A 72,089-nucleotide genomic window follows, 5' to 3' on the forward strand; every position below is an offset into this window, starting at 1 on the left:
GAAGACAAGGAAGTTGTAGAAGTACCCCCTGCCGAGCAGTTGGTGCTCACGATACCTTCACAGACCGCCGATTGGAGGGAACAATTCATCAAGTACCTCTCCAACGGCGAAGTACCTGCCGACAAAATCGAAACCGAACGACTAATTCGCCGAAGTAAGCACTACGTGTTGGTGGACGGTAGCCTGATGAGGAAAAGTGCCAAGGAAGGGATACTGCAGAAATGCATCATCCAAGACGACGGTGTGAAGCTACTATCTGAAATTCACTCTGGCTCCTGTGGCAATCATGCGGCTTCGAGAACACTGGTCAGCAAAGCTTTCCGAGCAGGTTTCTACTGGCCCACGGCCATTACCGATGCAGAAGATCTCGTTCGATGATGTGAGGGATGTCAATTTTTCGCCAAGCAAATACATGTGCCGGCACAAGAATTACAAACCATCCCAGCTTCCTGGCCATTCGCATGCTGGGGACTGGATATGATCGGGCCTTTCAAACCTGCGCCAGGAGGTTTCCGGTATGTGTATGTCGCCATCGATAAGTTCTCCAAGTGGATCGAGTACAAACCACTCGTCGTAGCTACTGCTAAGAAAGAAGTCGAGCTCTTTGAGGGCATTGTACATAGATTTGGTCTCCCGAACAGCATCATCACCGACCTCGGGACAACTTTTACCGGCCATCATTTTTGGGACTTCCGCGAGGACAGGTGCATCTCTGTTAAATACGTTTCCGTTGCTCATCCTAGAGCTAACGGTCAGGTCAAGCGAGCTAACAGTATGATCCTCGACGCCCTCAAGAAAAGGCTCTATCAGAAAGAAGAAAAGCACCCGGGCAGATGGCTCAAAGAACTACCAGCTGTGGTCTAGGGACTACGCACTCAAGCTAGTCGCAGTACCGGCGTATCTCCATATTTTATGATCTACGGCTCAGAGGCCATACTTCCAGCGGATATTGCATTCCGAGCACCCAGAGTAGAAAACTATGATGAAGACCAAGCCGCAGCTGTTCGGACAGAAGACATTGATCGGGCCGAGGAAGAACGTCTGATTACTTGTGTTCGCACAACCAAGTACCTCAAAGGTCTGCGGAGGTACTACAACCGTAACGTCAAAGGTCGTTCGTTCACGATCGGCGACCTCGTCTTACGTCGGAAACAAAAAACCGAAGGGCTCCACAAGCTGTCTTCACCATGGGAGGGCCCTTACATCGTAAAAGGTGTTACTCGAGCAGGGTCTTATCGCTTATGCGATTTAGATGGACTCGATGTTCCCAACTCCTGGCACATAGAGCACCTTATACGTTTCTACCCCTGAAATAACATAGATATGTATTCTTTACTTTAATATTAATAAAGTTCTGGTCTCCATAATTTCTCTACATTTTTTCCTTCATCATAAGCTTCAACTACCGTTAGCGAGATGTAAGCCACTCCGCGACAGCCTCCAATACGCTCGACTAGTACATCCAAATCGCCGAGCACGATTTCTCCAAATCGTCGAGCACGATTTCTCCAAATCGCCGAGCACGATTTCTCCATATTGCCCAGCACGATTTCTCCAAATCGCCAAGCACGATTCCTCCAAATCACCGAGCACGATTCCTCCAAATCGCCGAGCACGATTCCTCCAAATCGCCGAGCACGATTCCTCCAAATCGCCGAGCACGATTTCTCCAAATCGCCGAGCACGATTTCTCCAAATCGCCGAACACAACCTCTCCAATTCGCCAAACACGACATCTCCAATTCACCGAACACATTAACTCCCAATCACCAAACACGCTTTTTCCAAAAATCGCCTACTATGCTTCCTCCGGGACGCGCAGGTTTTTCTACAAAAACAAAGACGGTGTTGCACTTTCAATATTCGCAACATAGCCTGCCGATCATCAAACAGCACACCCTTTTTTTCCTTCTGTTTTCTATGGAAACGACCCAGTCCCCAACTACATCCTACACGTGCTTAGGGGCTCCGCCCTCTGTGTTATGGTTGGTCGGCTGTGGTTCCTTGGCTATGCCTGTTCGTCCTACACATGTCAGCGCCTCTGTGCTTGACGTTATGGACTATGGGCTAGTCAAGGCCTAGATTTCAGATATGAACTAACCGCTCGGACACCGCTTTAGCCATTTCTCTCGCCACGTTACTCACGTTGGCTGCTGGGCAGAACTTTTTTCTGCAATATGAATTCTGGAGGACACCAAGGCTCTAACAGCCCACCAAACGTACCATGAACTCGGTGCTCAGCGTGTTGGCCGACAGGACATGGTCTTATTACAACGCCTATTTCTCCAACATACGCATGGGCTCCGCGTTATGCGTTACGGATCACGACCTAACTAAGGCATCTAGTTCAGTGAAAACTAAATGATCGAACATAGCTTATATTGGGAAAAAGTGCATCGGGTTGATAATACACAGATTCTTCATAGACAGATAAATCAAGTATTATGGCGGTAATATCCGAGCAGTTCTTTAAGGTTCGCCAACAGCTTCTGTTTCGCCAAACAGGTCTATATCGCCGACAAGCACTTTCGCCACATCCTCAACGTCATCCTCCAGCTGCTGGGTTTGCGCGTCGCTCAGCCCATCGGCGAACCCACCACCTATCGACTGGATGTCGACGGACGGATAATGGGACCGAACCACCGCAAGGGCATGAGTAGCGGCGGTCAAAACGGCGTCGCGGTTGAAGTTTTTGAAGTTCTCCCACGCTGCCTTGCATCTCTGAACGATGGTGTCTAGCCCTTGCTGCCTACCATCTGGACGGGGCGCTGGTTCAACGTCGATGCAGTCCAGCACTGGTTTAATTGCGGCAGTTATAGTGTTGAAGTTGTCCTTCTAGACTTTGGCTTCTTGCACCAGCACATCGAACTGTGCTTTGGTTTTATGTCGATAATCTGCAAGAATTACAATGGTTCGTCACGGCAAAAGAGAATTACGGCGTCACTTCCGATCAGGGGAAACCTACCTTTCAATTCTTCGGCCAGTTTGTCGGCTCTATCCGACTCCTTCGTTTTCTCTTGTCGGATTTGTTCGACGGTCTGGCGAAGCCGATTGAGTTCTGCATCTTGCTCTGCAAGCACAAAAGATAAGAAACGGAAAAATATACGGCCACTTACTGCAAAGCACATTATGTGAAAAAGAATACCCGATTTCAGCTTGGATGCATCCTCCAACTGCTGGCACTTCCAGTCGAGCTGTTCAGTTTTACTATCGAGTTCTCCGTTTTTCTTGCTCAACTGCTCGGATATCTTCTTAAGTTCCTCGGATACAATTGCCAGCTCCTCGGATGTCTTCTTCAGCTACTCGGACGAAGCCGTTAGTCGCTCGGACAGAACCCCATTTTGATGTTCAAGGTCCCGCGAATTCGACTCCGCAAGGTCCCGCTCGCGCTGGGCCCTCTGAATACTTTTCTCCGAAAGACTTAAAGCCTCCCGAAGTATCTTATTTTCCTCGGCGAGGGGCTCCATCCTCTTTATCAGTTGGTGCCGTTGTTCAGCTGTCCGAGCTATCCCCTGCGGATTAACAATGCAAAAGATAAACCTTGATCTTCTGACAACATTTATCGGTGTTATTGGTGTGGCACTCACCTCGATTTGAGTCATAACTCCGGCGACGGCGGATTTCAACCTCTTTATCTCTCTGGAGGTGTTTTCTTCCTCGACGACTACCACCTCTTCCCCACGTTTCCGGAGAATCCGGATGGACTGGGGCTCAGGCGTGGCACGCTCAATCTCCACGACCTCGTCCTCCTCCACCATCGCTTGAGGCACCTTCGGGGGGCTCCGTGGTCGGGCCGCCGCTCCGAGCACTCCTCGCACCCCTACGGGTGACGACGTTTGCTCCTCAGCAGTTGACGGAGTCGCATCTGTAACCTCTGGCGCATCAACAACAGCCACAGTTTCCGCTTCCAAGGTAATGACTTTTTCGGTCGTAGCCGCGGTTGCGGTCGCCGACACCACGATTCACCATCACCGGGTCTGCTAGGAGCGGCGGCTGGCCCGTCCACTGTTTGTCCAGCAGCAGGGGACTCCCGGACGGGAGCAGTCGTCGTTTTTTCCTCTGAGGTCACGGGCCTCAGCGTCGCACTACGTAATGTCAGCTTTTCAGAAACAAGGTGAAATCAAAGAACAATATAATTACTCCAAGGCAAATATACTTACGGTTTGGTTTTCCGATTGATTTTCTTGAATCGGCGATGCCTGCCTGACCCTCCAGGCGCAGTCGCTTGGTCGGCCTTGTGGGAGGACTCCTGCGCCTCCGTAGCAGGCTGCCGCTCTTCTTGGTGCTTGGAGGCCCCACCCTCTGTGCGCTGTTTGGGGACTTCGATAGTTTGCATAGCCGGGGCGTCCGCCGTTGCCCGACCATCACTTTCCCCTGCTTGATGCTTGGGAGCATCATCATCCGCCGGCACCTCCGTCGTGCTCGGCAGAAGTGCTGACTGGTCCTCATCGTCGTCTGACCACTCCAGCACAGCAGTTCGTCGTGGCTGAGCTGCTCAGTCCTCTCCAAGAGAGATGCCTCCTGGTTTGTGTGCATGAGAGCTGTCGGTTTTTCTCCTTTTTTGGACCGGCTCGTCTACTGCTGGTCTCTTCCCACGGACCTTCTCTGACACTAGGGATGGACTATCCGATGAGGAGCTTAGCTCACCCTCTTCATGATGCAGTGGCCGCCGAGGATCTACTCCTTTTGGCCAATCGGCTCTCGGCACGTCTGAAAAGCATATTGCCCTATCCTGCGAATGAATCTTTTCATAAGTGAGTCAGTCCTATGCTCGGCATTTAATGCCTGATAGACGCGAAGCGAAATGGTTACCTGAGGAGGTGGGTTGGTGCAGTTGAAAGCCTTCGTCCCTTTAGGCCAGCTAAACGAGACATTCGAAGAAAATAGATCCGTGGCACGGTCTATCACTTCCTTCTTCGTCAGACGGTCTGTGTTTTCATGGGTACCGTCGTTGTCACCTTTAAAGTCAAATGCCGGGTGGGCCCTCTCTTTGTAGGGTTGGATGCGTCGAACTATGAAACTAGCTGCAACCAGTTCACCCCTAAGCTCCAAGCCTTTACTCAATTCCAAAAGTTCCATTACTTGCTCCATGTCAGCGTTGTTGGGTCTCTTCGACCAGTTACTATGGTTAACCGGGATGTGGTGGACGTCGCAATGAATCAATGGGTGACTTTGTTTGATATAGAACCATCTAGAGTTCCAAACTTTCAGGGAGGTATTCAGCGGAACGTTGATATATTCGCTGGCCATCCCATCCCTGAGCTGCAGGTACACGCCGCCGACCACCTTGGAACCGCTACCCCCCTTCTTCTTCAGACAGAACAAGTGCCTAAAGAGGTTGAAGTGCGGAAGAACACCGAGAAATGCCTCGCAGAAATGGATAAAGATAGAAACATGCAGAATGGTGTTGGGGTGCAGATTACAGAGGCTAATCGCCCAAAACTCCATAAGATCCCTCAGAAAGGGGTGGACAGGAAACCCTAACCCTCGCCAGAAATAATCCTCAAATACTACAGCCTCATCAGTATGTGGTGTCGGGAAGGGCTCACCACTAGCTGGCCGCCATCCAGCGGTAAGACGGTCGGGGAGAACGCCTGCCGCCACCATCTTATCAAGATCCGCCGTCGACGTCTTCGACGACACCCACTCCTCGTCGCGGCTGGCTTCGGTGGCCACTTTCTTCGGCTTTGTGGCTCCTTTTTCGGCGCCATATCCTATGGTTTGGTCCTAGTGTTGAAGGCGAATGCTCGTGATTGATGCGGAAGGTGAAGCACAGGGATTGCGAAGGCAGGAAGCAGGGTGGCTTGACGGAGGTAGGAGGCGATGTGAGTGGCGGCGCGGTTATAAAGCACTTCCCCCACTCTGCCTTGACTCTGAGGGTTTTTGGAAACTGTTCCCGCGATCAGCGCTACATTGATTCCTCCAAAATGGTTTAATGGGCCGCAACTTGGGCTATCGCGTCATAGTAGCCCACGCCGCTCATTTATCGCCGCCACATTCTCTGAATTCTCTGCATTTTAATGAGGCTTAGTAACTGATATTGTACGGCCATTACTCTGAATTTCTCGCCGCGATTTGATTTATCCGATACCTACGCCAGAAACACGGGGACTGGCTACCTGCTCGGACGGTTCATTAATTTCTGAGCCCGGCACCACGTGACTACGTCACCTACTATCAGGCTCGGGGACTAAGTGGGCACACTTCACCTTGCGGTGAATGTGCTTGTTTTTCTCTCGGGGCTACGCTCGGGGGCTGGCTACGTGCTCGGACGGTTCACTAATTTCTAAGCCCGGCACCACGTGACTACGTCACCTACTGTCAGGCTCGGGGACTAAGTGGGCACACTTCACCTTGCGGTGAATGTGCTTGTTTTTCTGAAAGACTCCGAGCATCCAAAGGATAAACCAGGTATCTTTACCATTATTTTTGGATTCTAAGTGGGCACACTTCACTTAACCATGTAGGAATTTTTAATTTTGGATTTGAGCTCCTTACACCCTTATGACAAGCCGTGTTCAGAACATACATCGGCGATGTTGTATGCTGCTCGGCAGCTTCTCACAACTGCTCGGCAACTCCTTATGGTGGTCGGATCATGATTTGGACAGCTCGGTTTTGGTTCGCACTGCTCGGAAAGTCTCAAGACGGCGTTGCACAATGGGTACAAGGCGCTCGGGGACTAGCTGTGGGGGGTACGACCCCGGATACCCACGTCAGGTCACATGGGCTATGCCTCTAGGGGCGGCCCAGCCTGCAAGAAGGAGACTTGCGGGGCATGATTCTGCTCGGCGGCCCCCGCAAGGCACGGAGAGGATATCCTGAGGATGTTACGAGATCTGATAGGATATGTACGATCCCATGTTTCTTGTAATCTGTTATTACTTTCCGGTTATCTCTTAGATCTAACCGACTTGTAACCTTGCCCCCCAGACTATATAAGGCGGGCAAGGACCCCCTACGAATTCATGGCAAATCATACGATAGCTAATGCAAACCAACAGACCACAGGAGTAAGGTATTACGTCGTACCGACAGCCTGAACCTGTATAACTCGTGTGTCTCTGTTGCCTTCTTGTTCTCGATTACACGCTCCTCTACCGATCAATCTACCATCACGAGGTGCCCCTCAGTGGACTGCCGATGATATTCTGTCGACAGCCCTCTAAGATGGCTTTGGTGCGTCGCACGGAGTTCTTGATGATGATGTGACATAGGGTTTCTGGGGTGACCAAGTCCCAGGCCATGGAGTGCATGTTGCCCTAGAAGAAGTGGAGGAAGGCTTGGGGATTGTCCTCTTCCAGGATGGGCCTGAGGTGAGGTAAGATGTCATACAAGCCAACATTCACTATGTCAGATGTAGGGTCTGGGATGATTATACGGTCTGGTGGGCATGGGGAGACGATAGTCATACTCTGTTGGGTGCTCATCGCTAGCCAAGGGACCGATGAGGCTACAGCTCTCGCACCTGATGTTAGGGTGGCAGCGGCAGCAACGAAGGTGAAATCTCATATCAGACCTTGAAGAATTTTTGAGAAATTCCCATTACTAGGGTCACGGCGATGTCATGGCGAACTTGTAAAAACAACCGGCCAAGTTTCCTTAATAATCTAGAAAAAATATCAAAAATACCCCTCCCATCTGTAGCCCTAACAAACCAGGACCCTTGTACCGACGAGGCTACAAAGCTTCTCTACGTGACACTTATTCTGAGTTTTACAACAGGTTTGCACTTTAAACCTAGAGTAATATTGCAATAAATATTCTTTCATTGTACGATGATTGCTTGGGGCAAACTGTAAATAAGGAGAAATAATCTTCAGTCATGTTTAGTATGAATAATAAAAGTTCAGAGAAAAATCACTTATGACAACCTTGAGTATTACATCAAAAGCACGAAATGAAAAGTATTTGGGACTTCTAGTATGTATGGGGAGATTATTATTTTTATATTGAAAGGAAAGAGTTTGGAAAAGAATACAAGGGTGGAAGGAGAAGCTTTTATTGAAGGTTGTGGCACAAGCTATACCAAGCTATGCAACAATGTCATGTTTTGATCTGACAAAAAACACTGTATGATGAGATTAGTAACATGATAAGTAGATTCTAGTGGGCTCAGCAGGATAAGGAAAATAAAATAAATTGATTATCTTGAGAGTTAGTATGTTATAGAAAAGAAAAGGGTGGCTTGGGATATAAAGACCTGCATCTTTTCAAACTAGCTATGCTCGCAAGATAAGGGTGGCCCCTTCTACTAAATCTTGACTCTTTGTGTGCTCAAGTTCTATGATATAAATACTTTCCTGATGGTGATCTCTTGTCAGTAGTGGAGAAGTTTGGCATTTCTTATTCATGGAGAAGTATTGTTTGAGGGGTACATGCACTAAAAGACATGGGCTGATATGGATGGTTGGAGATGGTACTCAGATCAATATATATGGACCCCTGGATTCCACAGGGTGTTACTAGAAGACCCTATACTCCTAGGGGGCAAATAATTTTAAACAAGGTCTTTGAACTTATTACCCGACTTCTGGTGATGGGGACAAAACTCTGGTAAATGGTTTTTTTCTAGGGTGCAGATGCAAAAAGTATTCTATCTATCCCATTGAAAAGTTGAATGAAGGATACTTTGGCCTGACATTTTGATTCAGAAGGAGACTTTTCAGTCAAATATGCATATCATGTATCAACAGACAAGAAAGAACTATTAACAGGAAGGCAGATAGGTGAAAGCTCTAGTTTGGTTTTGGTGAATTGATGAAACCCTAAGTGCTAACCTAGTTTATCAAGTGATCATGAGATAGGTAGCACACTCCAAGTAGTGAAGCAAATGAAGATCATAACATGATGATGATGATGATGATGATGCCATGGTGATGATCAAGTGCTTGGACTTGGAAAGAAGAAAGAGAAAAACAAAAAGCTCAAGGCAAAGGTATAAATTGTAGGAGCTATTTTGTTTTGGTGATCAAGACACTTAGAGAGTGTAATCACATTTAGGTTTGATAGTCGTACTATTAAGAGGGGTGAAACTCGTATCGAAATACGGTTATCAAAGTGCCACTAGATGCTTTAACTCATTGCATATGCATTTAGGATCTAGTGGAATGCTAACACCCTTGAAAATGTTTACGAAAATATGCTAACACATGTGCACAAGGTGATACACTTGGTGGTTAGCACATTTGAGCAAGGGTGAAGAAGTTAGAGGTGAAAAGGAGTTAGTCTCGCTGGTCACAAGGTGACCGAACGCTGGTCTCAGAGGGACCGGCGCGTCCGGTCAAGTGGCAGCAGCAAGACGCTGGAGTCGGTCAACCGATAGGACACTAGGTCGCTCAATGACCAGACGCTGGAAGGCTGCGTTCGGTCATGTTGTCGGACAGCACAGAAGGAAGACACCATCTGACCAGACATTGGCTGTGTCCGGTCGAGCATGACCGGACGCGTCCGGTCGAAGAAAATCGTTTCTGGAACCTTACTAGAAACGACCGGACGCTGGAGGCTCAGCGTCTGGTCAGTTTGTCTGCAGCGTCCGGTCGTGTCTCGACCATTGAGATCAGGCGGTTCTGATTGAATGCAGAGTGACACGTGGCTGTCATCGAGCGACCGGACGCTGAGGTCCAGCGTCCGGTCAACATGACCAGAGCGTCCGGTCACCCTGCGCTGTGCCTAGTGAAGGGGTACAATGCCTCTATTTCGTGGGGGCTTCTATTTAAGCCCCATGGCCAGTTCAAGCTCACTCTCTTGGCCATTTGCATTGATATAGAAACCTTGTGAGCTTAGCCAAAGCCCTCCCACTCATCTTCATCATTGATTCATCATCTTTGTGAGATTGGGAGAGAATCCAAGTGCATTACTTGAGTGTTTGCATCTAGAGGCACTTGGTGTTCGTGTTTTGCTGCGGGATTCGCTTGTTACTCTTGGTGGTTGCCGCCACCTAGATGGCTTGAAGCAGCGAGGATCGTCGAGCGGAGAGTGGTGATTGTCTCCAGCTCCGATCGTAGTGATTGTGAGGGGTTCTTGACCTTTCCCCGGCGGAGAGCCAAAAGGTACTCTAGTAGATTGCTCGTGGCTTGTGTGATCCTCATCTTGTGTTGGTTGTGTGGCACCCTATTGAGGGTTTGGCGTGTGAAGCCAATTAGCGCGTGAACCTCCAAGTGAGTGAATCACCACAACGAGGACTAGCTTGCCGGCAAGCAAGTGAACCTCGGTAAAAAATTATTGTGTTCATCATTTGATTCCGAGGTGATTGGTCTTCATTGTTATTCATCCTTGTGATTGATTGGTTCCTTCCTCGACATGGCGGTATAACCTTCTTGATCACTCTCTTTACATTACCGCAAACTAGTTGTCAAGCTCGTTAGTGTAGCTAGTTGTGAGAGCTTGTAAGTTTGGTTGGTGTGGCTCTTTAGTTAGCTTTTGAGAGCACATTAACTTAGCATAACGTCATAGCATAATGTCATAGCCATTAGGACTTTTCAAGTGGTATCAGAGGTGATGTCACTGTGATTTGAGGCTTAACAACCTTTGATGTAAAAATGGCTCAAATCAACAACATCAAGAAGCCACCCTAATTTGATGGCTCAAATTATCCCTATTGGAAGGCTAAGTTCATTGGTAAACCATGGATGGGCTCAAAGAAGAAAGCCATTTGGGTGCCAAAGAGCTTGATCACTAACCTTCAAGGACCCAAGCAAGTTTGGGTACCTAAAAAGAATTGATTTTCTTTTGTAGGTTAATTACAAAGCCGGAGGAATGCATTGGGTTCTTGATAGTGGGTGCACTCAACACATGACCGGTGATGCAAGAATGTTCAACTCAATCAACACCAATGGAATGATGGTTATGATAGTATCACATTTAGTGACAATGGCAAAGGCAAGGTCAAAGGGCTTGGTAAGATTGCAATATCCAATGACATGAGCATATTCAATGTGTTGCTAGTAGAGAGCTTGAATTTCAATTTGCTATCCATGGCTCAATTGTGTGATCTTGGATTCAAATGCATATTTGGGGTAGATGATGTAGAGATCATAAGTGTAGATGGCTCTAATTTGATCTTCAAAGGCTTTAGATATGAGAATCTATATTTGGTTGATTTCAATGCTAGTGAAGCTAGATTATCTACATGCTTGTTCACTAAGTCTAGCATGGGTTGGTTATGGCATAGAAGGCTTGGTCATGTTGGAATAAAACAATTGAATAGATTGGTTAAGCATGACTTGGTTAGAGGCTTGAAAGATGTTGTGTTTGAGAAGAATAAGCTTTGTAGCTCTTGTCAAGCCAGCAAACAAGTTGGAAACACCCATCCTAAGAAAAGCATGATGAGCACTAGCAAAGCATTTAAGTTATTGCACATGGATTTGTTTGGGCCAACACAATACACTAGCATTGGTGGAAATAAATATGGCTTTGTGATAGTGGATGACTACACTAGATACACATGGGTATTCTTTCTAGTGGACAAAAGTGATGTATTTGCAACATTCAAATCATTTGTCAAAGGCATTCACAATGAGTTTGAAACAACCATCAAGAGAGTTAGAAGTGGCAATGGTAGTGAGTTCAAAAACACTAGAATTGATGAGTTGTGTAATGAATTTGGAATTAGACATCAATTCTCGGCCAAGTACACACCTCAATCAAATGGACTTGTTGAGAGAAAGAATAGAACACTCATTGATATGGCTAGGCTATGCTTAGTGAGTACAATGTGAGTCAATCCGTTTGGGCCGAAGCTATCAACATGGCTTGCTATTGTAGCAACCACCTCTATTGTCACCGATTGAAAGAGAAGACACCATATGATGTAACAACCCAAAAATCCATACACCAAAAATACCAACTACAAATTTTTTCCTTAAAACTTACATGTGATGATGAGTGTCATGTATAGAAACCCAACCTAAGGGATGCATTAGGTCTAACCCCAACCTAAGTCAACACATAAGCATGGCATGTCATTTGTTGATTATGATTATTTAATTTCTAACAAATAAAGTGATGCATACATGGTTAACTCAAATTGTGGTTTGGATTTCCATTTGTTTTATGTTATGCTTAAACAACTCTTTTAAAGAAACACACCATAAAGTAATTACTATTCAAACCAAAGGATAAATGTGTAAAAAGAGAAAACTAATTCTATTTTTATATATAACAAACTACACCTATGTTGATATACAAAATAGCTAAATAAATTCCTAATATATATATAAAAGAATATGGTGGGCCTCATATCTAAAACTCCAATGAATTTGGTACACCAATTTTGAATTCAAATACCCAAACCAAATTTGAATTCAAATCAAGGAAGAAGAAAAAGAAAACAAAAAAAGGGAATGAGGAAGAGGAAGCCTCGCTGTGGCCCAGGCCCGCTCGGCTTCACCGCCCAGCCATCCCCACCGCGCCAGCCAGCCAGCCCAACCGCGCCCGCCTTCACCCAGCACGCGCGCAGCAGCAGGCCGGCCCAACTCGCGCGCGGCCCACGCAGCCAGCCCCGCACGCTGCTCACCCGCGCGCCCCTTTTTGCTTCGCCCGCAGCCGCTGCCCGCTGGACCCCACATGTCAGCTGCACACCCGCCACAGTGTCGTCTTCCCCCACGCCTCAACCGCCGTGCGACCGGAGGCCGACAGCCGTGGCAGGGGCGGGCCAGGGGGGGGTCACGCCCGGGGCACGGCCTTGTCCCCTTGGCGCCGCGCCCACGCAATCTCCGCGCCAACCACCCACGCCCCGCGATGACGCTCGATGCGCTCGGCGCAATCCCCAGTCTGTGATCCCTAATATAATGTTATGTGCTGTGTTCATTGCACTAGGCTAGATCACCCCTTGTGTTGATCTAGATCTAATAACTACTTCATGATTAGATTCACGGTCAGCCAATAGCAAGAAAGAAACAGATCCTCCCCTATCAATCACTGTACACGCACAGGATTTGCAGCCTCCTGCTGCAAAGCCAATGGTTTGACTTGTTTTGGCTTTCCTAGTTTAATTTCTTCTTTCCCTAAAGAAAAAGACCTTATCTAGTTCAATATATCTACTACTAGTACCTATGTGGCTATGTGATTGCAGCTTCTTGGTTAGTGTATTTAGGATTGCATTATTATGTGTTTTTTAGGTCAAGGGGCGGCACAGTGAGCCGCATGTGTGTGTACGTACTGTAGACTGAACACAACGCTAACACAACTTCCGGCATATACCCTCTGTAGAGAGAATAATAATAATAGTTTAGTACTCTGATGGTGACAATCCAGTATAAGAATTTCCAGATCAGCATAAACTACCCTCTGTAGTACCCTCTGTAGGCCATCCATTTCATCAGATAGTGATTGACAATGAAAGGAAAGTCCTATTTTACATGATATGATGATGCAATGATATGTGGAGTTTTTGAATGGATATTTTTTACACCAATTAGATCACACATCAGCAAAGCCTAGTATGCCCGAGGCTGCACACGACCTATCATACAACAGAGATAGGTCTAGGTCGACCAATAGGACCGCCACACAAACCTGACACTTGTTTTTCGCTCGAAAAGCTCGCGAACACCTCTCGGGAAGACCCGTCGGTGTTCAATCTTGATGGACAAGGAAGCCAATGGCCATGGAAACTTGTGGTTTGCCTGATGAAAAATGAACGATGTTCCCAACAATTGTTTTCCAACATTGAGCTGCATATGGCCTTGCTAAGTGCTAAAGGGTTATTCTACAGAAAACTGCAATGAGAAAATAGATGCATCTCATATACACATTAGCTCAATCTTGAAAATAATAGGACTATTTGCACCTTAAATTCAAAGAAACTGTTGAGAGTATTGTGTTGTTGAACTACCTTATGAGATCTAAAGGAAGGTCCAGTTGAATCAGCGAAACCAGGTGACGGAATGCTGGCCGCTGCTTGAGCAGTAGATCAGATCATGCGGGGCAGCCAATGCTTTCATCTTCTCGTGCGTCAGCTTGATCATACTCCCATACGTCACCTGCAAACTGCCCCACAGATCTTTATCACAATCACAACTAATAATCCCATAAAAAACCAAACTTTTGTGGCAGATCTTAATGCCCTGGTCCTGGATGCATGCCTCGGAGCCCTTCACCTCCACGGGGACGTTGTGCCCCTATCGACGTCGTCGGAGGCAGCGGCGACCAAGGGTGCCATACCCATGGCGAGCTTTAGCAAGGACGCGGCCATCACATGTGTTTATAAAAAATATTATACACAATAGATATAATTAATGATGATTTTTTAACACCTCAATTCCTATCATATATATACAATTGTATATAGAAAAAAAAATACATTGTCGTACAACAATCTATACAACCATACTTTGATGCATTCATTTTCAAATAGCAATGTATATCACATATCCTCCCCTCATGATCTAGCGCATACCAGCCCGTGGCCATAAGCACGGCCATCCCCGCGACGAACAACAGCCTGTATGGCAGCCGCAGCATGGCTGGACCCTCATCAGCACCCCTTCCCCTCATCATCACCCCTTCCCTGAACCTGAAGAGAAAGAACTGAACACTCCATACATTGAACAGGTCATAGAGTGCAAGACAAAGCCAAACAGATTCACAAATGGTCAGTTTTTTTAGATAAAGGATAGTTTATATCCAGCTTCATCTACCTCAGGGTAGAATCAGGCCAATTATTACAAAGTTCGCTATAGCGACCAGCATACAACCCACAGGGATCACAAGCTTACAAGTAGACACTAGGACAACAAAGCGGGAAGTAAAGTTCTAACTAATGAAGACCAATAAACCTAGTCGATAACCATCCATTGGAATTAAAGAAGTGCAATGCTGATGTCTCCAGATGCTACCTAATAAGAATCAGCTGATCCCGTAGATCATTACGCCGCTGCAGCCTTGCCCATTGCCGTAGCCAATGGGTTCCCCTGAATAGCACCTGCAAAAAAGTTTTCGGTCTGCATTTGTCAAAAACTATTTCGTTTCTTGTTAACCAGATTGTCCAACATAAAGCTGACGCTGTAGTTTATAATAAAGAATCATGTATGTTACCACCCGCCTTAGACCAATTAACAAATAAATCATGTATACTGAGGGGGGTGATAACCCAAACATCAAGTGTACAGCACGCCACAAGAACTTAGTATAATAACATTGGAAAAAAAGGTGTTGAATAGTTTCTGGACGGTGACAGAAGCAACATTTCGTATCACCATTCTAGCTTCGTCGTGCAAGATTGTCCTTGGTTAAGATCACACCTCTTTTTAAATACCACAAGAATATTTTTATTCTTGAAGGAATTTTGATCTGCCATAAATCCTGTGACACTCTGACCCTATTGTTAATTAGTGCAGCATACATAGATTTAACAGAAAATATACCAGATGAATGTAATGCCCAAACAAACACGTCCCTTTCCCCCTGTAAGTTCACATCTTGTAAGGCAACAATTCTATGCCAATCCCTTAGATTTCTACCCCCTAAATTCCAGCGAAAGGAAATGTTTAGCGGGATTGATGCAAGTACAGTTGCCACAGAATCCTGCTTTCTTCTCACAATATTGAACAACGAGGGAAATTTATCTTTTAATGGTTGGTTCCCAACCAGGTGTCCATCCAAAAACGAGTTTGTGACCCGTCTTTTACTTTGAATGAACCAAAAGTCATGAAACTATCTTTTACATTCATCAGTCCTTTCCAGAAGTGAGAGTCAGTGGGCCTTTTGGTACAGCTCCCTATAGTTTTATCTTTTATATATTTATTTCTCAATAATTCTTGCCACATGCCATCCTCATTTAACAGCTTGAAGAGCCATTTACTCATCAGGCATTTGTTTTGTAAATCCAAATTATGTATGCCTAAACCACCCTATATTTTTGGTTGGCACATAATTTCCCATTTGGCCAGTCTATATTTTCGCTTGTGATGGTCGCTTTGCCAGTAGAATCTTGATCTAAAGCAGTCGATCTTTTCTAATACTCCTTTTGGGAGTTCAAAGAAAGACATCATAAACATCGGTAAGCTAGAGAGCACCGAGTTTATTAAGACCAAGCGACCTCCTAAAGAAAGCATCTTACCTTTCCATCCGCTAAGCTTGTTTTTAATTCTGTTCTCTATTGACTGCCAATCTTTATTACTCAGTTTCCTAGTGTGCATAGGTAAACCAAGGTACCAAAAGGGAAACTTACCCACCCCACACCCAAACAACTGCGAATAGAAAACCTCATGCTCTTTTGCTTTACCAAAACAAAATATTTCGCTTTTATGAAAATTAATTTTGAGCCCCGAAAGTTGCTCAAACGTGCTTAGTATCAATTTCATGTTTACCGCCTTCTCAACATCATGGCTCATAAAGATCATTGTGTCATCCGCATATTGTAGAATAGACAAACCATCTTGGACAAGATGAGGAATGACCCCTTCTATCTGGCCTGCTTCCTTGGCCCTAGCAATTAGTATAGCCAACATGTCTGCCACTATATTAAATAGTATTGGAGACATTGGGTCACCTTGCTTAGGCCTTTTTTTGTCTAGAAATAGGAACCAAGTTGGTCATTCACTTTAATGTTTACATTTCCTCCATGTGTAAACTGTTGTACCCAAGAACACCACTTCTGAGAGAATCCTTTCATCGCTAAGGTTTGTTGTAAAAAGTTCCATTTTACTTTATCATAAGCCTTTTCAAAATCTATTTTAAAGATTATTCCATCTTGCTTTTTCAAGTGGAGTTCATGAATCGTTTCATGGAGAATTACTGCGCCCTCCATGATGTTTCTTTCTGGGAGGAAAGCATTTTGTGTTGGTCTAATGATCTTCTGGGCAACGGTAGACAGTCTATTAGTCGTAACTTTGGTAAAGATCTTAAAAGAAACATTCAACAAACAGATCGGTCTATATTGTTGAATGACTTTCGCATCTTTCTTCTTTGGTAACAGAATTATAGTACCAAAGTTGAGACTATGCAAAGGCAGAGTTCCCTCATGAAATTCCATAAAGAGAGCCATCAGATCGTCTTTTATTGAATCCCAGAAGACCTGATAGAACTCAGGTGGAAAGCCATCCGGTCCTGGTGCCTTATTGTGTTGCATCTAGAACACTGCTGCTCTGACCTCAAACTCAGAAAACACATCAGTTAGAAACTCATTTTCCAGATCAGAGACTTGAGGTATGTCTTGGACCTGGTGCTCCTCCAACACTATAGAAGAGCTCTCCGGGGGACCAAACAGGTTTTTATAATAGTTGGTAATATGTTGTTTTAGTTGAGCATCACCTTCTATTATATTGTTGCCATCCTCCAATTGGAAAATACGAGTTTTTCGATGCCTACCATTAGCCAACAAATGATAATATTTAGTATTAGCATCACCCTCCAGTAGATGTTTTACCTTTGCCCTTTGGTACCATTTAATTTCCTCTTCACGCGGCAGTTCAGCCAATCTCTCACTTAACACATGTTTAAGATTTAGTTCCGTCTGATTAAGCAAAGATATTTCTGCCTTCTTGTCTAGCTCATCGAGTTTGTCTAACGGTTCCTTTTTTTCCTTCTTATAAGCCCCACTCACATTTTTTGCCCAGCCTCTGAGGTACTGCCGAAGTCTCCTGATCTTTGTCCGCCACCTCTCTAATGGGCTGCCCTCCACAATCACACTAAGCCAAACATCTCGCACCATGTCACAAAAACCATCCCTAAGCAACCAACCCAATTCAAATTTGAATTGGGGTTGGTAAGCCGAAGATGGACTATTTGTGCTAAATAACAGTGGAGGGTGGTCAGAAATGTCTCTGCTCAAAGCAACCACAGTTGAAAGCGGATACTTAGACTCAAAATCCGTACAAACTAGAATCCTATCTAGTTTCTCAAAGGTCTGATTTTGTACGCGATTAGTCCAAGTAAACTTTCTTCCTGTCAGCTCTAATTCTCTAAGATTTAGCATGTCAATGACTGCATTAAACAGAAAAGCCATCTATCACTATAGTTTTCATTGTTTTTCTCATCCGGACTACGAATAATGTTAAAATCACCACCTATAACAATAGGTAGGGTGTCTTTTGAACATACTCTAACCAGATAAGAATTGCGTTTTTAGATCTAATTGAGCAGGGCCATAAACTGAGATTAAATTAAATTTAAAATCAACATCCTTGTGTCTCAACTTGAACCGAATAAAAAATCCCCTTCTTCTATCTGACCAATGTAAAAAATTAAAGGGTTTATACCTAGCATCATACCACCGGACCGACCCCTTGGAGCCATGCAATGGCAAAGAAAATCTCTGCCAGCGCATATATTATTCAAAGTTGATTGCGGAAAATTGGCTCTCCCGGTCTCCGATAAGGCAATGAAATCTAGGTTCTTTTCTTTTGTCAAGTCAGACAGAAATCTATACTGTTTATGGTCAGCAAAACCATTGCAGTTCCAGAAAATTCCTTTCATTTGGATTGACTTTTAGCTTTTTTCATTAATTTTGGACCTAGATTTTTTGTAATGTGATAAAGGGGTCTGTAGACACAAAGGATCACAGCCCCCATCACCTAGGTCTTCAGTAATCTCCGCACAAATGAGGTTTAATGCATCTAAATCCATATTTTCCTCTAAAGAGCAAACAGATGAGACAACATCCACTAGGTTCTTGCTAGATTCTTCTAAATTAAAAAACTCAGATAGTCTATGTGACTCCACATCTTTTAAAGATTTTAAAGAACAGGAAACCTCATGCTCATTAACCCCGAGTGAAATTCCAAGTGCACTAGTAGAAGCTAGCAAAATAGAATCATCAAGAGCATCAAAAGAAAGTGGCTGTGATTCTTTACCTTTGATCGAAGATGATTCCAAATTTTTGCGCGCTTTTAACTTCGTTGCCTTCTCCAATGAGTCTTGCTCCGGAGTATACGCGTTTCTTTTGCTAGCTCTCACTGGTGACACTGTCCCGCCACTCATTGCCTTAGTTTTTTTTGAGGAGGCTAGATTCTCTTTTAGACTGCAATAGACTAGCCTTCCATTGTGCAGTACCATCAGGAGTCATCCGAGTCTGAGATAGTAACACAACTGGCTTATTTGCATTTTTCTTTTCCATTGAGACATGTCCTGAAAAGTTCTGCTGGAGTACTGCACCTGTACCAGCCCCCATGCTCTGCTGAGTATCAGCGGTCCGTGGTAGGACCGACTGGTTGGTCGTGATATTGCCTAGGTGATGGTCAGTAGGTGTACCAGCGGCCGCCTTGTTCTTGTGCTGTCCACTTGGCGCAACTGAGGCATTAGGCAGCCTATCAGACATTTGACTAGCTGGTGGATCTCCTATTTTGTTAGCATCATGATCCATGTTTTCCGGTTCCTTCTCCTCCGAGGCTTTGTCCTCGTCCATGGTAGAGTCCATGTCAATGACTTGGGGCTCACCATCAGACATATCCTTCTCAACTCTAAATTGTAGCTCATATACAAAATCCCCAAGGACTACATCCACAAGGTTTGGGATGAGGTCAGGATTTAGCACATCTACTTTCATTCTTGCTCTGCCATATTTCGTTGTGAATTTCATATCAACAGCCCAAGATACCCCTAAAATTGAGCCAATTGCCCAGATAATAGGAAATTCCCGTAACTTCTTTGGGAGCCCTCTGAACTGCACCCAAACCTTGTCAATCTCATATTTAAAAACATCATTTTTGGCTCCTTTCTCGAACCGAATCTTTCCTTTCACTGTCTTTGTGACCATTGGGCCCCAATTCACCATGTGGTTGAGCACTTCAGAAGATGGGAAATTAGTGAAAAAGGCATCGTTGCCTTTCTCTTCAATCACCCAACTATTCCCAGGCAGTAGTTTGTCAAGTTCCACTGCTAACTGGTCAGCAGTAAAAGAAACCTCCAAAACATGTACCACAGCGGATTTGTCATCAGAAGCAATTTTTGGATTCTCAACAACAGGTATGAAATAAAAGCCCAGGCCTTCTACAGCATATCCACAAGTTATAGCGGTAGAGTTCAAATTCTTCAGATTTGGACAATTTTTTTTAACATGATCACCAAAGCATAATTCACAACTAAGAACAGCCGTACAAACTGAAATCGTATGCCCTTTAGTGTGGCATCGATAGCAGTAAGGTTTACCCTTGGTTTTTTGAGTTCCTCCTTTCTAGGATAACTCTGGCACATCACTCATAATAACTGTAGAATTGGATCCTGGTGGGGCAGTGTCTGTCGCAAGAGTTTCAGCTGATGTCGGTGCTGACTTGTTTGAAGTAGTCGAGGTCGCCTACTGCGATGACCCCATTGCTGGTGTCGGTTGGGGAGTAGCCCCCTGCGCACCTACCAGCGCCTCCCCCCTGGATCGAGTTTGGGAGAGGGGGTGGCCCTGCTGGTTGCTGTGGCATGTGGCTGCCTCCAAGCTCCTGCGACGAAGATGGTTGGTAGCGGGGGTGGCTAGGGTTTGGCCAGCCCCCACGACCTCTGCCTCCGCTGAACCCTCCTCCATTGCCGCCCTGTGGACTCCCGCCCCGGCCCCCGCCAAAGCCCTAGTTGAAGTAGCCGAAGCCACCGTATCCCTGACCCCGGCCTCGACCACGCGGGGGAAACTGGTCACTGCCACGGCCCTGTCCGTGTCCTGGGTCGAAACCCGGATGAAACCCGGGGTTGTACCCCACCCCCCTTCCTCCTCCACGAGCGCCATGATCACCGCTATGACCTGAACCCTGCGCCGCCATCTGTTTGCCTGCTCACACGACGTCTGCGAACGAAGGTTGCGATGGCGTCGTATACACTGCTGGCGGTGGCTTAGTTACGATAGGACTTCTCCTCGTCCCTGTCCTCCTGAATAACGCACACAGTCCCTTCATGGGCCAAAAAAACTTTCCTGACCCAATTTGCACCCATTCAACACATCTAGAGAAAGCACGCACCGTTCCCCCCTCCGCACCGATCCGAGCGCACGCGACCGCGGCCTCGGTCCATAGCGTCGAACGAGGAAGCGGATGGAATAATGTATCACGATCCTGGATTTTCGTTTTTCCAAAAAAAATTGAATCTTCCTGTGACCTCGCCGGAACAGTCCTCGTCGGCGATCTAGGGTGCTGCAGAGACTTTCCCGAGCCGCCACGAGTTCCCAGGTCACGGTGGCTAGCCTTGGCAAGGAAGTCGCCTAGCGTTCTTGGCGGAGACACGCGCGGAGCGGGCAGCGGCCCTTGCCATGGCTCGCCAACGAGCTTCCTCTTGATCAAAGATTCAACGATAGCCCTGGGCAGAAGAAGATCGCGAGGTAACGAAGCCTTACCTGTGTCTAGAACCTGTTCCGCCATAGCTAACTGATCGATCGTGAAGCCGGCGTCCAAGGCTTCCTTAACGAACTCCGGCGTGGAAGGGTTGTGAACCTTCGGTTCGTCTTCTTCCGATTCATCAGAATCACCTCCCGATTCCCAGAACTTGGACTTCAGCGGGAAGGCCTTCTGGACGCCATGTACCGGTGTCGGTCTCCGGGACACCTCCGTGGCCATGGCCACAAAGCTGGACAAAGCTTCACGCCCCTCCTTGCGATGTCGATCTTCATCTCCTTCCCCAATGCCATCTGGATGCGGTCCAGGTCGTATAACCTGCTTGACCGCCGGCGCCAAAGTAAGTCTCCTTCCCCTCGTCATCTAGATTGGCTTAATATACTAAACAGAGCTTACAACTGAAATAAAATATAACCACCATGCCCCCATCCTTTATAGAAATATCATCAAGAGGTTATCTAACTAAGATTTGTTGCTTATAACATCTTTATGCAGGAATGAATGCTATTTAATTTGTTTTATTAGCTACGTAGGTGCTGTAAGGTGACAGAATTAGATTATGCACCGCACCATCATGTGTTTAATGTCTCATACTTATAGCATATCAGATATGCATCCAATAAACGTAACAGGCATGTTAAGCTCTTTAGAACTTCCTGTGGATTTTTTAGTATGTAGTCTAAGTACACACAAACCAGTGACTTGCTATCATGACCTCAGGCAGATGCTTAGTAGTGCTTAAGCATGAGGTACAATATTTTAACATTATAGTTTTGCAATTTTAAGATCTGGTGCAAAGGAGTCCATATTGTATTACAAAGGCTAAAGGAAACAAGAGACAAGTTACTGACTTGCTTTAGACATTCAGACTTGACTGGGTAGTGAGTTTAATGGACATGCAGATCTGACTGGGTAGTGAGTTTAATTTCAAAGTTTCAAGTTTGACAGTGATTAAAATCAGGTAAATGCTATCGGCAACAAACAATACATGTTTCATGCTGAGATTGAGAGGGATTGTACTCATATGTATGATGGCTGGTTGTTCTGTAAGCTTGATCCAACTCTGGTATGGATAATGATATCATATAAATCACATACAAGACACATAAACCTGCAAACATGCCGAACAAAGTACACCATTCTGTTGCTTTACTGTGGTGCAGTTTCAGGTTAAAATAAAAGAGGGATCATATATATACGTACTGTCTTATAGAATATCAACTTCTAAGAAACCGTTGATAATTATATTATAATAGCAAAACAACAGGGTGTAACATCAAAGAAGACAAATTCATAATTTGAACCCTTCTTTGTTCTCAACCAAGAGTCAATTCAAGAGTTGCATGCTAAAAGGTTCATACCAAAACATCTACTTTATCCCAGAATCATGTGGAATGAACAATCAAACTAACGGTTACCTTTGCAATCTTCACAAGTTGGTCATGGTTGTCATGGCCATAAAAGAATGGTTCCCTGCAAAATATCTGCAACCATCAGTCAGCAAACATATAGGTAAAAAAATGACTTCCAAACAACTGAGGAACTGACGATGCCAATGGCCATTGTGTCCAATAGTATTGACATAAGGACAGCATTTTTACCAGCCAATACTCCGCATGTCTAAAGAATAATCATAGTCAGTTCAGGTCCCTTGAATGTGCCCAGGTCAGATGCCAAAAAGAATGTACGGAGTACGGACCAATATTGCGAATTAGATGTGATTTTTAATTAATACAAAGGATACCATGCTAGCATACAAGTATACAAATTAATAATTATCATGGGGTTTTACGCCATTCACTCAATTGGCTTAAGATCCAAACTGTTAGAACTAAAATCATATACAAGTGAAGTCAAATCAATTGAATATCTCTGCTATGTTGCTTCCAGACTTAGAATAAAAGAAGATCAACATAAAAAAAAATGAAAACTAAACCTGACCTACTTTAACTTGTGGCCGCATGTCCTCACAACCGTTAACTAAAATCATATACAAGTGAAGTCAAATCAATTGAATATCTGTGCTATGTTGCTTCCAGACTTAGAATAACAGAAGATCAACATAAAAAATGAAACTAAACCTGACCTGCTCTTAACGTGCGGCCCCAAGTCCTCATGGATGCCATGGACCGCATGGCTTGGGGGTGTCTCATCCCCTATATCTTCTCGTGATGAACTCGCCTGAGTCTGGCGACGAGACCACGGCGACCTCGACACGACCCGACCCCCACGGCGACCTCGACACGACCACGACGCCTAAGTCTGAGCCCTTCGCGGGCCGGCCTTCGAACCCCGGTCGGTCTTTGCTCATGTCGAAATAGGCAACTGCCGCTTCGTGATGCAACATGGAGCGTTGTGATGCATTTCGCTGCATGTGCGATGCTTAGTTCCCGAGCCCCCGGGCGGTTCAGGGTCCGAATCGTCCGGGGGGCACGGGCATATGGAATGAATGCACGTATGGATGTATGAAATGATTTAAATAAAGAAATAGTAGGGGGTCGGTAGTGTTACCTTGATGACTCGAGTGATAGGGTTTGGAGAGCTTCAGTCGGAAATGTCTGACCGGGACCCATGCTCGTCGTTCGTGATGGAGTCGGCATGGCCTACATGGGGCATCCCTTCGCTCCCTATCTGTCTCTCGGTGTGTTTCCTGAGCCGTTCGATCGACTTAAGAAGCCCGACGGTCTCTCTTGGCGGAGATCTTGTTTTGGGTTTTTTCTAAGTCTCGCCTGGGGATGCGGAGAGCCGCCTATGTGCGGTGGTGCTTTGGTTCTTGTGCTCGGCGTGCGGTAGTGGCTGGCGTGCGGTAGAGGTGGGCCATACCCAGGCCACATCCTGTCTGATCAGGAGCTGTTCCATCGAGCAGGGCACGTCTCATCGGTCAGGGCGCATCTCATCTGCATTAAATGAGAAAGAGAGAGGGTTTTTCGCTCTTCCGTTTTGTCTTTCCCGATCGGCGCGCCCTCCCCTAATTGTTGTACCCTTTTCCTTAAGTAGGAGAAGGGAGAAGGTTTTTGCCCTATTTTTTTGCCTATTCCTCATCTGCCGCCTCCTTTCCTTTTCCTTCTTGCCGAGAGCGTTCTTGAGAGCCGTGGTGGTTTCTAGGAAAGAAAAGGGAGAGAGTGAGGGAGAAGAGAAAAACTCACAAATCCTTTTGTGATCCCAGAGCAAAATGTCGGACTGGAGCTCATCCACTGTGAGGGAGTCGGTGTTGAAGGCCTTCGCCGTGAAGGGGTTTCTGCCGCCGAAGGAGGTGGCGCAGTGGAGGGCTCCCGGGAGGGAGGAGTTCCCGCAACCTTGGCCTGACGAGGTGGTTTCCTTTCTCACCTTCCATGAGCGCGGGTTAGGATACCCCATGCACTGGTTCCTACGTGGGCTCCTCAATGAGTGGGGTCTAGAGCTACAGCACCTTAATCCGACGGGGGTGCTGCACATCGCCGGCTTCGTCACCATCTACGAGGCTTTTCTCGGGATGGAGCCACACGCGGACTTCTTCTGGCGGCTGTTCTCTAGGAGAGCTTTGACGGTGGGGAATCCGATCGAGGTCGCGTCGGTGGGGGATTTCGCCCTACAAAGGAAACCGAGCGCGGGAGGCTCGTATCCCACGTACATCCCCTACGACTCCAACCGGGGGTGGCACGGGGAGTGGTTTTATATCAGGAATCCGACAGAGGCACCGGCGTTCACCGGCGGGAGGCCGGAGAAGCAGGATAGTTGGTCATGGGGTTGCGCCCGTCGAGAGAAGCATAAGGTGGGGGTTATCGAGGAGGAGCTCTGGAAGCTCGTGCGGCGCGGCCTTAACGGGGTGCGGGTGTTCCACAGCCTATACCGTCGCCGGGTTGTGCCGTTGGCGGAGAGGTCACAGTCGATGTGGAGGTACAATGGCCCGGTGAACCCGGACCGTGTGTCATCGGAGGAGCTGCCGGACGACGAGGTCTGGAGTCGCCTTGGCCGGGTGCTGCAGCTGAAGCCCAAAGAGAAGGTCGATGGGAAGCCCACACCTTTTAATTCCACGATCGTGTCCAGACTAGTATGCTCCCTTCTATTTAGCCCATGCTTCTTCCTCTGCATTCCTTTTTTTGATTCCGAGCCACCCGTTCCGTAGGGGCTTGGAGTTTAGAAGTCCTGGCCGCACCTTCCCAAGGGATCGGAGGGCGTGGCCCGGCAGGCCGCCCAAAAGGAGGCGGCGGATGCTAGGAAGAAGAAGAGAACCAAGGAGGTTCGATGGAAGTAAGAGAAGGAGCAGGAGATTGCCTGGCGCATGATGGCCAGGGAACGTAGGAGCGATGTCGAGCCAAAGCTCGCGTCAGAGGATCCCACAGATGTGGTTGACATTGTTTTCTCTGAGGAGGAGGAAAGTTGGGAGGTCGTTGTGACCTCGGCGAAGCGTCACGACCCTACGGCGATGTCCACTGAGGATGAGCAGGAGGCGGGGAGGAGCACGGTGGTTCCCATGCCGAGGAAGCGCACAGCGAGCACGGACGCCGTCGGCGAACGGGAGGCGAAGCGGACACGATCACCGCGCCTCTCGGTGGCATCGCCGGTCTTGTCCCCGCTTACCGCGGACATGGCCGAGAAAACTGGGCGGTTCGAGGAGTGGACCGGCACCCATGCGTCGCTGGGACCAGTGCTAGTGCATGACTTGCAGCCAGAGGATGCCCCGCCTGTTGCTTCGGTCAGGGAGTCCCGAGCCGAGGGTCGTGGCGACGCGCAGGCCGAGCAGGAACCGGTTGGGATGACTCCGCCCCCGACTAAAGTGTGGGGGCGTGGGTCACAGCCTGGGAGTGGTCCTCGCCCTGCTGGCCCATCGACATCGGGTCTTTTCTTTAGGGTCGTGTCGCTTACCTCCCGGTTTGTTTTTCTTCATTTCTTTTCGATCTTTTGCTGTTGAGCCTTTTCGGAGTGTGACTTACCTGCACTTTTTTGTCAGTGGTCGGGCGATGATGAGGTTGAGCATCGCCCCAACTCCTGTGCAGGAGACTTGGAGGCCCACCCTATAGCGTGTTGCGGCGAGTGGCGAGGGGAACAGGGTGGCGGCGGTGAACCCTTCTCTTCCAGGGGTGGTGTCCCCCAGGTCGATAGCTGGTACGGTGGCGGTGGCGGCGGCGGCATTGGCGGCCATCCCGGTGCTGTCGATGAAGGTCGCGTCGAAGGTAACTCTCACGGCCCCTCCTCCACCAGCTACGGTGGAAGAGGAGAGGGAGACCGAGTTCCCTGCCTCACCGGGTGGAGGGCTGCATGGCTCACCCTCGTGGTCAGAGCCAAAGGCACTGGGGGGAGACGTGGCTGGGATAGAGTCGGAACGCCCGGCGGTGGCCCGCGCAACCGAGGTGGTGGATATCCCGTCAGACGATGAGACGGATGACATGGTGGAGCTGCTGGTGTCGTCGCGGGAGCTGGCGGTGGTTTAGTCAAAGGCTGGGCCCTCCGACAGGCTGCCGGATGGTGACCTAGAGTGGCCCTACCCCGAGGACCCGGCAAAGGTGTGGTTCGTCCTTTGGGATTCCCAGGAGTGTCAGCTCTAGGACATCCTTGGGGGGGGGAAGGACTCACCACGGTGTCCGAACTCGCCAACCTATCTGCGAGGCTTGAGGACGCCTAGGAGCGGGTTAAGTCCGACTAGCAGTTAGTCGAGGTTGACCTGCAACTCGCCGCGGAGGTGAGTTTCCTATATTTGTCCTTGACCTCTGAATCTCTTGTTGGTTGCCTCAGCATGCTTGTTTTCGTAGGGTCTGAAGGAGATGTCATCCCGCAAGTCTTGCTTCCTCCGGATAGAGCATGTCCAAGTGGCTGAGCTTGAGTGTCAGCTAGAGTCCGCCCGCCATGAGTCCCAGGACCGGGCGGCCGAGGTGATCATGGTGCGGGCGGAGGGGCAGCGTGCAGCAGAGCGGGCGACCGCCGTTGAGCGGGGACTTGAGGCGGCGAAGGCCCGCCAGGCGGAGGCCGAGGTGGGGTTGCGGACATCCCTGGCAGACACCAAGGCAGGGCTCTAAAAATCCCTAGAGACCCTTGAGTCAGAGCGGAGCACCTGGGTGTCGGAGCGAAATGCCCTAGAGTTAGCGCAGAAGGCCCTAGAGTCAGAGCAGAAGGCCCAGTCAGAGGTAGACCGGGAAGTACTCACGCTTTGGGGCCAGGTGATGGGGACGGAGGAGGCAAGCGCCCGACTGCGCAAGCAAGTGGCCCGGCAGGCGGAGGAATTCTCCTTGAGAACTTCCACATCGGTATGTACCTTTTCTATTTTTGGTTTCTTCCTTCATCCTGTTTCTGGGCTTGTCGCCCTTCTTTCAGAACTGGGCGGAAAGGTGAAGTCGCTGGGGCGGGACCTAGAGACGATCAAGGTGACTTTTAGCCGGAATACAGAGGAGCTGGCTAAGTCCCATGAAGAGCGACGTGCTCTCGAGGGGGAACTTGACCAGATCCGCAACGTTGCCTAGCTTGTCGTCTCGGAGGTCTTTGGGTCGGTGCCAAGCACTAGCGCGCCCGCCGTCCAGCTGGCAGAGGTCCCAGATGCGGTCTGGGACCTTATCACAAGTGGGTTGTTCCATGAAGCATCGGGGGTGTTGACCTTGGTGGCGACGTACCACCCGAACCTAGACTTCACCACTATCTGCAGCGGGTATGCTGATGGCTTGAGCACAGAGGACATCGAAACACTCGAGGAGAGCTTGCTACAACACGCAAGGTTGGTGGCAGAGCAAGTCTCTGAGCAGTGGGTGATGGACGTCCACCGTGAAGATATGGCCAGAAGCGTGTGTCGGGAGGACGTTGCCCAGCCTACGGATGGCACGGAGCCTAGGTCGTAGGTGGACATTGCCCCGACTTTGACCGAGCCGAATGTCGTCCCGCCGAGGAGTGAGCAGCCCGAGCCTTTGCCGATCGCACCGATAGCAGATGCCGCCGAGCCGCCCCAATAGTTTGTGAAGTATAAGAACTTTAGTAGATGTAAAAAGATTAAGTTCGTGGGGGAGCCCCCGTGTAAACGTTTTGGTGTACTTAATGACTACAGTCGGTTTCATTTTCTGTGGAGTCACTCCATTTGGGGAAGCTTGTTCCTTTCATTTCTTAGTTTTTCCTTAGCATAATTTTATTTTTATTCTTTCTTTCTCGTACTCGCCCGTTCGTCCTGTTGGCTGCAACCTTGGGAGCCCAGGGCATGGCCCGCGAGGCTCAGCTGCTCGTAACCATAGGGAAAGGCAAGGTGCGAGCGGTCAGAATGTTTTAAAGCAAAGCTACGTAAGTCAAATTAAAGGAATGAACTACCCTTTTATTAGGGTAAGGAGTTTCAACATGTGATAGTAAACGAAAAAGAGAGGTAGTAGTGTACCCTCGTGGAGCCCCCGAGCGACCCGGCCTGAAAAGCGTTCGGGTCGGGGTGCTCTTATGGGAGCAAACGCTAAGTAAACAATGGAAAGACTAAAATTTAGGGAAAGAAAAATGACATAGCTGTTCCAAGTATTCAGTGAGAATGTCGTTGTTGTCGTCCTTCAGTCGGTAGGCGTCTGGTTGGATCATTTCAACCTTTAGTCATCTGGATTCTTGCCCGCTACGCCCCCTTTCTCGGCCGCTGCGTGCGTCTCGGTTTGGCCTGAGCCACGCGTATGCAGGCGGTCCGTGCAGAGCGTTCATCAAGTCAAGACGAGGCGTGGGTGCGACCTCTTGTGCCGCACTTGGCAGTTGTAGCGGTGAGCGGGTGGAGCGACTCGTCTACTACGTCCCCATTCCCCTGGTGGGGAGAGAGGCCATGAGTCGGTGTCGCGATACGGAGCACTCCGCCTATTGAATGGCGGTGGTCTCCACTAGTGCCCGGAGGTTTCGGTGGATCGCCTGTTCCCAAGGGTCGTTCAGCTTGGGGAGGCCACGCAGAAGCATTGCCGCGATGGTGATGTTCTGACTGGCCTGAGCAAACTATGGGGGATCATTCCCCCTATCCATGGTGTTGTGCTAGACCCGACGGGCGTGACCCCAGGCGCCACTCGCCGGTTTATGCGGACGGGGCGTAGTGCGGTGCGTCGAGCGCGCTGGCGCAGTCGGTGGCTGGTGCGGCCACTGTTGTCGTAGTTCCTCGCAGTGCTCCTGTGCGAGCTCTGGGGTCTCCACATGAGGGTCCGGAGGGGCGTGAGTCTGTAAGGACTCCGTTACCATCGATGGCTGTCCCGGAGCGTCCGCCATAGCACACTCCCAAGACGGGCGGTGGTTAGGCGCCACATCGTCGATGCTGGAGCCGTCACTCTCAACATCATCATCCATGAGGTCGAGGAAATAGGTGGGAGCATAGCTCGCCATCCCCATGAATTCAAACGTGAGAGGGGGCGACGTTGGCATCCTTCGAAGCCCCTGGGTGTACGCGTCCACGGGAGACGCGAGGCCGTAGGGGAACTAGTCGTATGGCGGTCGTGGCGGGGACAACGGGGCCCCTCTGGGTAATCGGTGGAAGATAGAGAATAGTAAGTAAATAATAGCATGTACATTACTCACAGCGGGGTTTGAGCAGAGAGTTTGTTCAGAATGAAGCGTGGAAGTCACGTCATCGAAGTCATGCGTCCCGGAGTCGATGGAGGGTGCCCCTCCGACAGGTGTCGGAACGAGTGCCTCCTCATGGAGGTGTAGTATGCCGAGCTGGTCAGCAACGAAGTCTAGGCTTCTGAGGAGGAAGGCCTGGGATGGCTCAAAGACAGGTGGAACCCACATCCCAACAGAAGGGAGCGCGGGAAACTCTAGTGAGCCGAAGCGAATCGTATCGCCAGAGCCCGCCATGGTGAAGGAGGCAGAAAAGTGGGCCATCCGATGACCAAAAAGTGTTGAACGTACAACATCTTCCCCATGGACGGCGCCAACTATCGGTGCAGAAAGTGACCAACAAGTAAATATTTGTAGATTTGCCGTACGTTGTGATCGGAGGTGGCCTAGCACTCAATGACACAGGGTTTATACTGGTTCAGGCAACATGCCCTACGTCCAGTTTGAGTCTGTTGGTGACTTTATTCCTGAGCCTAGGTGCTCAAAGTTTGCAGTGGGGTTACAAACGAGAAGGAGAAAGATGGGGTGTACGAGAGGTCCGGTCGGCTTAGGTCGGAAGGGCCGAGAGCGACAGGGGCTCCGCTATGAGCTATCTATTCAAGCGCTATCTATTCAAGCGTGTGCTTGAGGTCCGAACCTGGCGGTTCTGTGGTTGTGAGCTAGTGAAAATTGATCGATCTAATGAATCTTGAATCACTTGAATCGACCTGGAATCACTTGAGCTAGTGAAAATTGATCGATCTAATGAATCTGGAATCACTTGAATTGACCTGGATTAACTTGGATGTTGGGAGAGTGCGCATCCCCTTTTATAGATGAAGGGGATGGCCTTACATATGAGAGGGAGAGAGTACGTATGCTTCTAAGCCTTGTTGCCCATGCCGACGGGTACAGGATGATGGTAGGAGCCCACAACACTGTTGGATGTTGGATACATGTGGGAGGTTCCATCGTTTTGTTCGGGTATGGCAGATGTCGGTACCTACTATACTGTTGATGCCCAGAGGCATGTGAGGAGTTTCACCATGTTCACTCGGTATGGTAAATGCCAGCGCCCACAACACTGTCGATGCCTAGAGGCATGTGGGAGGAGCCTTACCGTATGGAAGTTAATGACGCCTACAATACTGTAGGAAAAATGTCGGCGCCTACAACACTATTTGTGTCAAGGAGGTTACAGAGTACTATTTCTACAGGGGTGTACAGGGTACAGTCCCCGGTATCATGGTTTGACTTATGCGCCTTGCCTTGCTTTCTCCGTTCGTTCCCTGGTCCCTTCCGAGCGGGCGTCCCCGGTCGGCTGGACCTAGTCGGCTCTGATTGCGCCAGTCGGAGAAGAGCAGTGAGCAAGGTTTTTGCGTGCTCTGGTCGGAAATGTGGGGTCGGAGTCGGAAACAGTGCTTTGGCCAGGCCTTCCGGTCGGAGAGGCCATCCGGAGGCGGGCTAGAGATCGAAGTGAGCGCTCCGGTCGGAGATGTGGGCCAGAGTCGGAAAATGGGTGCTGCTCCTCCTCGGACAGACCTTCCGGTCGGTGATTGGATCGCCCTTCTGGCCTGCTATTTAGATGCTTGGGCCGGCCCATGAGTTACGCGTTGTCTGCTTGGACTGAGCCTTTGCGGGGAAGCCGGTCTGCAAGGGACCCCGGGTTTATGAATCCGACACCGCCGCTAGGCCGCGGACAGTCCGCTGTTGCTGTGAACAGTATTGTCCAGAACTATTTCTCTTCGAGTGTTTTCTGAGTTTTGGCTTGCGGACAGTCCGGGCCCTGACCGCGAACAGTCCGCCGCTGCTACGTCAATTTTGGGCAGAACCTGTTTTTCAGAGGTTAGCCGGCGGATAGTCCGGTGAAAACCGCGGACAGTCCGGCCCTCCTTCTACGGAAAGTCCGCGCTCTGCTTGCAGACAATCCGGTCCTATGCAGTCTTCTCGGCTTTGAGGTGTTTCGTCGGGGGTTTTGCTTGGTCGTTTCTCAAGGGTCCTGCTGTGTCTTTTGGTCATCGCCATAGACATCCAACCACCTAGTTGGCTCGTGGATCTCTCTTCCCTCGTGTGCTTGGATTTGGGGTTTGATTTTGGGACAGCGGCCTAAGTTTTCGAAAGAAATTTGAGGCTCCCATTCACCCTCCTTTGGTCGCCGTTTCGGTCCTTCACAAGGAGACTAAGCTAGCTGAAGGTGTATTAAACGAGCGATATATATATATATATATATATATATATATATATATATATATATATATATATACAAAATACAATACACAAATAGAAACGCACAATTTCAATTTCTTTTTTGTGTATAAGTGTATTGTATTAACGATCCCTATAGACATATATACGGATAATAATGATATCACACAAGAATCAACGGTCAGACAACTCTCGGCGTGAGAAATCAGCAATACATAGTGTCCATGGAAAGACATGTATGGACGATATTACACGATAATGACTGGCGAGTGTGAGTTATTGATGGAGATGACATGGAAGCACCAATAAAGACATGATGTTCGTCCTTGTCGTTTTGGACCTATTACCTCAAGTCGATAGTATTGTGTCTTGGATTTAGCAATGTAGTGCTCTATCATCCTTTCACATCAGGTTTTTGTTTGGATCGTATAGAATAGAATTGGTTGACCCGTCTCCACCTCATCTCCAGAAGCTAATAGTAATAATTAGTATAAGCATTATGACTTGACTGGTTTCACTAAAAGCATATGAGGAGCTAATGACGCGCCACCCTATCATCTTGGATATAATGGTTTACTACAAAAATAATTTTAGATGACAGGGGGTTTTACTTTGTGAGGCAACAATTTTCATTGACGGTCTCTTTAAATGATTTTAGGAGACACGAAATTTTAGAAGACACTCAAAAAATATACCAGATTCCATACACAAATACCTACATTTTATAGAGGCTTTGCCATTGAAAATCCATTTTCAGAGACGGGCTCTGACCAATCCTGCACCAGGAATTAAGCCTAGGGCCCAAAACTGCTCACATATAAAAATGAGGCCTAAACCCTAATCCCACAGACTCGGATGCCTTCCATGTGTCTTCTATCTTCTCTCTAGCTCTTATCTCCAATACCTATCGCCCCCAATGGCCAAACCCCATCCCAACCGCCGCTTCCATCCCATCCCACCTGGACTGTCACCACTACCCCGGCCGCCACCTCCACCACACCCCACTCCACCCCACTCGATGTTGGCGTCTACCCCCATTTCACCCCACCACGGTGGCCTACCCTTCCCATTGTGGTCCACTTCCCAGTGCAGTTATGATAGAGATCAATCCTATTCTTTGTAGTATTGGGCTTCTCCATTGCTCTAAGTCTCAATTGTCTGTCTCACTCTCCCTCTCATCATTGGGCAATGGTGTAAGGCAGTGGCGGAGCCTGAGCTAAAATCAAGAGGGGGCCAATTACATAATCTCACACTACACCTAGCTAGATGCTACTACCTTCTAGCTTGTGCTTGCTCCATAAGCAAGAGAAGCAAGCAAGTAAGATGAAAATGAGATGAAGTGCTTGTGCGGACACATGGTCGATATGTACCCATGTGGTCTCAAGTTTGATGAGTGATTGTCAACGTGATTCGCGTCTTGGGTTAAGTTGATGAACTAACCATGGCGTGAGTTGGGTTGTGCAACATGTTTCTTGGCTTGTGGTGCGCAGGTGTGGAGCTCGGAGGCGGTGGTCGACGGCGAAGGTGAAGGTCAAGCGGGTATGTGCCGATGGACTGGGAGCGGTGAAGGACGGATGCCGGTGGCTTGGACCGAGGGACCGGAGAAGCCGGGTGACCAGCCATGGTGGCTAACACTTGGGGTCATCGACAAGCGCAAGCTGTAATGGAGGAGTGACCGTGTTAACTAAGTCAAGACGACGGACGGGCAAGTCGAGCGGAGGCTCTAGAAGACTTGATGTCCAGGAGGTCATGGACGACGGTGACACGTGTCGAGCGGTTTAGTGGGTTGAGCATCAAAACCACTGGTGGACGGTTTTCGGGTTTGGGCCTCAAAACCCGGGTGCGGTTCCATCGGAATCATGGGCGGCATGTGGCGTCATCACGAGGCTTGCGTCGAGGCGAAGCTAAGTCATGAAGGGTGCGTGGCCGTCGGATCAGCAGATTTCGAGTTGGACCACAATACCTCTTCGGTTAGGTGGTTCGCTCTAAATATCTAGGGGCATATTGGGAAGGTTGCCCCAATCAATCTAACCTCTTGAGCATTTTCATTTTCCTTCTCTTAGCTTTTTCCCTCCCCTAGGCCTTGCTCCTGAGGTCCACAGATTATTCAAGCACTTGTCTGTGTAATCGAACCTGTGATTTTCGAGTGGGAATGGAGGCCCTAACATTCTCTTGTCCTCCGGGATTCAAGAGTTGTTCGTGATTTTGTTCTTCACGTTCATGGTGTTCTTGGTTCCTTGTTTTTTCCTTTTTCCCGTTCATGGCTCGATCTCTTAAATCCGAGCTATTGGGGAGTTTTTGGTTGGTTTGATTCGTGCATGGACATGAGTTGATGCTACTCTATGAGTGAATTTGATTGAATCAACTTGAGCACGAAGAATCGAACCGATTTTCGTTTTGGGGAGTTTTTCCCGTTTTTGCACGTGATCTGAAATTCACGGAGGTAGAGTTCAAATTGAGCCATGATTTCTTAGGGATAGCTTACCTCCTCCATGGTGATTGCCTGTGCAAATTTTGGGATCGTTTCGTGGAGTTTTGATCGAGTTCAGTCGATTTTTCTGCTTGCTCCTCCTTGCTGTTCGTGCGTTCGTGCGGTCTGCATGCTGAGCCACGAGCTCTAGCTCTAGCAGCCATCCTAGCAACCTTCCAGCTGAAAACTTTCAGGTTGCAACTTCCCCGCAGCAACCTTTCTGGAAAACCTTTCGTAAACTTTCGGAAACTTTCCTGCAGCAACTTTTCCGGAAACCTTCCGCAAACTTTCAGAAACTTTCCTGCAGCAACCTTTCCGGAAAACCTTCTGCAAACTTTCGGAAACTTTCCCGCAGCAGACTTTTGGAAACCTTCCGCAAACTTTCACTCAGAAACTTTCATGCAGCAACCTTTCTGAAAACCTTCCACAACCTTCGCTCCACCACTTTCGCACTGCAACCTTCAAGCTGTAACCTTTGAGCTACAACCTTTCCATCCTCAACCTTTAGCTGCAACCTTTCGGCTACAACTTTTCCAACAACCTTACAGGTGCAACCTTCACATGAACCTTCAAGACGAATCCTTCGTAGCAACTTTCTCGCAGCTTCCTGTGTTTCGTTTTTGGGATTGTGCTTGGAACAGTGGCTTAAGTTTTTGAAAAAAAATTTTGGCTCCCATGCACCCCTCTCCGGTTGCCATTTTCGGTCCTTTGGCTTGTGCATGTAAAACTCGTTTGATGACATCATGGATGAGCTCCTACATTATTCAATACAATGTATGCCAATGCTTTAAGAAGAGAAATGCTTGCTAGCCGTAATGAGAGTAGCAAATGCAGGAGAGCAATGGGTGTGAGACATATATTCTTTAACACAGCATAGCAATTGTTGTACACAATAGCAGCCAATTATCTTGGGGAGCTAAAGAATATATAATGCCTAATGCACTCATGTTTGGCTCTTCAAAGAACTCCCTTGGACAAAGGAGGACCGCAGCCCCTGCCCTCACGTGGCTCCGCCCGTGGTGTAAGGGGAGGCACGACAACTTAGGAATTAGGATTTCATTTATGTGGTTGAGAATTTTTCTTGGGTTAGAGAAAGGAAGAGAGGGAGAGGGTCTTGTTCTTGAGGGCCTGAGCTTTAATTTGCTAGCAATGGCATGTATCCAATAATTTAGAGCTAATCCAAGATTCAATTTTGTGCTCATCCCTATCTCCCTCAAGTCTAGAGCTTCTGTCTTGTTTTGAGATTTTTGGAGCTATTTTGATGGATTTCATGACTTAAAGGCCATCAAATGTTTTCCAAGTTTATCTATCCATAAACCCTTCTTTCTAGCCTTTCTTTGAGCCAGTTGTTTTCTATAATTAGGAGATTCACGACTTCTTTGAGCTGGGTGGTTTTGTTCATTTTAATGCTCAATCTTAGTGTTATGTGGTCTTTGGAACATATATAGGCTTGCCCCTCATGAGCATCTCAACATCGATTTTGAGTTTTCTCATGAAAACCTCAATTTTATAGAGGGATTTTAAACTTTAGTGAAATCTTTGACATTTTTATAAAGATATTATGGGAATACCTTTACCATGTTTGTTGGGGAGCTATGGTTAGAATTTCACGAATTTTAGAAATTGTCTAATCAATTTTTTAGGTTTTGCCTCAATTGTTTCAAAGGTTGATTTCTTGCGAGTGCGGAACTTCTGCAAATTGGAACTTCTGAATATTTTCGTTGAACTTTTGCACCTCAACTTCTGGACTTCTATGGAACTTCCAAACATTGTTGTGGAACTTCCGAAGATTTATGTTGAATTTCCACATACCTTGATTTTCAAAGGTGTTTTTTGACTCGTTCTTGCTTCCTCTTACTTTCTAGGCATTCCTATAGCATTGTCCCAAGATTAAATACTCTTTTTATGGCTGTGTGGTGATGGATTTTCTAGAATACTGGTGTTTTGGGCGAAAATCTTGGCTTATGATAAATTTCTTAATTCATTTTTAATAAAAATGTATTTTGGCTCCTATTCATCCCTCTCGTTGCTTGTTCCGTCCTTCAGTAGAACAATAAGATTCGCTCACCCGTCTCAAGAAACACAAGGAGACAACTAGCTCAGGTTCCCACACTAATATTCAGGTAAAATATGTGTGGAGTTCCCACACGGCCACACACAAAAACTTGCAGAATCTATAGAGCATAAATGGTCAGACAATTCTTGCCGTGAGACATCGGGAAAATACCGTGTAAGTAGGACATCACACGATAATGACTCATGAGTGCGAGTTGTTGACGGACATGGAAGCACCCATAATAACATGATGCAACGTGACCTGGATCGCTGATGAGCTAAAATATTCTAACCCATTACATGGAGCTGAATCTATATATATCTATATATATAGACGAAGGCCATTAAAAAACACTAATTGATATAAAGTTGTAATCATGTTGAGCCTAATCACAAGGTTCGAGCGAAATCTTTCCTTTCATCTGGACCTAATTTAACCACGTCGGTGCGTGGCACTTCAGTAGGATGTGACGAGTAGTTGAAATCAACACATCATGGAGTTCTTAGGGCATCACAACAGTCATTCATCACCATTCATGGATTATATTTGCCTTGATTCATTCATACAACATTCAAATTGGATTGCTTTCACAAATTCTTATTCCATAGAGAAATCGTTTAAATTAATTTTAAATATATGTTGCAACATGCAGGGAAATCATCTAGCTATTCATAATTGTGAACCTTGGTTGCACGCAGTAAATAAGAATGGACTCTATGTGTGGTTCAGTCATTACGAAAAAAATATATATTTTTAGAGGCATCCTACATCTTCCTTTTTCCTAGAAGAAGGCCGTAATGGGCTCCTAATCAAACTGCAAGGCAGGCGAAGGCCGAAGCCCACTGCTAGAAATCAATTTCGAGAGACTTTACTTTAACTTGCTGTCCTCTAGGACTGCACCGGACAGAAATATTTAGTAAATGGATATAGGTACCCACGAGCCAAGCGGATAATTTAACTAGCCGGTACCCCGCGCATTGCCGCGGGCGCAAGTGAGAATAATGATTGCCACGATAGTATATCATTCGATGCCCATGTACCAATATAGTTGTCAATTAAAATGCAAAAAGATCATAAAACCTTAAGTTGAGCATATACAGAAGAAAGTTTGGAAATTGGATAATTTCTGACAAAACCAAATGATTGGCCTCATAGAAGCAATTAATCTTGAATGTCAAAGGAGGGGAAGGTTTAGAACCAAAGGATAGAATGAAATCAGTATCAAGTTTTAGATTTTGAAATGCTCTATTCCAGGTTAAAGTTGTTTCCAGAAATCTTCAACGTGTAGCAGGCGTGGAGCTGTGTAATCGGACGCTGATGGAGAGTAGCTTCGTCTTTCTCTAGCACCGGTGAGCAAGCACGGAGAGCAGGTTTGACGATGTCACTGTGGGGTGGTGCTACTCTGGCACCTTTCCATCTTCGAACCTCGGCAACAATAGCTGCCTTGTTCACTCTTGGGTCTGTACAAAAGAAATTAAATCGACCTTTTTACCAGACCATGAAAAGAATGTAACTGCCATGAATTCGAAAATGATAAGAATATGTAATGGCAAAGATTATTCAATCATTAGGACGCATCTGGTACCATATGGCCCAATATTGTAGAAACAATTAACATGGAATAGTAAAAGAAATTGTAAACCTTCCGTTAAAGAAGAACTCTTATCTGGTAATGCAATGCAGCAAAGTGTGTACATAAATCCCCATGGTTAAAAGCCCACTGCAACATGAAGGAACCGCCCTCAAAATTCAGTGGCCCACAATCGACATATTTTGCTATTTTGCAGCAACAACCTATTATGAAAAGGTGAGAAACTGTATTTTCCAATGTCAGATATAGAATCCATGAATTTTGTGGCAATAAAAATTACGAAGGAATCCTGGCCGCTAACAGAAGTATTATAAGACTTGAGACGTTGTTAGTGCTCAGCCACCGATTTAGAATTAAGAAAGGCACAGCAGGCTGCAACCACGAAGACTGTTCTGAAAGGAAAATGACTGCCCCTGGGAGCAGCTTGTTTACATGGAGATATTAAAGAAAAAAAGAGGATCACCAATGGCACAACAGGATCTGTATACTTACCGCAAAGTTAAAAACACAACAAAATTTTGATTACCTGGGCCCTGCCAAAAACATATGTGGTTTTCTGAATACATCATGTGGAGCATAAAACTATTAAAGGCAAGAAGCCAAGAAACGATAAACATACCCGAGGTAAACACCACTGCTTCAAGTCTTCAACAGTTCACATTGTAGGCGGAGGTAAAAAAGGCAAGTGCCAAATATCCCACTTAACATATATTTCTCACCCCTCACGGCGGAGTGAGATGGTGATCTTTGTAAGGGACCGGTTTCCCTCTCTTAATACAAAGGTACGTAGCTCTCCTGCATATTCGAGAAAAGAAAAACACAGGCTTCCACCATACTGCAGGAGCACAAAAATGGGGTACAGCAAATAACGTTTTTCTTGGGTGAGGTAAAAGCATATTCATTATTGTACAGTGGATTCCTAATTTCAGCGTAGTGGGGATATGAAGTCGATAGAAGCTCTATGAAGTAAGAACCACAATATCATTTAGAACTAAAATGCAAGGAAGTCAATAGCGGCACCATGCAACCCAGTATTGCAGACAATTGAAAAGGTAAAGGTCACGAACTATGGATGCACATATTTTGTAGCTGCACCATGGAAACAGAAATTTGAGGGCCACCATACAGAATACACAGGTATATTGCAGGCACTACATGTTGAAACCTGAACCCTCAAACTCGTACAAAGAAATATTCCGAATTGAGTGAGTAAACGAACCGAATTTTCTCATCACTTACTATATATATCAGAACGATGGGAAACTATGGAGCTTGAATTTCAACTGTCCACAAATAGCACTATACATAAAAGTAACACTCAGTGCTATGTGAATGATATTTTTTCCACAGGACATGTTTTAGTACGGATCGCCATGGTGGATGCAAGGTCAGGATCAATGCAATGTGAACAACCTTTGCAAATATATGTCTCGTGTGGTTCTGCAATTTTAAAAATATGACGGTGATTCAAGATGATCTCAATTTTAGTACCATGATTCTAGAATTCCCAAGCTGATGAAAGCATAGTATGGAACACATCCTAAGAACAGTAACAGTAAGCATCGTGTACATATTAAGATGGGAGACCAAAAAACAGAGAACAAATACATATATAATGGTTAATAGACTGGTTTGTCTGCTGGTCCATTTAGGCGACAAAACTTGAGAAATGGTAATCAGATAATTGATGGTTTTGCATCGCATCCCATGCAAAACGATGATTGCAGTAATGTATAAGGACTGGGAAGTTCTTCATGAATCGACCATTAGGAAAGATGTACGTAATCCGAAATAGGTAAGGCAGGCCCCCTTATTTATTTGATCTTATTATTGCTATAACCTGATCCATGGAAGAACTGTTGCCTGTCCCTTTTAACCAATCAATCCATGTACCTAATCAGTAGAGCAGCAGTACCAAAACAGTAGAGGAGAGTATGAGACGGAGGGAAGCAATAATACTGGACTGGAGAGGAGTGAGGTGGGGAGGCGGGAATCACCTCACCGACAGGATGGATGGAGCGAGGGGCTGCGGCCGTGCCGGAGACTGGCTGACCTCGCACATAATGCATACAAAGGACGCTTGCATATCAATACTATAGAAGGTACCATCAAACTCTTTGAACGAAATCTGTGTTAAATTGTTGTCCAGAACATATATCAGTGAGCGGGTACATTAGGATTGAGGAATTAATAGGGGAGACAGGTAGCAGATCTGCCAAAAAAATTTGCAACATCAATGAGTCCTAAGTCATCTGCTTATCATTCAGAGGAGGGAGGAATAGGGAAAAGGGTTCACCTCGTCGCCTCCGCTGGTGAGGCGTGGTTGACGTCTCCGGCCCTTTGGCCAGGACACAATCATCTTGCATCCTAAAGATGAGCAACGAAGGGTGAGGAAACAGGCCAAGGATGCAAGCAAAAAAAAAAGAGGGAGGCGGCAGTACCTGGATGCGCTCCCACCGGAGGCCTCGCGTGCGCCGCAGCCTGGGCTGCGCCGCTAGGGTTTGGCCTAGTACAATGAAGCTTTGTACTGACGGTCCTAAACCCATTTTCACTGGTGTTTCTAGCTTCCACCAAGGTTTTTTTTATCGGCCGAAATTCACCAAAATTTCCGAAATTTCCTTTCTATCCACAGGGTCCGATAAAATTTGACATCGACCAAATTTTTCCCTTCTTTCCTGCTTCCCCACAGACAACCCAAATTCAGCCGTGCGACAATCCCACACTATAATGTTTTATTCTTGTTTTTATCTGTGAAAGTGATGTTTAATAGCTTAGGAATAGTTTCAAGTCAAATTCTACGGAATTTTTTTCAAAACAATTTGAATTTTTTTTGAATTTGGTCCGATATTTCCGATATATCTTGCTTATCCTATTTATCCATGACCTCCGATAAATTTTTATTTCCGATAATGAAAACCTTGGCTTCCACCACTGTGAAAAGCCAGTGAAAATCACAAAGTTCAATGGATTCTTCTAAAGAACCGCTAGTGTAAATGGGTTTACACAGGCGGTTCACTTAAGACCACCGCCAATGAAATCCATTCAGTTAGTGTGAATACACTTACACAGGCGGTTACGTAAGAAAACAACCTGTGTAAAAGGGTCCACAAGAGCAGACCACAGTGTCTACTAGTACCATGCATGCAAAGGATCCTAAACTAACTGCTATCACCTACACCAAGATGCATCACACGGTCAACGAAATAGTCAAACAATCCAAAAGCACAACTGAGAATGAAAGGTACGATTCTTGCAACTGCAGTAGTAGTCCAACATGTGCGGAGATACTAGCTGAGTTTTTCACTCCCAAGCCACTCAATGGGCTGCCGTCACCTGTCGGATGGCCCCTATCAGATGATTGCCTAGTGTCGGGTTCATAAACCCAGGGTCCTTCATGGACCGGCTTCTCAATAAAGGCTCGGCCCAGCAGACAACGTTGCGAACGACGCGCAACTCCTGGGCCGGCCCAAAATATCTAAACGACAGGCTAGAAGGGCGATCCAATCTCCGACAGGAAAGCCTGGCCGAGGAGGAACGGCGCCCGCTTCCGACTCCGGCCCGCCTCTCCGACCGGAAGGCCTGAGGAACAACGCTTGCTTCCGACTCCAGCCCGCCCCCGATCGGCCTCTCCGACCGGAAGGCCTGGCCAAACACCACTTCTGACTCCGACCGGGGATGCGCCAAACCCCTATTTACAGCTCTTCTCCGACTAGCACAATCAGAGCCGACTGGAACCAACCGACCGGGGACACCCGCTCGGTGAGGACCAGGAAACGAACGAAGAAAGTAAGGCAGGGCACTCAAGTCAAACCGCAATACCGAGGACCGTACCCTGTACACCTATAGGACAGTACCGACAGGACATGTCAGAAGAGTGTCCTATAACCTTCCAGGCATGTCAGAACTCAAGCAGTGTTGTGGGCGCCAACATTTGCCCTACAATGTTGTGGGCGCCCGCAAACTCCCATATCAGACGAGCACGGTAAAACCCCTTGCATGCCTCTGGGCATCAACAGTATGGCAGGCACCGACGTCTGCCATACCAGAAGAAGACGACGCAACCTCCCACATGCATCTGACATTAACAGTGTTATAGGCGCATACAATCATCTTGTACCTGATAGCGTAGACAACAAGACTTAGCATACGTACACTCTCCCTCTCTTGCTTGTAAGGCCATCCCCTTCATCTATAAAAGGGGATGCGCTCTCTCCCAAAAAAGGAGGATCAATACACAACAACTCGAACAACACACATGATCCGAACAACCAAGGATCCCAACGAACAACAAACGTTCGAACACTTAGCACATAGCGAAGCTCCCGTCCCTCTCGGCCCTTCAAACCAGAGTCCGACCAGACCTCTTGTACCCCCCCACCTTTCTCTCTTCTGTTTGTAACCCCATAGCAAACTTCGAGCACCTAGGCTCAGGAATAAAGTCACCGACCAACTCAAACTGGACGTAGGGCACGTTGCCTGAACCAGTATAAACCCTGTGTCATTGAGTGCTAGGCCACATCCGATCTCAACGTACGACAAAACTACAAGTATTTACGTGTTGGTCATTTTCTGCACCGACAGTTGGCGTCGTTCGTGGAGAAGACGTTTTACGTTCACACTTTTTGGTCATCGGATGGCCCACTTTTCCGCCATCCTCGCCATGGTGGGCTCAAGCGATACGACTCGCTCCGTCTCACTAGAGTCCCCCGCACTCCCAGCTGTTGGGATGTGGGGGCCTCCCGTCTTTGAGCCGTCCCAGGCCTTCCTCTTCGGAAGTCTGGACTTCATCACCGACCGGCTCGGCGTACTACACCTCCATGAGGAGGCACTTGTTCCGGCGCCCGTCGAAGGGGTGCCCTCCATCGGCTCCAGGACACCCGACTACTTCAACAACGAGGCACCTGCGCTTCATTCCGAGCAAACGCTCTGCTCAAACCCCGCTGTGAGTAACATACATACTATTATTTACTCATTGTTTACTATCTTCCGCCAATTATCCGAAGGGACCCCGTTGTCCGCCCTGCGACCGCCATGCGACCGGTTCCCCTACGGTCTCGTGTCCCCCGAGGACGCATATGCTCGAGGGCTCCAAAAGATGCCGACGCCGCCTCCTCTCACATCTAAATTCATGGGGATGGCGAGCTATGCTCCCACCTATTTCAACGAACTCGTAGATGATGAGGTTGAGGGTGACGGCTCTAGCATCAGTGACGTGGCACCTAGCCACCTTCCGTCATAGGAGTGTGCTATGGCGGACGCTCCGGGATAGCCGCCGGTGGTAGTGGAGTCCTTACAGACACACACCCCTCTGGACCCTCGTGTGGGGCCCTCGCGCTCGCACAAGAATACTGCTAGGAGCTACGACAACGGTGGTAGAACTAGCCGTCACCTGGGCCGGCGCACTCGGCGTAGCACGTTGTGCCACGCGCGGGTAATCCGGTGAGCGGCGCCTGGGGTCGCGCCCGCCAGGTCCAGCACAACATCATGGATAGAGGGAACGATCCCCACAGTTCGCTCGGGCCGGCCAGAACATTGCCGCTACGGCAATGCTTTTGCGTGGCGTCCCCAAGCCTATCGACCCTAGGAGCGTGTGGTCCACCGGAACCTCCGGGCGCTTGTGGAGAGCACCGTCGTTCAATAGGCAGAGAGCTCCACATCAAGACACCGACTCATGGCCTCTCTCCCCACCAGGGGAGTGGGGACACACTAGACGAATCGCTCCATCCGCTCACCACTACAGCCACCGAGCGCGAAACAGGAGGCTACAGCCGCGCCATGGCCTGACCTAGCGCCCGCTCCACACTGGCCCCCTGTGCGTGAATGGCTCGGACCGAACCAAGACACTCACAACATCATCAGCAACCGGCGTCAGGCCCGGCATGATGATGACATCCATCGGGCGGTAGTAAGGGCGGGAGACTCGGACCCTAGCCGGACCATCGAGGGGAGCGGCGAAACGCACCCTAGGCATGGTCGTCAATCGGACGACCGGAGTCCCAGCCCGGATGGCCTAGGACCACGGGCATTTGGGCGACGCATCCAAAGAGCATCATTCCCATAGCGCTTCCGACCGCCCACCAACATCGCCAAGTACACTGGGGAGACGAACCCCGATATATGGCTCGAAGATTTTTGACTCGCCTGCCGAGCTAGAGGAGTGGATGATGACCACTTCATCATTCAGTACCTCCCCATTTATGTGGGGGAACATGTTCAAGCGTGGCTCGAATTCCTCCCACACGACAGCATCCACGACTGGGCGGACCTCAAGAGGGTCTTCGTCGGGAACTTCTAGGGGACGTATGTCCGCCCTGGGAACTCCTAGGACCTCAAGAGCTACCAGTAGGAGCCCAGCGAGCCCCTATGGGATTACATCCGCAGGTTCTCCAAAAGATGCAACTCCCTCCCTGATGTCGTCGACGCGGACGTCATCAGCGCATTCCTCTCTAGGACAACCTGTGAGTCCCTGATCTACAAACTTGGCTGCCTAAAGCCCCGAACCACCCACGACCTGCTCGACGTCGCCACGAACCATGCCTCCGGCGAGGAGGCGGTCGGAGCGGTCTTCAACGAAGGCCGGGACAAAGGCAAGGCCAAGCATGAGGATCAGGACGAGGGGCCCTCCACGTAGAGCGGCAAAAAGAACAAGAAGGATCAGCGCCGACCGGCCAACTCTGCGTTGGTCGCCGCGACTGATCGCACGGGCAAGCAGCCCTAGCAGGGCCCGCCTGACCACTTCAACAAGCTCATGGAGAGCCCATGCACCAACCACGCCTACCCCGTCAAGCACCTCTATAAGGACTACGAACTCCTCAAGCGCTTTCTGCGACAGGCCAGCGGGCCGAACGAAGGAAAGGGCAAGGAGATAGCAGACAAGAAAGGAGGCGTGGCAGGCAAGGATGCGAACGACTGAAAGTCCCTATATGGTGACTAAATTAATCCGACCGGGCACCTACTGACTGAATGACAACAACGGCGATGTTCTCACCAAAACTTGAAACAGCGAACAGCTACGTCGTTTCTTCCCCTAAAATTCGGTCTTACCATTTTTTACTTAATGTTTGCTCTGATAAAGCACCCGGCCTGAACACTTTTGGCCTGGGTCGCTCGGGGACTCCATGGAGGTACCGTACCACCTCTATTTTTGTTTACTATCATATGGCAAAACACCTTCCTACCCGAACAAAAGGGTAGTTCGTTCCTTTAATTACCTTATGTAGTTTTGCTTTAAATATTCCGACCGATCGCACCCCGCCTCTACCTACGGTTATGAGCAGCTGAGCCTCACGGGCCACGCTTGGGCTCTTAAGGTTGCAGCCTACGGGACAAATGGTCAGGTGTGAAAAAGAAAGAATAAAAAACAAAATTATGCTAAGGTAAAAATAAGGAACGAATGGGACAAGCTTCCCCGAACGAAGTGAGTCCATCACAAAAACGAAACTAATTGTATTCATTGAATACACAAAAATGTTTACACGGGGGCTACCCCATGAACTTAACTTTTTACATCGGCTAAACTACTTCTACTTTACAAGCTATTGTGGCTGCCCAGTGGCATCGGCTGTCGGTGCGACCGGCGAAGGCACGGGCTGCTCACTCTCCGGCTAGACGACATTCGACTCTGTCGGAGGTGGGGCGACGTTCATCTCCGACACGAGCTCCACTCCATCTGACGGCTGGGCGATGTCCTCCTAACACGCGCCTTCAGCCGTGTCCGCACAGCGAGCATCCATCACCCACTACGCGGAGACTTGCTTGGCCACCAACTTTGCGTGTGGCAGCAAGCTCTCCCCGAGTGAGTGGATGTCCTCTGCGCTCCAACCGTTAGCGTGCTCGCAGCAAATGGCGGTGAAGTCCAGGGCTGGGTGGTGCGTTGTCACCGAAGTCAGCACCCCGACGTCCCATAGAACATCCCATCGGTAATGAGGGCCCAAACCTCATCGGGGACCTCCGCCAATCGGATGGCGGGCATGCTGGTACTTGGCGCCGACCCGAAGACCTCCGAGATGATGACCTAAGCGACGTTGCGAAGCTGGTCGAGCTCCCCCTCAAGAGCACGTCGCTCTTCAAGGGACTTGGCCAGTGCCTCCACATTCCGGCCAATCGTCGCCTTGGCTGTCCCCAGGTCCCGCTCCAGCAACTCCACCTTTCCGCCCAGCTCTGGAAGAAGGGTGACAAGCTCAGAAACAAGAGGCAAAACAAGACATCAACCAGAAGCAGAAAAGGAATGTACCAAGGCGAGTGTTCTCGAGGATGGAAAGCCCTTCCTCCTGCCGAGTCACCTGCTCACGTAGCCGAGCATCCACCTCCTCCATCCTGAGCACCCGGCCCCGGAGCGTGAGCACATCCTGGTCAGACTATGACCGGGCCTACCGCTCTGACTCCAGGGCCTTTCGCCCCATCTCCACGGCTTCTAGGGAACCTTGGAGCACCGCCTTTGTGTCTGCTAGGGACTTCCACAGCACCACCTCGGTCTTTGCCTGGCGAGCCTTGGCCGCCTCAAACCTCCGCTCGGCGGTAGTCACCCACTCCGCCGCAAGCACTTCCGCTGCCCATGCCTTGGTCGCCTCCGCTGCCTGGTCCTGAGACTCACGGTGGGCGGACTCTAGCTAGCGCTTGAGCTCCTCCATCCGGGCGTGCTCCATCTAGAGAAAACGAGACTTGCGGCTCGACATCTCCTCCAGACCCTACAAAAACAAGAAGCAAGCGTGATGAGGCAACCGATGAAAGACTAGGAGTCAAGGACAAATGCAGAAAACTCACTGTTGTGGCATGGGGTAGGTCAACAGTGACCACCCGCTCGATGGACTTGACCCGCTCCAGGGCCTCCTCCAGCTTCACCTAGGTTTGGGCAAGATCGGACTCCACCGCAAATCCTCTGCCCCCAAGCACGTCCTAGAGCTGACACTCCTGCTCATCCTAAAGGACGAACCACGCCTTCCTCGGGTCCTCGGGGCAAGGCCACACTAGGTCAGTCTCCCCCAGCCCGCTGGAGGGCCCAGCCGACGATCGGACCACCGCCAGCTCCTGCGATGGCGCCGGCAGCTCCACCTCGTCACCTATTTCATCGTTAGAAGGGATCTCCACCACCTCGATTTCATGGGCTACCAGAAGGCATTATAGCTTCGGCCCGGCCGCATCTCCCCCCGGCACCACTAGCTCCAACTGGGAGGGTGAACTGTGCGGCCCTTCACCCGGCGAGGCAGGGAGCCCGATCTCCCTCTCCTCTTCCACCGCAGCTAGTGAAGGAGGGGCCGCAAGGGTTACCTTCGACATGGCCTCCGCCGTCACCATCGGGATTGCCGCCAACACCATCGCCACCATGGCTGCCGTACTGGCGACAGACCCGAGGGGCGCCACCCCTAGAAGGGAAGGACCCACCGCCACCACCCTGCTCTCCCCGCCACTCGCCACGGCACACTATAAGGTGGGCCTCGAATCCTCCCGCACGGGAGTTGGGGCGATGCTCAGCCCCGTCGACATCTGGCCGCTGTCGAAAAAATATAGGTCAGTCGCACTTCGGAAAACTCAATAGCAAGATCGAAAAGAAACAAAGAAGGCATACCAGGACGGAAGCGGTAAGGCTCTGAAGCCCTGACCCAACAACAACGGGCACATCGGGCGAGGACCGATCTTGGGCCGCGACCCACGCCCCCTCACTTCAACCGGGGGGAGTCGACCCAACCGGCTCCTGCTCAGCCCATGAATCACCATGACCTTTGGCTCGGGGCACGCCGACCGGAGCAGCTGGCGGGGCATCCTCCCATTGTGGGTCACACGCTGGCGCCGGCCCCGACGATGCATGGGTGCGAGCCCGCTCCTCCGACCGCCTGACCTATCCCACCGAGCCCACAACAGACGGGGACGAGGCCGGCGATGCCTCCAAAGGGCGCGGTGACCCCATCCGCTTCGCCTCCTGTTCATCGATAGTGTCCGCGTTCGCAGCACGCTTCCTTGGCGCAGGAACATCACCACGCCTCTCTGCCTCCTGCTCACCACCAGCGGATGTAGCCGTAGGATAGCGATGCTCTACCGAGGCCGCTATGACCTCCCAGCCTTCCTCCTCCTCGGAGAAGATCACATCATCGCCCACTTCTGTGGGGTCCTCTGACTCGAGCTCGGACTCGATGTCGCTCCTATTTTCCCTAGCCCGCACACGTCGGGCGACCTCCATCTCCTTCTCATGCTTCCGCCAAGCCTCCTTTCTTTTCTTCTTCTTCCTCTCAACCGCTGCCTCCTTTAGGGTGGCCTGCCGGGCCACGCCCTCCAGCCCCTTCGAAAGGTGCGGCCAGGACTTGTAAACTCTGAGTCCCTACGGAATGGACGACACGAAGTCAAGAAAACAGGGGAACAGGATTAAAAGGGACACGAAGTAAGGAAAGGAGAACGTACCAGCTTGGACAGCCTTGAAGCATTGAAGGCTCCGGGCTTCCCATCAAGGGACTCCTTGGGCCTTAGCTACAGCACCCGGTCGAGGTGACTTCAGACCTCATCATTCGGCAGCTCCTCCAGCGACGCATAGTCAAGGTCCGTCGGGCAGTTGTACAGCCACATCGGCCGCATCCTCTCCGCCAGCAGGGTGACCCGATGGCGGAAGAAGGTGTGGAACACCCACACCTCGTCGAGTCCCTGCTGCACCAGCTTCTGGAGCTCCGTCCCGATAATCTCTAGCTTCTTCTGCTGGCTGCCAGGGCCCCCATGACCAGCTCTCCTACCTCTCCGGCCTCTTGCCGGTAAAAGGCGGTAATGGAGCCTCCACCGAGTTCCTGATGTAGAACCATTCCCCGTGCCACCCCCGATTGGAATCGCAGGGGGTGTACGAGGGGTACGAGCCCGACGCACTCGATTTCTTCTACAGCGCGAAGCCCCCCACCGACATGACCTTGAGCGGCTTCCCCTCCGACAACGCTCGCCCGAAGAACATCCGCCAAAAGAGATCCATGTGCGGCTCCATCCCGAGGAAGGCCTCGCACAAGGTGATGAATCCGGCGATGTGCAGCACCCCTATCGGATTGAGGTGTTGTAGCTACAGGCCCCACTCATTGAGGAGCCCACGCAGGAACCAGTGCACGGGGTATCCTAACCAACGCTCATGGAAGGCGAGGAAGGAAACAACCTTGCTGGCCTGAGGTTGTGGGAAATCCTCCCCCGTAGGAGCCCTCCAATGTGCCACCTCCTTCGGTGGCAGAAACCCCTTCTCAGCAAAGGCAGCCAGCACCGACTCCCTCACGACGGATGACCTCCAGCTCGACATTGCACTCCAAGTTCACAAATGGATCTATGAATTTTCTCCTCAGCCTTTCTCTCCCCTTTTCTCTCCTAGGAACCGCCGCAGCACTCAAACGCTCTTGGCAAGAAGGAAGAAGGAGAAGAGGCGACAGATGAGGAATAAGCGAAGGAACGAAACAGGAAGCCCTCTCCCTTCCCCTACTTAAAGAAAGAGGCACAACAGTTGGGAAAGGCGTAATGATTGGGGAAAGGCGAAACAATAGGGCCGAAAAACCCTCTCCCTTCCACTATTCAATGCGGATGGGATACGATGGGATGCGCCCTGACCGATGGGACGCCCCCTGCCCGACGGAATGATGCCTGGTCAGACGGGACGTGGCCTGGGTATGGCCCACCACTACCGCACACCGGGTGCAAGAAACAAGGCGCCACTACGCGTAGGTGGCTCTCCGCCTTCCTAGACAGGACTTGGAAAGGCCCAAACAACGGGATCTCTGCCAGGAGAGACCAACGGGCTTCCTGAGTCGATCGGATGGCTCAGGCGAACGCTGAGAGACAGGTAAGGAGCAGAGGGACGCCCCATGTGGGCCATGCTGACTCCATCAGGAACGACGAGCATGGATCCTGGTCGAACATATCCGATAGGAGCTCCTCAAACCCCATCACTTGAGTCATCAAGGTAACATTACCAAACCCCCACTATTTATTTATATGAACATTCATTCATCTATGCATGAATTCATTCATTCCATACATCCTAAAGCATCGCATATGCAGTTAAATGCATCACAACGCTCTGTGTTGCGTCACGAAGTAGCAATTGCCTCATTCAACATGAGCAACGATCAACTGGGGTTCGAAGACTGGCCCACGAAGGGCTCGAGGCCACCTCGCGTCAAACAGAGCCAGGGGAGAAAATGTAGATGAGCCCCGAGCGGCCCTCACCCAGTCTGCCGCAAAGCAAACAGGGTCATCTCAACCTTATCGTTCGATCCTAACCTCTCGCCAAACCCACAGAATCTCCATCGAGGGGAGGCCAGCGGGCCACCTGGGTCGGTCTTCAGAACAACCCAGGCATCTGCCGGGTTGCAGGTTAAGGAGCAGTGGAGTGCCACATGAGGGCTATGACGACCCCATCATGAACGACGGACCCGGACTTCACTCGAACGTACCCATTAGTGAGCTCACCGAGCGCGACACTTGAGCCATCGAGGCAAGCGACGTTAGCTCAGCCCCTCCGGGGTAACGCACCAAAACTCAACCGACCCCTACCAAGCCCAACGGGGCTCAGGGGCTCAAGACACCCAAACGCCTCGGCTGCGCCTAGGTCCGCGACTCCAACTCACACGATCCCACGGCGTGCCCGACGCCTGGATCCGCGACTCCAACTTGCCCGATCCCTCGGCGCACCCGACGCCTGGATCCATGACTCCGACTCGCCCGATCCCCCGGCACGCGCAATGCCTGGATCCATGACTCCGACTCGCCCGATCCCTCGTGGCGCCCGACGCCTGGATCCACGACTCCGACTCGCCCAATCCCTCGTCGCGCCCGACGCCTGGATCCACGCTCTTAGAAACGATGGGTCAAAACCGAAAAAGAAGAGACTACGCCCACTACAGTGCACACACTCACGCCCGCTAACAAAACCCCCCAGGCGAGTCTGCCCGAATCACCCGGGGGCTCAGGGGCTACACCCACGGGTGCGCTCACGCGCACCCACTGACAAAATGAAACTTCCCCCGCTGGCAACATGAAACCCCCCCGGACGATTCTGTCCGAATCGCCTGGGGGCTTTGGGGTACACCCGCGGGTGCGCTCGCGCGCACCCGCCATCAAGACAAAAATCCCCCAGACGATTCTACCCGAATCGCCCGGAGGCTCCTGTCGGGTTCATAAACCCGGGGTCCCTCATGGACCGGCTTCCCAACAAAGGCTCAGCCCAGTAGACAACGTTGTGAACGATGCACGACTCCTGGGCCGGCCCAAAATACCTAAACAACAGGCCAGAAGGGCGATCCAATGTCTGACCAGAAGGACTGGCTGAGGAGGAACAACGCACGCTTCCGACTCTAGCCCGCCTCTTCGACCGGAAGGCCTAAGGAACAGCACTCGGTTCCGGCTCCGGCCCGCCCTCGGCCGGCCTCTCTGACCGGAAGGCCTGGCCAAACACCACTTCCGACTCTGAACCGCGTCTCCGACCAGGGATGCGCCGAACCCCTGTTTACAGCTCTTCTCCGACTGGCGCAATCAGAGCCGACTGGGACTAACCGACCGCGGACGCCCGCTCAGTGAGGACTAGGAAATAGATGGAGAAAGTAAGGCAGGGCACTCAAGTCAAACCATAATACCAAGGACTGTACCCTATACACCTACAGGACAGTACCGACAGGACATGTCAGAAGAGTGTCTTGTAACCTTCTAGGCATGTCAGAACCCAAACAGTGTTGTGGGCGCCGACATTTGTCCTACAGTGTTGTGGGCGCCCGTAAACACCCATACCAGACGAGCATGGTAAAACCCCTTGCATGCCTCTGGGCATCAACAGTATGGCAGGCACCGACGTCTGTCATACCAGAAGAAGACGACGCAACCTTCCACATGCATCTAACATTAACAGTGTTATGGACACCTACAATCATCTTGTACCTGACGGCGTGGGCAACAAGACTTAGCATACGTACACTCTCCCTCTCTCGCTTGTAAGGCCATCCCCTTCATCTATAAAATGGGATGCGCTCTCTCCCAAAAAGGGAGGATCAGTACACAACAACTCGAACAACACACACGATCCGAACGACCAAGGATCCCAACGAACAACAAACATTCGAACACTTAGCACATAGCGAAGCTCCTGTCACTCTCGGCCCTTCAAACCAGAGTCCGACCAGACCTCTTGTATCCCATATCTTTCTTCTTTTCGTTTGTAACCCCACAGCAAACTTCGAGCACCTGGGCTCAGGAATAAAGTCACCGACTGACTCAAACTGGACGTAGGGCACATTGCCTGAACCAGTATAAACCCTGTGTCATTGAGTGCTAGGCCATATCCGATCACAACGTACGACAAAACTATAAGTATTTACGTGTTGATCATTTTCTACACCGACACCTAGAAAACTATGAGCGTGGTAAGTACATGCTGACCTTGGGCCAGCTCGTACAAGAGCCACGGGAAATAAGGAGGTTCCATCACTGGTGCATGGTAGCGGCAAAAGCAAGCCTTGTCTCGTTCGTTGTAAAAGTTCAGGCGGAAGCGTTCAAGTTGGCCAAGGATGCCCAAATCGTTGTAGATTTCCACAACATACATAGGCTGCTACGGTGCAAGGACCTCGGCATTGCTAAGTCACCTTATTTGCTCTGTAAGTAAATTACGAGTTGCACTCCATTGCGTCGCTATAGGTATTTTAGGAAGAAGCTGCTACCATGATTTGTCCTGGCAGAATGCAATACCACATCCGCAAGGGATTGAATAAAAACCTTATTTCCCTCTCTCCGATGCACATTTAACTAGAGATGCCTCACGGGTTTCGAGATGCCAGACGAGCTGAGGTTGTATGATGCCATCCATACCTTTTCTTCTTCAAGGATGCGCTGCTGGAAGAAGTACGAGAATGGCTCTCTAGAGTGCACACAGGATATAGAAAAACTGTTGAAGAGTGGAAAGATATAGGAACCGATTTTTATGGAAATGACTCTCTAAATGACAATTTAGAGACTGAGTTTTAGAAAGACTCTTAGAGATAATCTAAGTCAGAAACTTCAAACCCACATGGACAACTTTTACCATAATGACCCTAGCCAGAGATCGGGTAACAAAACAAGACTAAATGGCAAGAGCTAGAACTAAAATTTGGATTCCCTTCCTAGCATTTTATGGAATATTTCCTTCATTTGTCTTGCATTTTATTTTGTTCCATTTTAAGTAAGTTTGACTAGGTTTGTACAAAATATTAGCAACATTTGTATGTCTAAATAAGTTTATTATGAAAATGGATTCAACAATCTATCTAATGATACTAATTAGTAAATATTAATGTTTTTTTGTATATATTTGGTCAAAGTTGAGTATATTTGACTTCTCGGAAATGAGAGCGATAGTTAAAAAGGGACAGAGGGGGTATTTGATTATATTGTTTATTTCCTTATCTGCCTTTTTGCTTCTGTGTTTGCAATCTGTTCCTCACCGAGACCCTGCAAGACCCTTTCCAACAATTAAGTGATGTTTCCTTCTTATGTTTTGCCTTTTTTATTTCCTTCCTTGTATGCACTCAATTGTTTTTTGCTCCACCTTTACTTTCCATGTTCACAATTCCCTACTCATCGAGATCTGCACACCACCCCTCGTCAATTATGTGATATATATAATATGAAAATGACAATTTGCTCATTCTCTAACAAGAGGCCAAGCAATTATTCTGTCTGAAAGTGCTCCTCATCACTTTTGCTGACTCAAAAAGGTTGAAAGTCAAGTCCCTTATGATCCATATCAATTCAAGTACAGAAAAATGGAGCACCTAGCCAATACTTTTGGATGCAAAGCTGGGTCACTCTATCATTCTGTTATGGCAAGTGGAGCCGGCCCAGGGCCCACGCAGTACTGTTAAGATTAGATTGATTTGATTTGTTAGGAAATAGATAAGATAGATTGATTCAGTTAGGATATTACTTAGGGGTCAAGGAAGTTGTCTCTATAAAAGAGACCATCATATATCAGTTAGAGTCAAGCAAGAAGAAATCCTAAGATAATCCCTGAGGAAGGGAGGCTATCCGGGGTCTCTCTGCTAATCCATCTATCTGTAGTCTTTCCATATCACATTCATATATCTTGGCCTGTCAATGTGTACAACCAAGCCTATGGTGGAAGACTTCTCCCCTATCATGGACACTATTGAAATGAGACTCACAGCATGCCCTTCTTTACGCTACACCGGGAGGCTAGAAATGCTAAACTCTGTCATCACTCCAACAACTACGTATGCTCTTTGCACCTTCAAATTTCCCATCGGCGTCATTAACAACATTGATAGATCACGCAACATCATGGGTGTGCTGCTTGTTTCACCTCTAATCACAATCACATATTATTGTTTACAACCTGGCAGCAACATGCATTTTGTCAGAGCGTGCTGCGTATCTGTCCCAATTCGATATACACATGAGTATGCACCACACTAGGCTCATCAGGTCCACCGAAATTCACAACCAACCAAGGCCTTAGGTCTAACTCAATAAAAAAGACTAATCCAGATATATGAGAGTTTTCCACACACACACACACACACACATATATATATATATATATATATATATATATATATATATATATATATATATATATATATATATATATATATAACTACTATTCTGTAGCTGGCCGTAGAATAACTTATTGTGCTCCCTATTAGATGTAGAACTAAACCTAGCTAACACCTTTTACTCCATACCTATCAAGCGAGAATATTTGTCTTTTTTTTTTGTGCGAATGGAATTGGCCCTACATCTCTATCTCCAAGATACATATATTGGATTTATATTCCTATATATAGGATGGTATAAAGTGGCGTCTCAAACATAAGTTTTTCCTCTCAAGTCCAGACTGCACGCGTTGAAGATTTGAAGAAAGAAGTGAATTTTGGTGACAGTGAAATATTCCCCTTTTTTTGAAGAATCGGGCAGACAATTTTTTTAATATTTAAAAGAAGAACCTAGATGGGATAAAACAACATAGCAACTAGCCAACAATAACCCAAAAGGATACTATATGTACAACAACGACGACACGGTGAAATTAATATTCTTGTCCTCCGCTCCAGTCACATATAATCCGATATTTTTATCCTGCTAGTAGGTGACTGTGAAGAGGCTAGAACTCTCGCTTCAATCAGTTACGTCGTAAATAAAACACATATATATATATATATTAGACAAAGCAGACCAGTTTTACCATATATTAATCACCCAGGAGCAATCATTACAGAGAGGCATGCATATAGAGATGTATGCATAGTCTTCTGGAACGATGATCGGACCAGACCAACATGTACACACACCACATGCATGATGAGCACAAGACTGACGCCAAGCAGAGAGGTACAAGGGCAGACGCACATATGCATGCTGGCGAGCCAGATAGCTCGTCCTTATTGTTCAACCAACCAGTTTATACGTCACACACAGGACACGTACGTAGCTAGTACCGTACGTCGCCGGCACAAGATAAAGCAGCATGCATATCTACCCCATGGTACGGTGGTCGTCGATGTGATCAGCAGTTGCAGGGGTTGCACTTGCAGCTGTCACCGCAGCTGCAGCCGTGGGCGGTCTCGCCGGACTCCACCGCCATCTCGGACCCGGCCGCCGCCGCCTTCTCGGGGGCGACGCCCAGGACGACGGTGGCCTGCGCGGCGGTGCTCTTCTCCTCCAGGTCGGGGTACTTCTTGCTGCGCAGGTCAACGGACGACGGACACCAAAAAAAAAAATTGATTATATATATTGTTGTTAACTCGCCGGTGACCCGAACTGACAAACAAGAAGCTTATTGTTTTCCGCCGATCCATATGTTTTCCAAATTATTATTGTTAACAGATAGTAGAAACGAACAGCAAAATGAACTCCAAATTTTGTTTGATTTTTTTTGCAAGAAAAAAAGGAACTAATTAAACAAGAAGGTTGAAGCAAGATCTAGTGATCACTTACCCGCACTTGCAGCTTGAGCCGCAGTTGCAGCTTGATCCGCAGCTGCAAGACATCCTGCTTGTCTTGTGGTGCAAAAAGAAGCTTGGCTTCGCGAATGAATATCTAGCAAAGGGCAAGAAACAAGTGTTTGCTTGGTTGAGAGCATAATGAACCCCAACACCTCTTTTTATAGCAGCGGATCCATGGACGACGGACGATATATTGTATGTATTCAGCCAAACCAACATAGGCACGCAACGCGTCATGTCACCACGTCATAGGCGCTCTCTCTCTCTCTCCATAATATATATATATATATATATATTCTCAGGAGTAGTTACTCCCATAATAAATAAATCACGTTGCGGATGTATACATACTCATTTATCAGTTGGAGTATATTGACATACTAATATTAAGATATTTTAGATCTTTACTATGTGAAATAATTTCAAAAGAGCACATATTTTTTAATATATTATATAATACTATGATAGTAGCATATAAAATAAGTATAACCTTATACTCTAAGTATATATACATACTTGTCATACATAGTACCCTAGATGATCTAGTACGATGATATACTCTATCTAATACACTTCGTCGGGCCATATACGTCATAAATCTAGAGATATATACATGGGAGTAACTACTCCCTAGGAGTAGGAAATAATTTCCTTCTCTCTCTCTCTCTCTCTATATATATATATATATATATATATATATATATAGAGAGAGAGAGAGAGAGTTGATAATTCAATCAAACTTTTAGTTTTCAATTTGTCTAACACTCCCTCTGTCGTCCTAAAATACAAAAGAATTAAGTTTGTCCTAACTCAAACTATATATCCTAAGTTTAATGAAGTTTATATAGAGAAGAATATATTAACATCTACCACATAAATAAGGTAAATTACAAAACTACATTTTGTAATGTATCTAATGGTACTATTTTGATGTTGCAAAATTGTTTGCTTCTCAATAAAATTGATCAAACTTACAGGAGGGGCAATAGATGCTACCGAACCAAAATTGATTGTGGAACTGCTGGACTTGATGTGAGAAAAATATGACATTAAGAACTGGGCAGAAAGTAAACACAACTAATAATCAGAGAAAAATTAATTCAATTTCTTTTTATGATCTACTTGCTTTTCGTTCTAAATTATAAGTTGTTCTGGCTCTTCTAGATACATAGCTCCCGCTAAGTGCCTTGATGTACACTATGTTTAGACACATAGCAAAAGCCAGAACGATTTATAATTTGAAACGGCATGAGTACCATTTCTCTCTACTAGTATCAATTATTGAAGCATACCTATAGAGTGAAAACTTTCTCGCATGTACAATGAAAAAGTTCGATCACTTTGGCTGACGAATTCCCTGAATTGCATGCCTTGTGTCTATACGACTCTACGTCTCTATCTTTCAGCTTGAAAGCTACCGTATTCAAAATATGCGTGCCGTCGGTTTCGTCTCAGCAGAGCCACAATAAGCTATATACGCCGTGCTTCACTTGTCTCCCTGATAGATGATGGATGGAGGCCATTGACTACCATCTTTTAGGAAGCATCGATGCATAAGAGGCCACTATTTTACGCTTTTCCTTGCCGGCAAGAAATTGGCCTCCTTTGTTCCTTCTCGAAATTTCTTCTGCGGGCCCCGCACCAATACACAAGCATGGATTCTATCAATATTCCACTTAGCTTGCTAAAACAAGTTAGGGGGTGTTTGGTTCGAGCTACTAAACTTTAGTAGCTACTAAACGGTTTACTCACTTTTAGTAACTCCAGAGTTACTAGAGAGAACTAAAGCCCTTTTAGTAGCTTTTAGTCATAGCGTTTGGTTAAAAAGTTACTAAAGTGACTAAAAGCTACTAAATTTAGTAGCTACTAGGCGAACCAAACATGCCTTTACTACACAACAGTATGTACTAATAATGGCTACAAATATCTCCACTTTATTATTACAGGAAGACATTATATTTAGAAACAAGTACTTCACTATTTTTTATTTTCGTGTATACATACGTTGTGCATGCAGCTAACATACTCCCTTTATTCTAAATTGTATGTTCTTTTAGCTTTTTTAATTAAAAAAAAGCTAAGAAGACGTACAATTTGGAAAGAAGTGTGTACATTGCAAACATGTCGATGCGTGTCGTCTCTTTTGAAAGAGGCAGCAATAATGGAACATCGTTGTATCCAGCATGGCAGTAATAATGATCTAGCTAGGCGGAGATTTCTATTTCGATGACAAAGCATAAAAAAAAACGTTATCATATCATGTTAACATCCTCGCAAAAAAAAAAACATGTTAACAAGCGGCCCCGTTCGGCTTACCCAGAAACCGGCTTATTTGGCTTGTTTTTTTCAGCCGGAACAGGGTTTTTCTCTCACAATAATTCAACCAGAACAGTGTTTTCCAGCCAGTTTCAGTCAAGTTTCAGCAAGCCGAACGGGGCTGCGATGTCACATCGTCCTTGTTACTTTATTGTTCACGAAACCTAATAAATTAGGATGTTCTTTTTTAGAGCATGTAGATTAATAGGTAGACTAACTTTTAGTTCTATATATCTCAACTAACAACTAGTTTGCTAGTAGGCAAAGGAAAACTAGAGTGGATGAATAGCTACTAGTCCATATATATCCAGAGAACACGTGATTAAACTTTAATCACGTAACTTTTAAGGGACTTTTAATGTTCAGGCAGCTAATGGACTAACTATGACTGATGCACCAAACATGCCCTTAGATATGTCTATGACTATGAGCTCGGAAATCAGATCACACTAGTTTCAAAATAAGTAAACTCCTAGAGTTGCCCTAAGTTAAACTATTTCAAATTTGATCAAATTTGGATAGAAAAATATCAACATTTATGACACCAAATAAATACACTACGAAATACTATCTTTGTCCCTGAATAAATCAATTTCTAGAGTTATATTAAGTCAAAAAATTATATGTTTGACTAATTATAGAAAAGAATATAATTATTTTTTAGACCAAATAAGTATATTATAAAAGTATATTTTATGGTGTATCTAATGATATAAATTCAATGTCATAAGTCTTGTAGCTCTTTTTTCTATAAATTTGGTTAAATTTAAAATATATAGTTTGACTTTGGACAACTTTATAAGTTAATTTATTTTAGGACAGACCAAGTAATTCTTTAGTATTATTATTGTCCTTATCATCGTAGAATGCTGGGCATCGTTGATGGTTCATTAAACATTATTAAACACGTAGTGCGGGCCTGCTGGCAGGTAGCTTGTCATGCCGTCAGCATGCATTTGGCAGTTAAAAATGTTATCTGCTCCGCGTCCGCTACCGATGCCATATATGTGTGTGTATATCTTGGAAAAGTCCACAAATATTACTGTGTTATTATGCAAATGCTCCAAGTTTGCAGGATTGGGGTCTGTCTACGACCTCAACCCGGCGTGCTAATCTTCAGAGAAACAACAAAAGCTAAATGCAGGGCCATTAAATTCCAACGCTTTTGAAAGGTACCTTAAACCTAATTACATGATAACTAAATAGGCGATATGTACAGATTTCTTCAGCCGCACAAGTACGTTACTAGGCATAATCCTCTACCCATCGGGCAGAGCTGGTGCGTGGTTATGCACACTTTTTTTTTTTTTTGAAATACGTGTGCACTTATTAATTCAACCCAAAGATAGCCCCAAACACACTCGTGGCCAACCCAGCTTCGAAATATACATAGATTCAATAATAGACATATATGACTAATAAATAGTGATTGGCGAAGTTTTATTGCTATATTATTATTGCCAACTCCCGTTTACAAATATGCTTTTATGCATATGATATATATATTCATGACTTTTTTTTGGGTATATGTAGCGGGTATGTATTTGGGTGCGGTTTATTTTTACTAGCACGGGTAAATGACAAATGTAAATAGTTTCCCCGTGGCCAGCTACCTACCTGGTACTCCCTCTGTCTCTCTAAATAATTGTCGTTCTCGCTTTTCCGATAAACAACTTTGACTAATTTTATATAAAAAATATAAATATTTATGGTACATAATTAATATCATTAGATAGATCATTGAATCTATTTTTATAATAAATTTATCTGAAGATACAAATGTTGCATGTATTTTTTATAAATATAGTGAAACTTACGGCATGAAAACTAAAAACGACAGTTATTTAAGGACGGACGAATACACAGCCGACAGTCACCGTCAGCGGCTGCGGTTTGTGTGGGCCGGCGAGTCGTGGGGCCGCGTGTTGAGACGTAATTTCCTTTCTCCATGCAGAGGCTCCTGCGGTAGTGCTTGACTGTGCTACGTACGAGTAGGAATAGGAATACGAATATGAATACGATGTGTTGGCAACAAAAGTTTATTCGGTTGTGCATACAGACAAAGAGGACCCAATCCAGGTGAAATACGGCGGAGGAGCATGTTATTATTATGTTAATTTCAACCACAGAAATATCAATGGCCCAAATTGAAGACGAATAAGCCTGCTAGTGATTCTTTTTATTGCCTTTTCAGAGTCTACGGACTCTGCATGTAGAATCTGCAAAAATGTTGTTGGATTCTGCACATAGAATCAGCAAGATGAATTTTTTGCACTTCATTTCATTTACGTGCAAGCCATGCCCTTCTTAGAGCTGCTTATGCTCCAGCAGTGCAGCCTGAGAGCTCTGGCGTCTGGCCTCTGAGAAAGTATAGGAGATGAGGTTCAGCTAGCACCTCAACACTGACGAACTCTGCTTCTGTTGATCAACAACTGTTGTCCAAGGACCCGAACCTGGAGAGGCTAGTTAATCTTTCTTCCCAAATTGCAACAGCTTTTTATGCGCCCAAAAACGAAGGTTTTGGAGAGTATGCCTGCACCCCCAGAGGCCCAACTTGTGGACCATGACATCGAGACAACCCTTGAAGGAATACAAAGAAGTTGACAAAAGGTCATCATACAACTCAGTTCACAATGACATGTTAAGTTCATACAGACACAAGTTGACAAAGACATACATGAGTTCACAAAGACTTGGCCAACAACATAAGTTCACAACTCAGTTTTCAGTTCCGTCTTAGTTGGCCTTCATTTTCCTCGGGGTCAACTTCCTTGCAGTTCTTTTCTTAGTTGTTGTTGCATGAGTCTTGGTGGGTGACACATTAATAGGCTGGGCACTTGTTCCTTTTCCCAGTAGGAATGCAAGACGGCCGAAACTCAAGTAAAAAAAAACTAATAAACAAGAAGTCGAGACAGCTAACATCATTCTCTGGATTAATATTGTCAGGTTGCACGTCCCCTTGAAAAAAATAGTACAACAACAAAGCAAATCAGCATACAATGACGCAAAAAAATCACAACGTGTCTATTATGTGCGCTAGCACTGTCCATTACCTTTGTAGCAAAACTACCAAACTTCAAAACATTTTGCAAGGTTGTTGGTAACACAATCACACTTGATTTCAAGATTGAAGGCACTTCTCATCCACAACAGTTTGTGGTGATTCTGAAGCCATTCCAGTACTTCAGGGCTAGCCACCACAAAGGCCGTACCCAGTGCAGAGAGCTCCCGCTCTGTGCGGGGTCTGGGGAAGGGTGTTAGTGGCAAGCCTTACCCTCGCTTGTGCAATGCGAAGAGACCGCGACTCGAACCCGGGAGCTTCCGGTCACAGGCGGTAAGACTCTACCACCACAGTGTCATTGAAAAAAATATTGGAATACTAAATTTATATCAATCAATCTTTGAACTTAAATTTATGAAAAGATATAACACACTCAGATAATCAAACTTGCAACCCAAATTTGTTAAACGAAAAAACACTCGGATAATCAAACTTGCAACCTAAATTTATGAAACTGGCAACCTAATTTTATGCATATGGCAAGCCGTCAATATACCCTCACTACTATTCCTCTGATTCTCGATAGCAGATTTCTTCATTGCATGAGATGTCTCACCTTAGTTAGATTCCACATTGTACTCCCATGAACCGCCTGATTCCATATCCCCCTTGTCCTGCATTACAAGTTCATTAAATGTTATAACATTAATGCTTGGGCAATGGTTGTATTCAGTAGATTTTTGTGAAGAGGAAACAATACTCACGCTGGGAAAATTAAATCCATGAATGTCGAAATCGCCATCATTAGCACTATCCGATCCGTTCACTACGTACAGATGACAAATCTTAGTCCGCTCATAAGCATGTGCAATCACCATTTGGTTTACCTCTTCTGGTCCTTCAATATTTACTAATCCAATTGGTGGCTGACTCCTAGGAATGATGTAGTACACCTTTGCGTCTCCTCTGTATCCATGACTAGATCTCAAACTCTCCACCATACGGAACTACTCAACTATGGTGTATGGCTTTACAATTGTAACTGACCCAATATTTCTTGATCGTCGTAATTCTGTAGATCCAAATAAAGTTCATCCACTAAGTGAACCTTAAATCACATTACCATGTCCTACATGTATGGATTAGACGAATAAGGATCATTTGAGCACGAGTTCTTACACCAAAACTATACGAAAAGTTCATATACTAGGCCACACTTGTTGTCCACTACTATCTGCAAGTGAGAGCGTGATATATAAATCTCTCTTGTAGTTGAAAGTGCAAACATTCGAGGCGTTCAGATGGCTGTCTATATAATGCAAAATATAAATTAAAACAGTACCATAGTTACCTTTACATTTGTCTTCGCATGGACCTCCTCTTATCGGATCAGGGACTCAAACTTTGAGTGCTCCTTATCGAACTCTTCATCCAATTGTTGCCTTTCCTGCATCCTCATCGAGTCAAGTCGTTCATTCTCTATTGCGAGATCATTTTCTTCACGAGCCCTTCTTTAAGGCTTGATTTAAGAGATCGCGTTCCTGCTCCATCCTCTTGGCAAAGGCAACGCGCTCATTTTTCACGCGTTGTTGCTGTCATGAAACGGTCAATTCATTGTCGCTCTTCTGTCATGTTCATGTCAATGTCGGCACGGTGAAGTGATATCTTTAAATCCAAATCCTCCCAATCCTCAAGTTTCCTGACCACCTCGTTCCGCTCATTCCGGGACTTCCGAACCAAATCATCACGAACTTGTTAGGTGTGGTCCGTGACCATTTGGATGTGGTTCGGAAGTCACAGAACGAGTGGAACGAGATGGTTAGGAAACCTAAGGAGGATCGGTAGGATTTGGATTTAAAGATATTGCTTCACCATGCCGACATTGACATCAACGTGACAGAAGAGGATGGAGGAGGATCGGTACGGCGTGTCCTGCTGGACAACGCTTTAAACAATGAGTGTGTTGCCTTTGCCAAGAGGATGGAGGAACACGATCTCTTAAATCTACCCTTCAAAAAGGCCTGTGAAGAAAATGATCTCGCAATAGGGAAGGTGCGAGTCAAAGTTGGCTCGATGAGGATGCAGTCAAGGGCACAATTGGATGAGGAGTTGGATAAGGAGCGCTCAAAGTTTGAGTCTCTGTTTGAGTCCCTGATCCGACGAGGAGGTCCATGCAAAGATGAATGTAAAGATAACTATGGTATTTGAACTTTCAAGTACAAGATCAGATCTTATATATCAAGCTCTCACTTGCAGATAGCACTGGACAACAAGTGTGGCCCGATATATGAACTTTTCGTATAGTTTTGGTGTAAGAACACGTTGTGCTCAAATGATCCTTATTCGTGGTAATACGATTTAAGGTTAACTTAGTGGAAGAACTTTATTTGGATATACAGAAGTACAACAATCGAGAGCCCAGAGACATTGGTGATGAAGCCGCCCCTACAGTGATGTGCTCGGGAGCCCAGAGACCAACCACCCCTACAAATGAAACAGCAGGGGCGGCTGGTAATACGAGACGCCCCTACAAATAGGTCGGATTTGTAGGAACGGCTCACTCACCAGCCGCCCTCGATATTACTGTTTATAGGGGCGGCTCAATAACCAACCGCTCCTACAAATGCTCCAACAAATAAATACTCGAAACCCGCACGCGACGCCAACCGCAGATCATTCGTCTCTTTCTCCTCTCAGCCCTCCCTCCCTTGTTGGCGAATCGACTCAAACCCTAACCCCTCTCCTTCCCAATCCCCACCCATGGATCGCGACCGCTCCTCGCGCCGCACTCGCAAAAAGGTGGAACGCACCTGCAGACCGCCCCTCCACCCTCAGACCTAGGTATTCATACTCCTCTTGGCTCCTCTCATCTTCCCCTTCTGTTCTTCCTCTCTAATCTCTCTAATCCCTTGTCTCTGCAAAATCAGATCCAGAACATTGGTGCACTCCGTCATCTCCATCGAAGCTTTGGGGGCCATCCTGCACCTAGAATCTTTGACGACTGTCAGTCGTTGCTGCACTTCGTAACAGGTACTTCCCAGTGTATTTCCCCTCTAATATTTATGCGATTTGAGCCACAGATTCATTCCCCATACTTCCAGTTTCATTTTCCTTTGTTTTTTTCATTTGGTTCACAGATTCATTTTTGCAAACTAGAAGAAGGGTATCGTAGTACAGGTTGGGGTGGGGAATGGTTCTTTCAATGGTTAAGCCTTCACGTACCACCAGGCACAACCCAATCAGAAAGTTTGTGCTAGACGAAATATGCACAAGATATTTAGTCTGTAGTAGAGAAACATTTTTTTATGAAATAAGATGGACCGCTGATATCCTGTAGTTTTTAATCTATGAACTAGGACTGCAGATATATATCCTCATCTGAGAATATTAATTTTAAGATGGATTGATGTTATTCATGCTTTTTTATTCCACACATAAGACCAACTAAATAAGAGCTGACTTTTCATGTTCCTATAGATGGACAACCCTTCAGATTTTCATAGGAAATTGGCTTTTATGGTTGCATCTATGGTGGCATATTGGGCAGATCTGGCAGCTGTCTGAGCAACCCCCTCCGGCCATCGGATTCTGGGACGACGGCTCCTTCCACCACAGCAATCAAGAACACGTCTCCTCTCCTACAGCTCCACTTCTTTGTGTGACTGTCTGACCGGTGGGCTTCCCCCATTTTTGCTTTTGCTAGACTAGCTGATGTGATGTGCTCAGACCTGGTCCTTTGTTTGATGCATGTTTATCTGAGGATGATAAAGTAAAGAAGCAAGGATGGAGATCATGACAGAAGGGACCAGAGGTGATTGTTCCCTGAACTCATATCCCTTCAGTAGCAAGTTGTTATTTTAGTGGAATGCTTATTTCTGATTTTTTATTTTCCTATCATGCTTGCCATAGCTTAGTGGAGCTTTATGTCCTTTGAAATTTCATCAGCACGAGACTGACATGTCTGAGTGGCTATGTACAAGAGCTTGAGTTACCAAGGTGTTGTTTTTAGATCATTAGATGCTGTCTCTGGAAAATTTAGTTACATTATTGTTCATCCCACTAATCAGAGTTTTGTTAAGTGGAATTAAACTATACATGATTTTGTGATTTTGTGGTATGTATCACAGAAATGTTACCTGAAAAGTGATCAACCCGCAACAGTCTAACTGAAACTATACATGATTGTTGGCTAAATTATCTTTTGGCTAAGTTGTTCTTGTTCCTAACTGAAACAAGCATTATCTTAACTTCTGAACTGCATTGAATCTAGGAATGATTAATAGGACTGTGCACATTATATTTAGGTAGTAAAATCTGTTGTAAGAACTAGTGTGCTTCTTCTGAAAATTCAGATTAAACCCATTTCCAATGAACTGGTCATTTCAGTCAAACAGTTTATACACTTACTCTCCTCGGCTTGCTGCTCAGTGAATTGCTCATTCCAGAACACCACTACCACTGTAAATTTTCTGCTATTAGTACTCTAACATTTTTAGAAGTTGCTGATAGCCAGTTATCTTTTGCTATGTTTTGTTTATATGATTTTGTTGGACACAACCATATCTCGAATGCCATTGCATTACTTGTTCTGCATACTCTTCAGCCTACCGCTTGATTCAGACTAACACCACTATACCAGTGATTCAGTGGAAAACCAGAGGACCAGCTAGTGAAACAAAACATAGCAACTGTACATAACACATCATTTCCTATTCCTGGTTTGAGAACTACACTCACCATTTTCTGTTGTTATTACATAAGTGCTACTACACATTTAATGAGTGATTACAGATTAGTAAAAATATTTCAACTAATTGCTATCTTACTAATTTGCTAAATTGCCGAGATGTTCACTTAAAATAGGCAATAATGTGCTATCTTACTAAATCTGGAATATTCTTACAAAATTGCAACCATGTTCAATGGATGCCCACAAGTATTTATGGAAAGTCTAAAATGGGCAATAATGATATTGGGAGTTTGAGATGTGTGCTTACTGATTTTTCAACTCAACTTTACTGATTTTCAACTCAAGTTTATCTAGTAATATTGTAAGAGCAGAAAAGAACTATTTCAGCTTATACGAACGGTCCATTTTCAGGTTGATGATGTACTAGAGTCGAAGTTGGATAGAAGATTTGAACTTGTCATGGATGAAAGGACTCTTGATGCAATTGGGCTCCATCCTGATCAACCTGTGATGAAGAGGTAAATGCATGTTTCCTGTGTAGATCTTGATGTCTTATGAGAACACCTTCTATGGTTTTGTAACATGTCGAACTATATTGTTGTTTCTATTTATCTAGGTAACAAGTGTAAAATGACATGACACCAGAAATGTAAAATTCTAAAAACAAATTTAGATATACACTTGCAATTCCAAAAACAACTGCTACTGTAGATTTAGGTTTAGATTTCAGTTATCAAATAATCTCGAATGGTGAGACCACTGTTAAAATCTCAGGTCAATCTCAGTTCATGTGGTCATTGGTGAGTAGATTCTTTTGAGTATGCTTTCCTGAGATATTTTTTTTCTCTTCATGTGTTCCCTTACCAATGCCTAGCATTTCCAGAAGTGCCATGTTAGCTCCATCTGTTTTCTTATGGTTCTAAGGTAGAGTAATATTGGCCCGGATCAGAACTGCTACTTCCAGGTCTGTTCTCTTATGGTTCTAAGGTAGAGTATTGGTCCTGATTGGAACTGCTACTTCCTGGTTAGCTTGAGCTTTGCAGCGACAACAGAAAGATCATCAGATTAGGCTGATTATTTGGCTTTATCAATACAATCTCTTTATAGATGCCCCATGTTCCTTTTGATTATAAGATACAAGGGGTCTACTGTTAGTCTTTCCTCTCTCACTTCTTTGTTGATGATGCTCGGCTTGTTGCTCAGCCACTAACTAAATGAAATATTATTGATTTTATTTGGTACTTTTGTGTTTCTATCAGATCACCGCCGAGAGCCTGTTCAAGAACCTCACCCAGGAGAAGGCACTGATGTTTCCCCAGAATGATGAATTGAGTAGTGTAAGAAGTCTGGGCTCTGGGGATTCCAATTATTAGCTTGTATCACCGGAGTTTGATGGTGGTTATTAGATCCTCAGTTGTTTCCTTATTTGGAACATTGGCAGTTGTATCATTTGAACTCTGATGAAGGTTGACGGAGACATGGAGTTGCACTTAGCCCCTTATCAATTGTGTTTGGCATTCCGGTTGAAGACTACTACAACTAATGGTCCTCATCACCTTATTTCTCAGCTAAATTGATTTATTTTTCTTCCATTGCAACGCACAGGATGATTTGGGGGAGCACGTGTTGGTAATTTGATTTTTTTTTTTGTGGAAAAATGCACTGTAGGGGCGGTTGGTACTGTAGCTGCCCCTACAAATAGATTTGTAGGCAAATAGATTTGTAGGGGCGGTCTGGGACCGCCTCTACAAATGTATGATTTATAGAGATGGTATGGTAGGGGCGGCTAGCCGAACCGCCCCTACAAATGCTCATTAGCCGCCCCTGAAAATCATATTTGACATAGTGAGATTGGGTCAGTTTACAATTGTAAAGCCAGACACTACTGTTGAGTGGTTCTGCATGGTGGAGTGTTTGAGATCTAGTTATGGATACAGAGGAGACGCATAGTTGTACTACCTCATTCCTGGGAGTCAGCCACAAACTGGACTAGTAAGGATTGAAGGACCAGAAGAGGTAAACATTTTGTTGATTGCTCATGCTCATGTGGGGACTAAGATTTGTCATCTGTACAGAGTGAACAGATCGGACAGTGCTAATGATGGTGATTTCAACATGCATTGATTTGATTTCCTCAGCGTGAGTATTGGTTCCTCCTCACAAAAATCTATTGAATACAACCATTGCCCAAGTATTGATGTTATAACATTTAATGAACATGTAATGCAGGACAAGGGGATATATAATGAGGCGGTTCGTGGGAGTATGATGTGAATTCTAACCAAGGCGAGACGTTTAATGCGATGAAGAAAGCGGTTATCGAGAATCAGAGGCATAGTAGTGAGGGCATGTAGGTGGCTGCCCATATGCATAAATTTAGATTGCAAGTTTGATTATCCGAGTGTTTTTTCGTTTCATAAATTTAGGTTGCAAGTTTGATTATCTGAGTGTTATCTCTTTTCATAAATTTATGAGGTTGCAAGTTTGATTACCTGAGTGTGTTATACCTTTTCATAAATTTAAGTTAGAAGATTGATTATATAAATTTAGTATTCCAATATTTTTTCAATGACATTGTGGTGGCTTGCCTTGAAGTACTGGAATGGCTTCAAAACCACTACAAACTGCCCGTGTAGTTTTGCTGTAGAGGTAATGGACAGTACTAGTACACATAATCGACATGTTGTGGTCATATTTACCAAGGAGGCTGCCAATCATGCTGATAAGGAAGTCGAAATGGCAGCTGAGAAGGCTGCTAAAGAAAAGAGGCAACTAATTAGAGGGAAAAGGAAGTGCAAGAGATGTGGAGAACTGGGTCATGGAAAAACTAATAGGAAAAAAAGGTAGCATGCTGTACTAATTTACAGTGATTTTTTTTTGCTTCAATGTACCCTGATTGTTTGTTGTTGTGCTAATTTTTAATCAAGGGGACGTGCTAACAATATTAATCCAGAGAATGATGTTAGCGGTCTCCACTTCCTGTTTATTAATTTTTTTTTACTTGAGTTTCAGCAATCTTGCATTCCTGATGGGAGAAGGAACAAGTGCCCAGCCTACTAATGTGTCACCCACCAAGACTCATGCAACAAGTACAAAGAAAAGAATTGCAAGGAAGTTGATCCCAAGGAAAATGAAGACCAACTATCATGGAACTAATAACTGAAAACTGAGTTGTGAACTTATGTTGTTGGCCAGTCCGGTCTTTGTGAACCCATGTCTTTGTCAACTTGTGTCTGTATGAACTTAAGTCATTGTCAACTTAAGTCTATGTCATTGTGAACTGAGTTGTATGACTACTTATGATGACCTTTTGTCATCTTTCCGGTGCGACGTCGTCGTGGTCACACGCCACCACAGCACACGAGCACATGCGCGACAAATCCTCTTCCATGGTGCCATTGGCCACCGTGACCACCGAGGTCTCTGGCCTCAACACAGGATCTCCAGGTTGCGCCATGGCAGGGCGGGGTAGCTCACGGAAGTTGGTGGCGTCGAGGGAGGTGGGGGCTTGACGGCGAAGGGGTTAGAGATGTTGGACGTTGTTGGACCGCAGCCTTGCACTCGCGGGCTCTATGGCTGAAGCTTCTGAAGCGCAGGCATCTCACCAGCTCGGACCCATGCTCGGGTCGCGAAGCAAAGGCGGATCTTAGGCAGGATGGGGGGATGTGGCTGTGGGTCGGAGTAATGGCGGCCGGTGGGCGGGAGGTGTGCTAGGGTGCACGAACTAAAAGCAAAGCTAACTCTCTTTGGGGCGGCTGAGGTAGGCGTTGGTGGCGGGTGTGATCTGGATCGAACCCACCACGATAGATCTAAGGCGCTCGGGGTGCCGCACAGGTGGGGCGAGGGTGAACCTCCTTCGTGGCAGGGGGAAGCTCCTTGTGGGGGGCCAAGGCGCGGCGATGGGGCGCCGGCAGCTGGGGTGGGAGCGGAGGAGCGGGGAGCTAGGGGTGCGGGCGGGTCTAACGGCTCCATCCTATTAACCTTTTAGGACCAGGTTAAAACAGTAAAAGAGACCTGATTGTCCTAGTCCAAAACTCTTTGGCCACACAGTTTGGACTGATGGGAACGGGTCAGATTAACATTATTAATTCTTTTGCTGCGATTGTCTCTTTGTCTGGCATGTTAAGTGCTCTGTAAGTTAGTAACCCCATAAGTTAACTTTTGGCCTTTGTACTTTGCTTTATATATAGGCCAGAGGAAACTCTGGTCTGTAAAAACAGGATCTTGAGAAAACAGAGCAGAAACTTCTGGCATGTCTCTGATAAAAAATGTAAGACCGTCCAGTAAACATCCCCCTAAGCACTTCTGGCATAGCTATGATAAATTTTATAAACCATACATTGTATCATTTAGGTTATATGCAGGTGGAAGCTAAAGGTCTTATGTTGGTGGTACCTGTACTTAATCCACAGTTGTAAAGTGACAGCAGATTACCAGAATATTACTCTCTGTTTGACCAAGAAACTTATAGTAAAAGAAAGGATCAAGTGATTAGATTGGCTTACTTACAGAAACTCTGGCAGAGGTCTCAACACGTTGTCAGTTCCACTGGACAAACTTCCAGTGGGGTCAAAAGGCAGTAAATGTACAGAAGTTGTCATGCTTCTTGTGGTCATCCCACCATGGCAAAGGGACATCTCCTTCCACAGTTCAATGGTCCAACATCTTCAGACCTCCCTCCAGAACCAGCCGCAGCAATCAGCATGCAACCGTACTGGTAATCAGCCTGCAAAAATGATATAATACTGGACCAGAAGATTGTCTTCACTTTGCAAATTACAGCTCCATGGGCATATCTTCTGTAGGAATGACACCAACAGGACATGTGCTATGTTTATTTTAGCATTGGATTCTTAAAAGCAGGTTGTAGATTGTGGGCTGCTTATCTGTAACTGGTGGGATGCAGCTTGTGGATTGTCATGTAAATGGGATTGGATTCTCACAATCTGCTTTTAAAAGGTATCCCATTTATTTTATCTTCAGCATTTAGAACCAGAATCCATCACCCTTAACTAAAGAAAAACAGGCCCTAATTCTTGACTTATTGGTTTTACCAAGTGCAAATGCAGCTCTGTTTATTTACTGACCAAGGCCAATGTTTCAGCGGCTGCTACCATGTACAACTTGAAACAAACCTTATAGCTACTCCACATTTCTGCTCTTTAACAAGAAGGGTAGTAGAAAGATTGCAAATGCTCAATTGTTGTAATTAACACAACAAGAAGAAAGGAATAGTCAGAGAGTCATCAACATTTGAAGATCTAATTGCTATCCATATAAGCCTCTGATACTCAGGGGAAATATCCGCAACACACTCATATGCGTCAGTGTCATGAGGAGAGAAAAAAAATGGAACCTCATTCAACAGTCATTTTTCTCAAAATCAATGCCCTGCGGATCTGAGTCATCCATAAGGTTCCTTAGACCCACTCTCAGATCTGGCACCCCCTCCTGCAAGATGGCGCAAACTGGAAATATTGGAACACCCTGCACTCTCCTCTTCAGTTCCTCGTACATCTCTTCAGCTCCCTCTTCATCTATCTTGTTTGCGACAATCAGTGATGGTCGCCGAGTCATTCCTTCTTGGTAATGCTCCAGCTCTGTGACCAAATCCTGCAGCTGCTCCCAAGGTGGGACACCCTTCCTGCCATTAAGCGTGGCTGCAAGGTCAAGCACATAGGCGATAACTTTGGTGCGCTCTATGTGCCTCAGGAAAGCATGACCCAGGCCACGGTTCTCATGTGCTCCTTTGATCAGGCCAGGTATATCAGCCACTTTAACTGAGAAGTAGTCCTCGTAGGTCAGGCTGCCAATGTTGGGCCTCAGCGTGGTGAATTCATAATCGGCTATCTCTGGCTGCGCCCTAGAGAGAGCACTGAGCAATGTGCTCTTCCCAGCATTGGGCAATCCAACCAGACCAACATCTGCAATGCTCTTCAGTTCCAAGATAAGGAGGCTTTCAGTTCCTGGCTGCCCGGTACTCAAACGGGCTATCTTCTCTTGTCTGTTTGCTTTGGATGGCCGCATCTCCTTCATGATAAAAGCATTCCCCAGTCCACCTTCGCCTCCTCGTGCTATGA

At 46.9% G+C, this 72,089-nt stretch overlaps 2 protein-coding genes and 3 long non-coding RNA genes across 8 annotated transcripts in view; 1 reads left to right on the forward strand and 4 right to left on the reverse strand.

Moving 5' to 3' along the window:
- Positions 1-13,332: 13,332 nt before the first annotated feature.
- LOC136484352 (uncharacterized) lies at positions 13,333-22,957 on the reverse strand. Of its 2 annotated transcripts, XR_010765914.1 has the most exons (3): positions 22,667-22,957; positions 13,838-14,518; positions 13,333-13,721 (listed from the first exon to the last, which is right to left on the reverse strand). It is a non-coding gene; the product is annotated as an uncharacterized lncRNA (long non-coding RNA). The 2 variants fall into 2 exon arrangements; XR_010765913.1 differs by having other exon boundaries at positions 13,333-14,518.
- Positions 22,958-37,318: 14,361 nt separating this feature from the next.
- On the reverse strand, positions 37,319-40,573 carry LOC136483161 (uncharacterized). 2 transcript variants are annotated; one of them, XR_010765327.1, is made up of 5 exons: positions 40,508-40,573; positions 40,363-40,433; positions 40,064-40,194; positions 38,686-39,959; positions 37,319-38,599 (listed from the first exon to the last, which is right to left on the reverse strand). It is a non-coding gene; the product is annotated as an uncharacterized lncRNA (long non-coding RNA). The 2 variants fall into 2 exon arrangements; XR_010765328.1 differs by having other exon boundaries at positions 40,064-40,278.
- A 14,645-nt stretch (positions 40,574-55,218) lies between these two features.
- On the reverse strand, positions 55,219-56,153 carry LOC136483162 (metallothionein-like protein 1B). Its single transcript, XM_066480246.1, has 2 exons — positions 55,995-56,153; positions 55,219-55,738 (listed from the first exon to the last, which is right to left on the reverse strand). Exons 1-2 carry the CDS (start codon positions 56,045-56,047, stop codon positions 55,564-55,566), a joined length of 228 nt encoding a protein of 75 aa, XP_066336343.1. The 5' UTR covers positions 56,048-56,153; the 3' UTR covers positions 55,219-55,563.
- A 7,807-nt stretch (positions 56,154-63,960) lies between these two features.
- Positions 63,961-66,597, forward strand: LOC136484354 (uncharacterized). Of its 2 annotated transcripts, none has more exons than XR_010765915.1 (4): positions 63,961-64,160; positions 64,247-64,349; positions 64,797-65,130; positions 66,421-66,597. It is a non-coding gene; the product is annotated as an uncharacterized lncRNA (long non-coding RNA). The 2 variants fall into 2 exon arrangements; XR_010765916.1 differs by having other exon boundaries at positions 64,867-65,130.
- Positions 66,598-71,251: 4,654 nt separating this feature from the next.
- Positions 71,252-72,089, reverse strand: part of LOC136484353 (probable GTP-binding protein OBGM, mitochondrial) — a 2,994-nt gene continuing 2,156 nt past the window's right edge. The window contains exon 5 of the mRNA XM_066481601.1: positions 71,252-72,089. This exon is cut by the window's right edge and continues 496 nt beyond it. Within this exon, the coding sequence (XP_066337698.1) occupies positions 71,371-72,089 (719 nt within the window). The 3' untranslated portion in view covers positions 71,252-71,370.

Source organism: Miscanthus floridulus, chromosome 9 (genome assembly GCF_019320115.1).
Source record: "Miscanthus floridulus cultivar M001 chromosome 9, ASM1932011v1, whole genome shotgun sequence".
NCBI lineage: Eukaryota > Viridiplantae > Streptophyta > Magnoliopsida > Poales > Poaceae > Miscanthus > Miscanthus floridulus.

What these genes read in the sequence shown, in the direction of transcription:
- LOC136483162 (XM_066480246.1), bottom strand. Translation starts at nt 56,047, where the DNA reads ATGTCTTGCAGCTGCGGATCAAGCTGCAACTGCGGCTCAAGCTGCAAG. An exon ending in GGCTCAAGCTGCAAGTGCGG is followed by an intron (nt 55,739 to 55,994) that starts GTAAGTGATCAC and finishes TGACCTGCGCAG; the next exon opens with CAAGAAGTACCCCGACCTGG.